We start from the raw sequence: 72,089 nt of genomic DNA on the forward strand, positions 1-72,089 counted from the left end.
TGACTCTTTATCTGCTGTTGTGTCTAAAACGTGTGACAGCATATTGACTATGCTTTACTTTACCATGAGAAACAATCCTGAATGTAAACAGCTAGTTTCTTGTGACATTGACATTCTCCTTACACCCTGACAGCTATCAATAAAGTAACTTTTTTAAAAAAAAAAACATACTATAGGTCTGTCCCAGATGTGTAAAAAGGTCAGCCATTACATTCAGTCCTGGCACAATGATTAGCTAACCAACTAGCACCTCTTCCTGTTTACCTTCTCACCTGCTCACTCATTCACTGCACATCACCTGACACTGCCGAGCGGTGCAGACAGTAGAGTAATGGCAGACAAGTAGGAGCAATAAAACCTTCCAATTTCAACTCTGCCACAGAGGCAAGCAGGGGAAAACTGGACTTGAAATGGTTACAACTGAGACACAGATGGAAGAGGAAAGACCAGAGTCAATATGAGCATAGTGGTTCCATAATTGTGTTTTTCAGTTCTGGTCCTCAGGTCCCACTGCCCTGCATGTCTTAGTGTTCCTACTCCAGCACACCTGATTCAAATTAATGAACTTCCTCATTAAGTTCTTTGCCTGTTACCGAACCATTTATTTAATTTAGTTGTGTTAAAGAAGGGTTACTTCTAAAACATGCAGGGCATGGGTTCCTGAGGACCTGGATTGAGAAACACTGTTTTAGAGGTAATCATATTTTAACACACCTGAATGTAATGAATGGCTCGTTAGTAGGCCTTCAAAGAAGTTCATTAACTGAATCAGGTGTGTTGGAGTAGAAATACGTCTAAAGCTAGCTTCATACTCTGTGTACAGTAGGGCCGACATAGCTGAGGCTGGTAAAATGTGCTCTTGCCCTTGAGCATAGGGTTAAAATGTCGTGTTGCAGTTTTTCTTCCATGGTTGTCATACAAATTTAGCTAGAAGCTCCAGAAATCAAGAAAAACATAATCACAAACTGACCAATCGTAAAGGAGTACTTCCGTGTAACTAGAATGAATGAATGATTCATTGGTTTTGTAATGTATTATTGTGTTTTTATGTAGTGTAGAAAGGCCCAAATGGAGTTGAGAATTAGCTGTGGCTACAAACTCTGCTTGCATGGCATCAGCTACAAATTTTTGTGACTATGTACAAATGCAACGTCCCTTTCAAATAATTAAATACATAAAAAAAATATGTCTAGAGCAAAGAAATTGCGCAGAACATTGCTCGTTTTATTGCACCCTGTAGAACAAGGCTTCTTTAAGCATGTATGAAAGTAAATTCCTGTGAAAACATTTCAAAATGTCTAAAATGCTTGTCCCAGAATAATAAGGGAAACCAGGGTTGTAGTTTGTACAGGGGGAAAAACTGCTTGTGAGGAAACAGAAAAACCATTTATTTGTGTTAAGTTTAATCTCATTGCCAAATGGTCATTTTTTAATAGATGGCATTGTGATCTTTGTCATCAGAAAATGCAAACATTACCACATCTGTAACGGCCTAATCAAGATGAATGACACTCTGTGTTGCTCTACATACACTGACTTTATTCAGGGTGGGTATGAAGTTGTGTTTAAGATAATAACATTCACCTCTTTTCTGTTGCTATTCACTTCTAAGAATAGTAAAGGTAATCTGCTTGAAATCACTGTTACAGACAGTTTTATCAATATTGATATAATCTCAAACTAAACACTGCTGGAGTGGAAAGTTTTCCCCTTCCAGCCTCCTTCTGTTCCTTCATATCCTCCTTTCTATTTAACAAAATGTACCTGGCACACCCTCAAAAGGCAGAACTTAAAAATACAAAATAAATATAATAAACATTTTATGTTTTAATTTTTTGTTATTAGTGGAAATATTTTAATTGTGTCAATTTGCTTCAGTTTTCTATTTACAATAAGCACTACTAAGCGGCAAATTTTTCTAATCAGTTTCTGGTTCTTCCACCTGTATTTACCCCATCGCATTTTTTTTTCAACTGTTTCCTTACTTTTTCCCAATGGTTATATGACTTCTCTCCCCTACCTTTCCATTTACTGTACCTATACTTTACCACATTTTTATCTATCATCCTCCAAATATCTCTCCCACCACTTCTTTTCTCTATCACTCCCACAAAGCCATCAGTGGTTTTCTTGTATATCCATTAGTCAGTGTTATCTTTATGTCAACAGTTCCTCTCAAATATTTACAATAGGCCCTAGTGGGGAGACATACAGCCAAGGATAGGATGATTCACCCTTTGTTAACAAAAATCACCCCAAAGAAACTCTGTACTTCTCAGAAAAACATGCACAGAAGTAATGGGATAATGAGGTCCCTAAACATATTTGTTATCCTGAAACACTTGACCTAGAATCAGATTTTTATTTTATCAATTAAAGCTGGAGAGATCAAACTGGAAATAGCTTTTTAGGATTTACAAGAGATGTCATGTTGTAAACTGATAACTTGATATTTGTTTTTAAAATAAGTCACAGTGTAAACTGGTTGGATGACAGAACAATTAGAAATTATGACTGCATGTTGATTTCTTTTTATTGGATGAACTGCTAATGCCTTGTCATTGCAACTCTTCCTTTAAAGTGTGCAAGGTTGCACAGAGTCTTGCTGTCATGCTAGCCTTTTCTGCAGGCCAGTGCTTTTTAGATTTCACACATCATAATTTTACTGGTAGACATGCTGCAATTCGACCAATGCATCTGTCTCTGCATAGTTTTTGCTTCATGCTGTTGCTGTGTTTTACGAGTGTTTTGTGTCTGAGGTTTGCAGTCAATTTGTCAAACTAGTTTTCTTCCCAAATGTTGGACAAAACCAAATGCACTACATACAATACGCTGCATTCCTTTTTTCAGCCCCATGAACCCAATGAGCTATTGGAAAGAATAACCTCTGTTGATTGCTTGTCTTTATCAGAAATTTGGGACTGTAGTGGCCTGGATCTGAATTCAAGGTTGTATTTGGGATCTGTATAATATGGAGCTCTTGGTGTCTCTGTGATGACATATTATGGGTACAGCTTTTTTGTGATGTTTAATGTACTTTCGATTGCAGTTACTGTTTTTTGGAACACAACCCAACAGCCAAAAGCAGAAACATCCTTATCCAAAATCAGAATGTGCACATGTGTGTTGCCCTCTCAGTTGCAGGACAGCAATCTCTTAACATGCAAAGGGATGCGAGCACTAACAACACATTTATAGACATTTGTTTTATAATACATACAGTACATACAGTGCATCCAGAAAGTATTCACAGTGCTTCACTTTTTCCCCCTTTTTTTTTTTTTTGCTGTGAATTCTCTCCAGATGCACTGTAGTTAAAAGCCTTTAAATGGATATATCTTATGAATGTTTGTGTCTTCTAAAAGAGGGTATATGTGTAAGCATGTCTGAATTATCCTTTTTTTTCTAAACAGATTTTAAAACAATGGCTACGAGAGAGTAGCCTTCTGACTGGCACGCCACAATGACATTCTCAAAACTGACCCCTCCCCACATTGTTATTGTAACTAAAGCCTTGCATTAGTGCTCAATCCGAACTGAGACATGACAGTGATGATGCAAAAAAAAAAAACCTTCAGTTGTCTTCTGGTCCGGCTGAAAAGAGCTCCAGTTGCCTCTTGTTGAAACACTGTAGACCAAAGCTAATGTCAATTTGATGAGAATAGCCAGACTCAACAAATAGCCAACAAAAACACTTAACAAATCCTTTCTCCTTAAACAAACGCTGGTGACTACATTTACCCACAATGCATCAGTAACACCATCTTTTCAACCACACTTCAGATAGTAGCATCGGAAGCAAGGAAAACCAACTTAAACATGTACTTGAAATATATACCAGCAGTGGCAGACAGGCCACCCCGCGTTAACCACAGACATGCTGCACGTGTACACACACACATTCGGGAACACCCACTGACAACATTTACAAAAGGCCATGAAAATAACCATATAGTGTATATCTGCATTGAAAAAGCGCTAGCAAACGTGGTCTTTGGCCTTGGCATAACTATACATATATGTGCAAACACATAGAAATACAAATAAAGACAAAAAAATCAATTCTAGTGAGACACCACTAACCTAATATCTTGGATGCAGCTAAATTATTTGATGTTTCTGTCTCTTACTTTGTGGTGTCTCTAGGCTTATCTTAAACTATGACCCCCTGCGATATTTATTTTAGAGGGGAGCATGCCTGACATTGAGCAGTAAAGCTTCTCAATGTAAGGTATGCACAAAGAAAGATGGACACATATACATGAATAAACATGGGTTTTTGGTGTTTGAAATTTCCTGAAAAGTAATTTTGTCATATCTTAAGCTTTTCTGGATATAGTATGAGATGAATAATTCAAGAGACATGCAAGTAATCAGAAGCTTTGTAAAATGACAGTATTAGATTTAACTAATTATATTCACAGATTTGCCAACAATATAATTAGCTCAAATAACATTATACCCATCCCAAAAATCTAAAAATGTGACGGTTTTATATAAATTGCCAAATTATTTTAATTTAGATGGCCAATCACACCTTCTTAGCTTAAAGTCAAACATAGCTGAAGAGATTAGTACAACATCAAAATCTATCATTAGTCAAAATCTTCTAGAGCAGCCAACTAAAAACAAATATTAGGTCATTTAACCACTCAACAAATTTCTGTTTTTGCCATGAAAAATGCACACTATTTAACTGTATACTTGCAACAGTTAAACAGGGATGGCATCTTCACAGTGTAACATATGCTTATTAATGTATGAAAATACAGATTCTGTGATCATTTTTGTGTTTCTGCATCATAGCCTACTGTTGAGCAAACATATTCAGAACATTTAATACAAGAAATAGAAACCATCCCCATCTGCCTCAATTATGTTTTCAGCTTATCTGCCCTTTTCACTCGCTGGAAGCTTGGTGGGCCACAGTCCCCTTATAAGTACAAGTGACATTCAGGCCAGTATCTCAGCTAATTTTATTCCTTTTTATTTTACACTCTAAAGTTCTCATTTGGTTAAGATTAGTTAAGGCAAGACAGCAAATTTGGAAGGATTTTGTTCAAATATTTTAAGTTTCACACAGTGAAAGCAGCAGGATTTTACTTCCTCTCATACACATGACTACAGAAAGCTGCTAGTGTGATTTATGTTGATTTTCTTTATCTGCAATCTAAAGGGCTGTAAATACCTAAAAGTGTCTAGAAAGGGGAAAAGACCTGCTGGTCACATCTAAACCATGTAAATAATATGTAATTTAATGCCCATTTAGTGATATACTTGTTGCTCCCATCACACCCAGTCACAGTCTGTCACCAAGGCAAAGAATCTGAACGCCCTTGTGTCTCTGAAGTTGTCAGTGACATCTTGAGCTAATTTAAGAGCCAGTAAAAGTGGTATGCTAACATCAACAGAAACCATGAGAAAACATTCCAGATTTCTCTAATAACTTATGAAGCTAGCTAACTAGTTGTATAAAGCTATCAATAAAGTTATCAGTGCCTTAGTTTATAAATGTATAAAACCCGTGTTCATCCATGCAGGCTGGAAGCATGCTGCTCATATTAGCTGCAGCTCCATTTGCTCCTGCTGTGGGAACTTATGTTTCAGGCTATTAATGCAGTTTTTAAAAAAATTGTTTCTATGGTGCCCTGACCCATTTATTCTACTCTTCTGACCCCTATTTGACTCACCATTGCCCTTATTGTTATTGAAAAATATCTTCATCAATGCTCAAAAGCATGTCATCGCTGCTGATTTTTCTACATACTGTCTATCCCATAATGCTGAGGATGGGCGGTGGAATCAAGAATACAAAACCAGAAGATGCCAGATTAAAGTAACAAGTCAGGATGTTATATCAGTATAGTCATGACGTCTTCGGCATACTTTTGATGATGATGATGATGGTGATGCCTTCTTGGGTAGTCTTTCAGTTAAAGCTGCACTGGTAGTAAACCTTATCCCTCCACAGACCATAAGGCAATCAAGGAACACCCACACACAGACACATACACCAAACACACTCATTTCCCTTGGCTGATGTTGGCATGTGCTGTTCAGGGTGTAAGGGGTAGTGTGTTTAAACACTCTGATCATCCTCTGCAGAAGCAAATATGAGGTCCACACACACAATCAGATATCGATTGACGCCAAAATAACAAGGGGAAAAAACACATGAAATTCCAGGTGTGTGGAAAATTTGGAAGAAACATCTTGAGCTAATGTGAGCATATAATGGAAAAATTATCTGGCTGCAAATAATAAACATAAGTCTTGTCTATTAGTTATAATAGTTTATTGAAGCCAAAACAGTTACATAGAACTTTCCTTTTATTTAATTTTTAATTTAGATTAAAAATATGTTTTTTAAAGGCTTGGACATTCATCATATTTTGGCTCCTACAGTTCTTTATATTGTACATCAATTTTATTATAACATGTTGTGTCGTATTATATTTCAATAATATTTATCAAGCAAGTTCAGAGCAGTTCTCTTAAGAATATCATTAACACAGCTATGCTTATCTTGATTTCAGTTTTTGGAAAGAATGTTTATTTTGATAAATCTATACTGAATTTCTGTTGCTACATGAATTCAATCTGTACAACAGTGTGTGCATACTTTTTCTCTCACTTTCTGAGTCTGTGGATGGCCTCCTGTGTACATTTTGGGAGAAAAAGCTGATTCTATTTGTTTGTGAAATGCACGTGAATTCTGTTTAATCTATTTTCTGTTCCTGTTAAACAATCTATGGTTATAATCTATCACCTGAAGAAAACTCCATGATTCAGTGCATGTTTTTTCAGGCACTAAGACAAACCACACTCAAACTCAAGTTCACACCCATTTTGCTAGAACCATATTTATCCTCTCAGGAATGATTCCAAAAAACAGGAAATCATGAAAAATGATTTATTATAAATGGCCGATCCACATCTTTCAGAGTCAGGTTCCCCAGCATTCACTGAAGCAAAAATGGACCAAACAAAGCCAAATCAGTTTAATGCCTTACATTTTCAGATGACTGCATTTCACTCTTCCATAAAGATATACTACATACCTTCTGACCTTAAAACTCTGCGTTCCTGACTTCTGTTGTATATTTCTGGAGTCACCCAGCAGTGTCCCGAGGCTGAGAAACTGCACTTAACAACTTTCTCTTCTGGGATGCCACATGACATTTCAGTTGAATTTTGCTTTTGCACCACATCACACACTAGCAAGCAGATTTAATCACACCGACCGTTTTGAACTCACGTTGTAGCTAATTCAGCAAAGAAACAGAAGAAGACACTATTGGGGGAAGAGGGTAACAGAAAGACAGAAAGGAGATAAGACAAGAGTCAAGATAAGACGGTCTTTTGCTGGCTGGAGAGAGTTCACAAGCACAGGTAGAATCCAAGATGGATTCCAAATTAGATGTCCAATGGGGATGCATTACTAAGACCCTGTTTACACCACAATGCTGAGAAAGTAAAACGCAAATGCTTTGCTGCAATCTGGCCCTTTTGTTTACATTGTAACAGAGTTTTGAGTGAATAAAACAGCAAAGATATGACAACGGCCTCCAGAGTGAAAAGCAAGGGGAGTCCTGTCAGTGTAAATTGGAAGTGCAATCTTTTGGAGAGGATGATGTCTTCCACGTCATCTTGCACTTGTGCACTCAGACCCTGCTTAACTCCTGACAGTAACAACAACAACAATAGTGTACCTCCGTGTCATGTTTGTGGTTTGGTACCGATAGATCAGAAGTCAGAGATTTGCTGACCCAGCCTCACAAACTGCCATCTGTCTAAAATCCACCTGCCAGAGAATGAAGACTCAGACATATAAGTTGCATTTCCAGTGATTTGATCCTCGACTTGGAATCACACTCAAAAGACTTGAGACTCTACTCGGACTCGCAATTTGAGACTCGTGAACAATCTTCTTTTTTCATGATCCTTTCTGTCTGATCCCCTGTCTGCTGTCTGTGTTGTCTGCTGTCATTTCCTCAGACGTAACACAGACGTTACATCACACAGACGCATCCACAGTGCACGCACATCGGCTGCACCAGCAAACACAGCTGTTGCTGTAGCACCGTTGTACCTTTTGGGTAATAAAAACTTAATAAAAGTGGGCCAATATGAGAGCAGCAAACTGCAACTTCTGTGGTATAAAAATCCAAAACGCTGGATCCACCAAATCCACCCTAAGGCACTATGGAGAGGTTAGTCTCTGTAATATCAAAGCTAATGTTAGCATCTATGTTAGCAATGATCTTAGAGCCACAGCGGTGTAAATGTTAGCTTGTTGCTATTTTTACCATCAGATTTGCATTTCCATCACATTAAACTGGGATCAGACCCACTGTAAACAATGTGGTTTTACTGGGTCTGATCACATTAAACTGGGATCAGACCCACTGTAAACAATGTGGTTTTACTGGGTCTATTTATTAGCAAAATCCAGCTGTTGCTGATTTAAGGAGTAAGAAGTATTTATTGGACCTGAACGTATTGGCTCTAAATTAAATAAATTATTAAGTTTTTGTTGCTGTTTTTCTCAGTTTTAAACAGTTTAAAATTCATATTTTATGTACTATTTTCAAAGAGTTATTTCAAGCCCTTTAAAAAAATATTAAGATTTTTCTGACGGACTATTGCGGGGATCACCAGCTGTGGACCTGTTGGGCCACTGTCCTATGGATTTTACATGTTTACCTGCTGCTATACACTTGAGTCTAATTATTAATGGCTCCTTAAGAGGTTTTTGCAGAACTTGACAATAAGCTGTTATGTGCAACAGATATGTTGCAACAGGGAAATGTCTAAAAGCCTGCAGGACAGTTGGTGATTCTGCACTAAAATGCAAGATATTGGCCCTTCTCTCTAAATTCAGAAGCTATGAACTGCAGTATTAGTATTTTAAATTTCTCTGTGGTTCCAGTTTGATTTTGGTTCACATTTAAACTCTTGGACATGTTATGTTAGGAGAGGGACAGAACATTTGTCAGTTTAAGCTAAAGATCAGAGCTCTTACAAAATGCTGATAGATAAAGGGTGAGTAAGGATTTAAAATTCCTTTGATATTATAATGCAGTCTTCTCAGCAGACCAGATGGCAAGCATTGCATGGCAAATTACTCATTACAACTAAAAGTGACTTGTGACTTCACTTGGACTTGAATCAAGACTTTAGACTCAACTTGAACTTGAGGTCAAAGACTTGACTTGGACTTGCAAAAATGGACTTGTGAACATGTCCTGCACAGAGAGTTTGGCACATTCAGCCAGGATAACTTACTTCTTTGATGTCCTCATAGCATGTTTGCAGAGTTTTGGGGTGCATTCACACCAGCTGTTTTGATTAATCCTAGTCTGCTTGCTCAGAAAGTCCACTTCGTTTGGGGAATTGTGAATCAGAAAATCTGATTCAGATCAAAGAAGCAGACTCAGTCCAAACACAGGCAACAAACTACAAAGCAAAGTGCATTGTGGGTTCAGCACACAATGCATAGTGGGTAAACACAACCAAAACATAAGCATGTGTGGGGAGATACAATACCTGAATGGGAGAAATGGTCAGACATGGAAGAACTCAGTAGAGGTTCTGATAGAAATATGGTCAACCCAAGATCTCTATGTTCCCAGTGCGGGTTGGACTCCGCCAAGGCTGTCCTTTGTCACCGATTCTGTTCATAACCTTTGTGGACAGAATTTCTAGGCACAGCTGAGGTGTTGAGGGGATCCGGTTCGGTGGCCTAAGGATTGGGCCTCTGCTCTTTGCGGATGATGTGGTTCTGTTGGCTTCATCGGGCCATGGTCTTCAGCTCTCACTGGAGCGATTCGCAGCCGAGTGTGAAGCAGCTGGGATGAGAATCAGCACCTCCAAGTCCAAGATCATGGTCCTCAGCCGGAAAAGGGTGGAGTGCTCTCTCCGGATCTGCAATAGGGTCCTGCCCCAAGTGGAGGAGTTCACGTATCTCGGGGTCTTGTTCAAGAGTGAGGGAAGGATAGAGCGGGAGATCGACAGGTGGATCAGTGCGGCGTCTGCAGTGGTGCAGACTCTGCATCGGTCTGTCGTGGTGAAGAGTGAGCTGAGCCGAAAGGCAAAGCTCTCAATTTACCGGTCGATCTACGTTCCTACCCTCACCTTTGGTCATGAGCTGTGGGTAGTGGGTAGATAGGGTGAGAAGTCGGGAGGGGCTTAGAGTAGAGCCGCTGCTCCTCCACATCGAGAGGAGCCAGATGAGCTGGCTCAGGCATCTGGTTAGGATGCCTCCTGGACACCTCCCTGGTGAGGTGTTCAGGGCACGTCCCACCCGGAAGATGCCCCGTGGAAGACCTAGGACGCGCTGGGCGGACTACATCTCTCGGCTGACCTGGGAACGGCTCGGGATCCCTCCGGATGAGCTGGTGAATGTGGCAGGGGAGAGGGAAGTCTGAGTTTCCATGCTTAGGCAGCTGCCCCCACGACCCGACTCCGGATAAGAGGCAGAAAATGGATGGATGGATGGATGGATGTATGGATGAATTTCCCTGACTGAATAAAAATCGCAGCAAAACAGACAACTAAAAGGTGAATCGAAGGTAATAATAGTACCATAAGTATAAAAAACTCCATTGTTTTTTCTCATCATGTCCACTGCAACAGCTGAAGAACTTCTCATACTGATGCTGAAACACTCACACAGACAGTCAGATCCTAACACACTTTCCCACTCACAGTTTCAAACCAACACACCCTTTCAGACCTATGGACACACACAGTCAGGTCATGCCTTCTTATTAATATTTCCTATTCTGGAGTGTTTTTCTGGCAGACTATGCTGCAGCAGTGTGTGGCCTAGCTGCACAAACACATCAGAGTTTTACAAAAAGCTCTCTAAATTAAGTTTTATTACTATTCTAAGAGGTGAGTCATGGGACTGTCACACTAATGACGGGTTCCCCTACTTCTATCCTATTTTTCTCCCTCTCTGTTTATTTCTGTTCCTTGTGTGTCTGATTTTAATCCTCCCTTTTCTTTTTAGTCATAATAACCATTAAGCCTTCCTTAAGTACAACACATTGTACTGTGATAATATCTTTCATAAACATGGCGTGATTATCACATTTGTTAATAAAAATTTTAAATGACCTGCACTTACTTTTTCCTGTCCAATGACATATTTTACTCATGTAAAAATGTTTATACATTTAAAAGAATTTATGCAAAAATACATGCCTCTTAAGGCAGGGATTGTGCTAGTAGAATTGAAAAAGACCTGATGGCAACAAGCCTCTATATAAAATTTTATTTAGCCCATTTCTGGTGCCGCAGTGTGTCAAAATGTTTTCTTGGCTTTATTCCAGCCATACAGAATCATTATTTTTGTTCTTTCCAGACAGACATAAAAGTTTCTTGTCACTTGTTGATCTTTGTCTGCTCCTGACTGTAAATTACCAACAATTTAAGCTGTCTAATTGGTCAGATGTTTGAAAGAAAATGGTTTCTTTATCATTTCCTGGTCAAAATAGAGATAACATAGTAGTGATAGTAGTTTTTTAAAAATGAAAATGTGATAAATAATTGTGATGCCATAGATTACTCTTCTGAATTTACCATACAATGTCTGAATAAACACTACATTTTGCGACTGGATTGTAAGCATCCTGGATGGGATACAAATGCCTAGAAAATGTCTTTAGATTAATAAGCAATCGATCACTATTCACCCCAAAGAGGTACACACTAGCACTCCTGAGAAATTGTTGACAATGTAAGTGATAGCCCTTGCGGGCGCCGGCAGTCTAGCAGAGCTTTTAGGATTAAGCTCCTGAAGAAATGGTTCTCGTAGACTATGGGACAGTCTGAGAGAAGGACATTGGTCTTTACAGTATTGTTTTTACTTAGTTGTACTTCCTTTTACTCTTTCAACACAGAATATCTTTAGTCCATCCCTCACACATGGACATGAAACAGCCACAACCACAAGTTCTTTTAAGTGCTTCCAAATCTCCTGACTGATGTGGTTTGAGTGGTGATGCAGGTATTAAAGAGCAGACAATTCCCCTTCTTCTACTATCAACATTAGCATCACCAATACTGATTATAATGCCCCAGATGTCACCTGTCCACCCTCTAACCACTTTCATTCTTTCACTGATACTGTTTTGGCCAAATTAATTTTTAACATTTAATATGACTTGTTGTAAAGTATACATTCATCTGGCCAATGGTAGACTCTTAAAAACTGCAAGCATTGGGATGTTTTGATCATTTCTGATTTTTGTTTTGTTGGGAGTAACAAGTGAACGCATGATGAAACTAAACTGACCTTCTTGGCGGAAGAATTAGACGTCATGCAGGTTGTTGTGGTATGAAAGTAAACATGGAGGTAACAGTAGTAAGCTGTAACAGTTTCATGTTAGGGTTCATGTGCCATTTACAAAAAGCTGCATAGATGGTAACAATAACAAGAAGAGACAGAGAACAAATTTGACTGTGTGAATGTTGACTGCTGAGGAGACTAGATTAAGGAAATATCACAGATTACTTTCAATTGCACAACTGCCTACATCTCTCTACATTTTTATCATTCAAAGTCTTTGCTCAAATTATACAATAAAAGCATTGGTACCTTGATAATAGAAGAAATGGGGCTGGCGCCTACAAGAGGCTGTGTACAGTTGACTCCAAAGTTGTAAAATATAGTTTCTCATCCTCAAGGCACTGCAGGGAAATGAAGGCCCTGGGAATGTCCAGTGTGCCACCAAAACAAGTCAGAAACACTGAGTTTTAAGGTCGGAAGTGAAGGGCTGCTTTAAAACACAATGATATAGAGTAGGTTTGACTTGGACACAAGAGTGGCTCCAAATATTTATGAAATCTTAAACGTCACTGTTTACACTGCTGACTGGTTTTATCAGTGTTTGCCTAATTACTACTGACCATTCAAGATAATGACAAGTATCACCCAAAGAATAAAGCAGTTGTAACAGATGATATGATCTATACTACTTTCACTACCAGTGTAATAAAAGCCATTATCTGATCTGTACAATTTGTTCTGAGGCTCCAAAATTAATATGCAATGAAACAGTATGACTAATCTTAGGTGAGCAATGTTACGCTCAAAAAGTAGAAATTTGCATGTTTTTATTTAGTTTAAGAACTGTGTAGTCAGACAAAATCAGAGATGTTCTTGAATGTTACTCCTTTCCTGGTTCCAGTTTAATGCCAAACACCACTACAAGCCCAAAACATAATCAAGTCAACACATGGGTCTTTCCCTGGCTACCATACAGATTTTATCAGATTTCACTCAGACTGTGTGATCAAACACTTCATGTGAGCCACTGATCATTGAATGAGCCACCATACAGCTGGGGAGCGTTCAAAGACTTTCATGTAGGTAGGTAAGTAGGGTATGCTGGCTGCTGCTCTCATCTTGCCACTCAAACAGACATACACATAAGCCTGTGCACGCTCACTCACACATGCACACACACAGCTGACCTCACGCAAGTGATGCATTCCTTCTGAGACATGGCACTGCCCAAATAGGGGGCTCAGGTGTTTCTGCCTTTGTAGTCTGACCAGCACCAAGAAAGAGACAGAAAGTGAGTGAGACAGATGAAGAAAGAGAGGGGAAAGATATGATGTTTTCCTTTTTCTGCCTGGGCTGTGAAACCTCATCCTGCTTTCATTCACTCTTTCATTGTGTCAGTGTAGCTTTTGTGTGCATTGCTGATGAGGCGCTCTTGTCACTGAAGAGGTTACCCACTTGATATCTGATTCCCATTGAAGACGATTTGCCCTCAGACATACACACACACACTAACATACACACATCCACTATCCTCTTTTCTTTAGTTTTCCTACACACAAGCACCTGTCTCTCAACTTCTTTCTTTCTTCTTTGTTCCAAGTCTTTTAGTTACCTCTCTGCCACCCCAACACAGGTCACACCACAAGAGACACCACAGAAGAAGTGTGAGGACACACATCACACCTTAAAAAGAGAGTCAAGACAGGTGGCTCTTTGGCAGGTCACATGGAAAGCTCTTAAATTCCCCCTCAGATGAAAGACAAAACAGATTGGCCCTCATGTCACCACAGAGTGTCATCAGTGAAGATAAGGCTGGGTGTGTTTTAAATACGTGGCTTAACAAGATAAGACATGAAAAAAAATTCAAGACTTTTCAAGTTTTTGTTTTCTTTGGTCTACGTCAGTCCACTTAGGGTCTAAATCGCAAAACAGATTCCATTATGAGTTTGCTAAAAGTCATATTGCTCATACCATTATTGAAGCAAGTACATTTTTTAAAATAAAGGAGCAAACCCTTAAGAATAACCTGGATTTCTAGATTTATGATTGAACAAAAGTGTGGTGAGTGTTAGTTAATAAGCAAAATTATTGACAATAACAATCTGACTAAATTCATCCAATACAGGCAGGTAAACAATCTGAGTAGTTTACATACTGTATTTAAATCTTTACTCAAAAGCAACACTTTTTCCCTACAACCACTCCTCAGTGAGCTTCTCTGGGGTTATGTGTCTTATCCAAGCAAACTTTGACACACCCAATCTAAGTCGCAATTTATTACATGCTGCTCTGATGTTTTCCTGTAACATAGACAAATTTAAAATTCATCTTTCTCTCAATAATTTACAAGCCATCTGGGCCCTGAAGTAGCAAAGTATTCCAAGACCATGATATTCCCTCTGCCGAGCTTCAAAGTTGGGATGAACTGTTTTATTTTTATTTTTATTTTTCCTTGTAAACATAATGCTGCTTATTTTTTCCTAAAATGGTTTAATGAATTGTTTCTGTCAACAGAACATAGTGATATTAATTTGGTGCAACATACTGGTAGGCTTTTGCAAAATTGAGACAAAGTCTCAGTTTAATTTAGTTTCCTTTAAACTAAACTTCTAACATCCCGGCTTGAATTGTGTTTGGAGATGTCATTAGTGCAGATGTTTTCCATGCTAAATGCTGGATAATTACTTATTCTGTTTAACAAACACAAAGCGAAACTGTTACTGTGTAACTGGTTTCGTAAAATTCTGTTTTCCTACAATTCTAAAGGTTACACAAACTTTTTCATGCAAGTGTTTTTATAGCAGTTTTGAAGCCAATTCTAACTCAGTCTTTCACATGTATATTGTCTTTCTCCTGATCACAGTGCACATCTGCCACAATTATGTTTTTACTGAAAATGAGAAGTGATTTTATTACTAATGTTTCATGACTAAGATGACAGTTAAACTATTATCAAAAATGCAACATCTGTGAGATGTTTGCTTCTAGCTAAGATCCAAAACGTTTCATCACTGTTTTATCCATTAAAAAAAAAAAATTCTTTATGAGAAGCCACCAAAAATGCTTACTTTTTAAAGCGTGCCCTGTGCTGGAGCACACTGCTGCAAATGTAAAAGCATTCTATCCTTTGGTCCCTTTACTAAACATGAAGGATTACATTTAATCCACATCCAAAGCCCATAGAAGGCTTGAAAGCAAACAGAAGACAGCCACTCATGGTGAGGATGTGCATATGTTCAAACAGATATAAATTCCCAGTCGATGAGCAGTAACACCAGCATTTAACTTTTCTTAATAAATATACATACAGACAAACACATACATCTCTTTACAAAGAGCACTGTGTGTATAACAATGTCAACTGTGCATTCTCTTTTTATAGTTTTGTTTATTTTATAACGAAACTCAATATATTTGCTTTTAATTATCATAACTACAGGCGAACACACACATAGGTTAAAAGCCTACGTTGATTTCCAGTTGTATACAGCACTGTGGAGGCATGAAGAGCACTGTTAATCTCCTCCAGCTGCTGTGCTTACAGAGGAGCAGTGATTGATACTGATGTGGACTTCTCTTCAGACATTACCAGTAAGGCAGTGGTCAGTGGCTTAAAACTATTTGTTGCAGTACGGTCTGTTTGGAATTGGTGGCTTTAGCAGGGGTGATGTAACTGGGTGATGTTACCTTGAATGGTTTTGGATATTTGTGGTCTTTACTTCCCTGTTGAATGACATACACAAGTTATTGCTTTTTACCAGCAAGCACAACTTTTTTAAGTTGATGAAAATGATCAAGAAAGTGTGGCTAAATGTACATTTTTTTGGTAAAATATGGCAGCTTATAGACTATACCACAGTAATAAACTGAACATGTCAGGTCATCTTGTGTGCAAGAAAAAAAAAAAAAAAAACACAAGTAACTTCTCCACTTAGCTTGAGCTCTCTTATTGTTTCACCAGTTCCAGGCTCACCCAGCAAGTAGTCGAAATTGGTCCCCTGAGACTTTTACTTGGAATATAAAGTTATTTAACTTATTTTTCTTTTAAACTCAAAATAGAAATCACCTGCTAGTGTTTTAGGGCTGATCATGTCTCTTGCAACACACACATACACAAAAACAACCTGTGAATGTATAAACATGGATAAAAAGTAGATTTTTATCTAAGGAGCCCTTTAAACATTTAACATTTTCCTCCATTTCTCCTACTTGAAAGAGTTCTAAAAGGTTGCTTGAATGCATGGTTGTAGGTAGTTACACACACACACACACACACACACAGAACCATGAAGCAAAAGCTTAGCAATATATATATATATATATATAGATATATATACACACAAGATAATCTGTGTCTACAAAGGCTGCATGCTCATGCTGCACTAGTACATCTACCATTTACACACAACAAATACTTAAACATACATATAAGAAGGTATGAGGAGTGAAGATGCAAACTAATAGTACTTCAATGAATCCAAGCTGTGTGTACGAAGGGCCAAAGTTAAAACTCAGAATTTATCTGAGGTTTAAAAACTACTGTAGGGTATCATAAAATATTATTTACCTTCACCTCTATCCGTTTAAAAACACAGATTATCATATTATGAATAAAGAAAGGAATTTCAAACCCCCAAGCATGTTTAAATCCACAAGTAACTCCACTGGTCTGTCGAACATCAGCTGTCTCTTCCACAGTGTTTTTGTATGTTTTCTTGGAAAGATTTCATGTTTTTTTTTTGTTAAACTAAATGACTAAATGTTATGAGGCTGACTTGGACAGAGAAAATTTAGACTCATCTTATAATATCTGTACAAGATTAGAGTCTGAACAGTGTGATAACCTCAAATTGAGCCCTTAAACTATTATTCATTCATGCTTTGAAAAAATGTTTCTATCACAGAAAATCATGGAGTGAAAAGAAACTGCATTAGACAAGCATCCAATGAAGCAGATAAGAGAATAAAACAATCCTGAAACACTTTTGACTATTCAAAATATCCTAACAGACACCACTTTACATTGCAGGCATGCCTTCATGAATTTCCACTCATATGAGGCAGCTTCAGAGCTTTTGATGACTCTCCTTCATTTGCACATGCTGGGTTTCGAAACTGTTTAGTAAAAATATTATTTATTTCAATGTATTTGTTTATTTTGTATTTCATTTTCCTCTCTAAACTAGCCAAAAGATAAAAACAAACAGAAGATAAGTGGTTTAGGAAGATGTTTCAATAAACATTTTGTTTCTCTGAACTGTGTGATGACTGCATTAATAGTATATACTGTATATACAAACAGAGGTGAAGACGCACTACTCTAAATGTTTCCTGTCTTACAGTGGAGAAAATCTCATCCCCTGACATCTTCCCACAACATTAACATACCTTACCTCCTTTTACCTCCGGCCTTATCCCCACTTCTCTCATCTCTCCATCCCCACCTCTTTACAATTTACATCCAAAGGTGGAGAAGCAGCTGGACAATAAAAGCAGCTTAAAAGGACACACTCCCACAGTGTTTATGTGAGCCAGCCCTGAGTAGCAATCAAAGTGAAGAGAAAAGAGGCCAGTTGTTTTGGTCACAGGCCAAGTTTGTGTGTCTACATCCATCTTTGGCTGACACAGTTAAAAAGACTTCAGGATAGTCAGGGGCAGACGTTGTGTATGTGTGTTCATGGGATGATGTATGCAAGAGTCCTGGGTCTGGGGAGTTTTAAAACACCACTAAATAACACAGTTTCTCCAAGCAAGTTGTTAGGAGGACCAGATTACACTTTCAGAGAGGGAACATTTAAAGATCAAGGGTTAAAGACTCCCTTAGTCCACCTTGCCAACGACAAGCAATGACTCACTTTACTTAACCAAAAAGAAATAAACTGATGCTGTGGTGACAGATTATGATGGGGCCCTTCTGGTTTAATGTGGTTTGTAATGTGGAAGAAGATAGTGGTAACTCCATATGTCAGTAAGAATACAACAAAATAGATTATGGTTGTATTTATCTTCATGTAACCTCAACAGAATCAAAAGGATCAACTTGTGATTACAAGACAAAAAAAATAACAATTAAAAAAATATACTTTAAAACAATAAAAAATACAATAGACAATATGCAATTGTTTAGTTTAGTTTTTGGGGACTTCTAAGGAATTTTGTAAGGAAATTTACAATGAATTAAGCCATGCATTCTCACCCATCAGCGAGAATTGAGGAAGCATTCCAGATGTGAGGTGAACATCATCAAAGCAAAAAGAAAACCAGTTACGTTTACTGACCAGGACCTGGATGACAGATGACAGAGAATCTGCAGAGATATAATCACTAAGAATTGTTTTTGTTTGTTGTTTTAGAGTCAGTTACTGTAAAATTTGGTTTTACCTGAGTTAATGAATTTTTTTAACTATTATAAAGACTTTCAAAAGAATTAAAGCTAATAAGCATTCAGGTTTATGCAGTTTGGAGTTACATAGAAAACATTCACAGAAATAACAATAAGGTCAGAAAACTCACTTGTCTAATAATCATGCACAGAGTCTAATTCGTGTTTAGACTAACTAATGAAAAAAAGCAAAAACACCAGAAGATTTCTTGGAGAGGTTTCATGTTGCAGTATAGCCACATCCTCTGGTCAGAGTTTGACACAAACGCAGATCAACTTCATCTGTGGTTGGATACCCATCTACAAATCTCTTCAATCACACATAATTTCATCTGTATGCCTTTCAACAAGGATTACCTCATGCACACGAGGGAATATCTTTGTTGCTCACACACACAAACAGTGGGTTTGGATTTGCAGAGAGACTGGAGTGCTGCAAGTCTGGTTGGCACTCTAGTTCAAACACAGTGCAAGGATTTGAGCCTGTGTGTCTGCAGTTTTAATAAAGTGTGCTCATTCAGCTAACAGTGCTGGCAACAACGTGATTTCTATTACCATACGGTAGAGGGAGGAAGGGATCTCCAATAGTATTAAAACAGTGTTTGCTCTTTCAGGGAAGTACAATATGTGATCTCTCAGCTTCAAACTCATTACAGCCTTCATGTGAAAAGGTCTGCCGGTCGAAACAAGACAAATCATGCCTGGCTGCCACTGAGCAACAGGTGGATTACAACCTGGACTGGTTGCTATAGCTCATCACAGGGCAAACAGAGTAACTCACTCTTGTTTAAAATAACCAGTTAATGTTAACATGCATGTTTTTGGACTGTGGGAGGAAGCCAGAGTATCTGGTATTGCATAATATTGAATGATGAAATGCTCATTATAAACTAGTCTGCAGTTCTTTGGAGGACAGAAGTTACAACTTCTTCTGTCACCTTGTGCTGGCTTCGCATTTGAAAACAAAAAGATAAAACTGTTTGTTTTTTTTACATAAAAATCTCCTTTGCTGCCTGCTTCTCTACATCAGTCATCAGAGGGGCTGTGATCAGAAATGTCACTGAAATGACATTAGTAGATGATTTGACGTCTAGATAACTTCTGTTTCCTTTGTGTACTATAAATAATCTATATATGGTATGATATATGCTGTTTCACTAGTTTAGTGTTTTGCGTCACTTTAGGAAAAGTCATCAAATTAAGGCAAGAAGAGTGATGTTTAGGGTATGTTTTACCGCTGTCAAATTTCAGTTTAAATTTGTAAAGGTTAAGTATCATATATTTATACAAATGTAAAGGTTATTTCACTTGTGAGGCTTCGATTCCTGTGGACTCGAGTTAAACTAGTGGTTGAAAGATTTAGCATCCTGCAGCATCCGATTGTACTCGTAAAGTCCAAACGTAGATGTAAACGTGTGTACTTCTTGTCTTCTTCATGCACCTCCACATTATAGTACCCTGAAGTGAGGTCCATAGTAGAAAAGAAGGCATTACCACCCAAAGCAGCAACTGGGATGAACCAAAGAGCCTAAACTGGCACTGAGTCATTATATAGTTCATGCAAGTTCACACTCCAGTCAAAGATGGAATTCAAAAGCATTCAAGATAAAAAAAAATGTCATACATACTTTAATTAAATATCTTATTTATTGAATAACAAACAAGTCCAATGAAAGGTAAAACAGATTATTCCTGTTTGGAGAGATGAAGGTTTATTGTGTCTGAAACATGCTGGTTGTCCTCACCTCTGCTGTGGGACTGACAGCAGATAACAGCCTGTCTGAGTGCTACTTGTTATAGGATCAAGCCACCCTTATCATGCACACATGCAATCCCAGTGTCCATAAATCCCCCCCCCATGATCTAATCTACTCCCATCTCTGTAGGCACCACTCCCTTTCTAAGTACCACCAGTTCACTCTGTCCCAATGAATAGCAATCAAGTGCTGCTTGTGGGATAAAATGTAACACAAACTCATATTTACATTTCAGTCATTGTAATAACCCTCATCACACACTCATGCAATCCCATTAGAGAGGGACATGCTGGGGTTAGAGCTGGCTTGTGTATGCATACACTTCACACCAACCCTCATCAAAACAAAACTATTGTTCACATCTTCATTTATTAAATTACTAAAATATTTGTTTCATGTTGTTACAGGACTTTTGTCCCCTCTCAAATTTTTTATGTGAATAATTTTGAGGGTCTTCATGAAATTTATCCTTCATTGACTCAGCAACATGGCCCTCTTAAATGCCGTTTCCTTCCAGTCTAAAACAAATTAGCAGCTTCTCTGACAAATTAACCTGCAATCTTAAGCCTCATTATTTGCCTTAATTTGCTGTCTAAACTCGAATATTACATTTCAGAATGTGTTACAGAGCTAAAACTCTTTAGCATGAAGTATGCACATTATTTTTTCCTATCCCCTAAAGCAGCACTGGAGAGATTAAGCATGTGTGGATAAAATTCCTTCCCCTCATGATCCTTCATCCAGGTAATTGCTGCAAATATTTGACTTCTCAGCTGCACCACAGCAAAATTGGGCTGGTAGTGTTAACCTCAGAGCTGTGGTAGACCTCAAGGCAAACCGTGCACATCAACGTGTTTACTATGGAGGAATTCAATTGCACCTTTCACCTTAAAGAGAAAGTCAAGGGAAAAGAAATTACACCTGCAGGCAACATCTTGTGTAAATACCGGTTTATTAGGGAAGAAAATGTTCCATGATAAACAAATGAGGGGAAAAGCAAATTCACAGTACATTTCATCTTCCTAACATGGCGCATTGAAACAGAACTTCAAAACCCCATTGTTGCTCTGCACAAATATGATGCCTCTTTACAAAAATACTCTCCTTGAAAAGAAAAAAGCTTAAACGGGGAATAAGGGGCATACCTTTAAAAATTTCCGAAACCTTCCTCATCTTCTTTTGTTTGACCTTTTCTTCGAAAATGGTAGCAAATCTACAAATACTATCCCAAATTTATAGTCTTTAAAAATGGCTTGTGTGTAAACTGACATGTTAGAGCACTAATGTTCTTACATCTGCACCTCTACACTTGCAAAATAGAATAAACTCGCTGGCAGAAAACTGAGGTTTGATGGTTGAAAATCCAACACAAAAAAAAAGGTTACTGGTCCTGGTTTTGGATATACGAGAGCTGACTGGCTGAACTGAGTCAGAAAATGACAGGTCCGATCATGTGGGAGAGTCAATAAAACTGGTCAGGTGAAGGTCCTGTGGAAAGGCATTGGTCATTTTATGGAGAGGTAGGATAGTTGTAATGGTCAATGTATCAGGTCCCAGGATGAAACTGTAATCAATAACTTGTATACACTTACTTGTACAGGCTTTTAAGTGAAGTGGTCCGCTGATTTATCACCTAACGAATTATTTATCAAACTGTTTACTAATCTCTATTATTCCTTATTCATCTGTATGAATAAAAGTAAAAGTTCATGTATTTATTAAGCAATGAAACTTTAAAAATTAAAAACTACTGGACCACAAAAATGTCTAGTCTTTCTTGAACTACTTCACATGAGCCAAACCTTTGTCTGCATCGCAGCATCCGCCAAGATTAAAGGGTAAAGGGGAAGGCTTGGCACAATGTGAGGTTAATAATAAAAATGATCAAGCTTAACAACAAATGAAAAAAAAGTTAAGAGGTGCTCACCTATCAATACCTAACAGTTCATATATTCTGAAATGTGACATTAATTTTGATTAAATATTGGCATTTTGTTTTGATTCTCATACAACAGTCAGGTCAACATAGATAAGGCCCTATACTTTACAAACTGTGATCCTTCATTTCCTTGTAGAGCAGTAATGAGGACACACGCTGGAGTGGATGAGCCACATTCACTTATCAAAGAAAAAACAAATGGAAAGAAAAACCCTTCTTTGCCATTAAGGCAAAAAAAAAAAAAAAGCATGACATGTACTGTATCTCAATAACACGTGATGACGGAGCACACCTGGTTCAAAAACATTAACTCCATTCAGCTATCAGAGCAACAAGAAAGTCTGTGAGAGTAGGACAGCTGTGGTCTCAGTAGAAGCTCGAAGATGTCTGGTTTATTGCATCACTTGCTCAACAAAGGAGCTTTGAATGGAGTTTTTTTGTTGTCGCTTTTGTTTGTTTTTCTGTTTTTGCACCAGTGTGGTTGCAGCACACGAGACAATGATGGAGGTCACAAAACACACTGAGGTGAAAAGAAAAGAAAAAAAAAAAAAGCAAAAAGCATGACTACTTACAGAAAATCTTTAAGCTTATGATAATCATTGGACTAAATACAAACATCTTACAATACAGTTTAAAACTTGAACTGAAAGAACTTTATAAAACTGTCATACCATTCTGCTTTTTTTTTTTTTCTTTCCTCTTTACTTACACAGAAAAAAAGATGAGCAGGTAGATCTATCGAAGGGAACACCGAGTTACTGAAACAAAAGTCAAACTCTGGAGAAAGGGGGGAAGGAAACTTTACAGTGAGGACAAGGAGTTGGTGCTTCGGTCTGTAAGAACTCCCTCTGGTGATTTACCATCACGACTTTTTATTCTAATTTGTCTAAAGTTTTCTTGGAGCTATTGACTAGTTGCTAGAACATCTTAACTGAGAAACTGAACATATCCGACACTTGAATCCTACACTCTTGTTTGTGTTTTTACATAAATACATATGTCTAAAATGAACATGACAGTCTGTTAATATGCCACAGATTACCCAAAGCACATTCAGATTGGTAACATACCCTTCCTTTAATATCTAAAAATAAAAGAGGGGTCAAGGAGAATTGTCTGTACTCACGTACATGACTTCATTGGGAAGTAAATCTACAGTATCTGCATTGAATGGCTCATACTGCAACAATTATTTTTTTGGAGATCTTAGGAAGGGTTTGCCAAAAACCTCTAATCTCAGTAATCATCTTCGCTCAGTTGGAGTACTTCAGTACTTCTGGAAAAAAAAAAAAAACCTCTGCCTTGTTTCCTGTGCTCTCAGTGGAGGTGTCTGTGCTGCAGGGTGTGTTACAGGCCCTGGGCCTCCCGAACCTTGGCTTGCAGGGCATCACATGTCTTCTTAGCATCACCGAGCAACATGGCGGTGTTGGGTTTGTAGAAGATGGGGTTGTCAACAGCTGCGTATCCCACACCCAGAGAACGCTTCATTACAATCACCTGAAGGGATAAAGAGATGCAAACAGAACACACAAAGATGGACTTTTAATGGAAAAGTAAAGAAAATTAAAACAAAAATAAATTCTCATTAAAACATCAGTCAATAAATTTAATTCCAATAAATAAAACCGTCTGTGTTTTGTAGATTAATCGTTGTGGACAAAGTTTTCCTACTCTGAACGTACTGTGCAGTGTACACACAGCATAACGGCACAGATATGCACACCTGCATGTGTGTGTGGTTAAGTAGATTGTCTTCTTTGATTTTCCCACAGGGGGGTGTGTGGAAACTTGTGGGTGCACAGAATAAATCCCACATCTCTGATCAGTGCTAGTGGGATGAGATGCTCCGAATGTTGTCATTCCACATGGACACAGTCATCAGTAATGGGATCAGGATGCGACTGCACCTGGAACTGTAGCAATCTGTGTGTGTGAATGTGAGCCAATATTTCTTAAGGCTCGCGTACTTCTTTAAATGAAGGCTCCACTACAGGTGTGGACAGTTCAGTTGTTGTAAAAACTTCCATTTGTCTTCATCTTATTCTGCTTCAGGACACGTTTTATTCTCATGCGTAAACCAGATGTCTCACCTGCTTAGACTTCCAGACCTCCAGCACGGGCATACCGGCAATGATGGAGTTAGGGTCTTCCTGGGCGGCTGAGTTCACCGTGTCATTGGCGCCGATCACCAGGACCAGGTCAGTTTCTAAGTGAACACACCACAAATTAAACTTTATAAACCATCTCTCCACAATTTCATCTAATGCTCCTTAATGTAAGCATAACTATTCTTTTTTTCCATTTGTTTTTCCAACATTGGTGAATTGAAAACCCAAAGTTCTTAAGAATCTGAACCCAATTAATGTCAAACTAAAACTGACTTAATTACATGAATTCGGTTTAGGAGGAGGAGACTTATTTATTATAGCTTGTTTAATCAGAAATGGTGCTTGAACATCTTGGAAATAAAGAAGTCTATATAGTTGGAGAAGCAAATTTATCAAAGTTATAAACCTCCATAGTCTCCAAACTTTTTAAAAGGCAACAGCAAAGTTCTGATAATGAGTCCCCATAAATTCTGAATAAACTTACAGTGTGTAAAAGATGCGAAGCACTGACTCTTACCGGGGAAGTCTTCATTAATCTCTTCCATTTCCAGGACAATATCGTATGGGACACCTGCTTCAGCCAGCAGCACATTAAGCTGACCAGGCATACGGCCGGCCACTGGGTGAATACCAAACCTGCAGAAACCAAGAATTCATTTTTAGTAAAGTCCCCTTTTTTTAAAAAATGAGAAGGGAGAGAAGATAAAAAAAAAAGTCAGTCTGAAGAGGAGTTAAAAAAAAAAAAGATAAGGTTTAGGAAAAATGGATTTAAGAGATGATAATAGTCTGCTTACATTCAACTCCCACTGCATTCCTCCAGGAGAGTCATTTGTTGAATGTGCACTCTTGTGTGTAACTGGGTGCACACTGCCCTCAAACTCAATTTGCCATGTCATGTAATCAGGGAAGGAAATTAACACCAGCCACTCATGTCTACTGGCAACTCAGGCCACTTCCCCACCAAAGAGACCACCATTTCAAGATGAAATTTTCGTTTATTGTGGTGACTTTAGGTAGAATGCAGATGGTCTGATAATTTAGGGCGATCTTAGGAAATTGTGGCAGCTAAACTGTCCATTTGAGCTCATTGTATAAATCTACATGTCGGTAGGAAAAGACCGTGTGACTGAATTCAAGTAAGAGCAGTGTGTCATGTTACCAAGTATTAGTCTGTTGCAAAGAAGATGAAGTTAAGAGTTAGAGGACAACCCCCCCCCCAAACCCTCTTTTTTTTTTTTTTTCCTTGTCTTTGACCACCCACTTTCTTCTAATCACATACAAACGCTGTAAGCAGCAGCAGCTGAAACAGCCAGGATCAAACGCCCGAACCAGGACAACAACACAGGTTCCGCTGTACTTGCCCTGCACATTTCTTTAGTATTTCTTTATTCACACACACACACACACACACACAGATGTGGCCTTCCACATCCCAGCCAAACTCTCAGTTTGTCCCCTACAGTTTGCATCATACATACCAGCCTTGTTATTTATTTACATTTATTCATCTGTTTTGGATGAAATCCAACTTTAAGAGAAAAAAAAAAAAACACCAGACTGACTGCAATTTTAGTAATTTTTAAGTAGGTTTTGTGAAAATGAACATCATCATTTTACCTCACTTTCTTGCCGGCATCTTTAAGCATCTTCACCAGCTCAGCGATGGGGTACTGGGCCTTTGCTGCACAGAGCCCATAACCTGAAAAAGTTTTTTTTTTAAATAAATGTAATGAATGAATAGGTTGATATACAAGCCTGCTGCAGAAAACACAACTTGTGCAAGTATTTACAACAGTAAAGGATGCAAGAAAAGCTTTCTAGGTCTATGGAAAAAGGTACATCATCATCACACCTGACTATCTTCATTATTTAAGTGGCGGGACCAGAGGTAAATGTCCCTCTGAGATTATACAATCAGCTTAGAAATATGTTTGAGTGATTGTTTTTTTTGTGTTTTTTTTTACCCTGTCCTGTCCAGCTTCCTAACACACAGAACGGTGGTCTGTGTGCCATATTTTACTTGACAGATTTGCTCTACCAAGGGAGACTTGTTAGTGATATTGTTCCTATAACAAGTTGTGCTTCAAGTCTGAAGATGAATCAGATCCAATGAGAGAAGGAAGTGTTGAAGAAGTGAAGTAGAGAGACACGCTAAACCTTAATACCGGTCTATGTGTTAATATGTGTTGGTTCTTTCTCTAAGCGTTGGACTGCTTTCATGTGTAATGATGCTGCCGTATGGTGCATACACACAAACGCGTGTCAAGCAATACAGTGCTGTTTACAGACCCTGTCACAACAAGCAGTCAGAAACTGTCTCGTTACACCACACCAATCAAAGTGACACGGTTTCATACTCAAGTTTAATAAAGAGGTGAGGGAACAGAAAAAACAAAACATAAACAGTGCTGAACGTCTGCTGTCCGACTAAACAATCTAAAACTTCTCGCTTTCTCTCCCCCTCCGTCTTAGTGCTTTTAAAACTGGCGCTGCCAATTTTCTTGCACGACTTTCTCATAAAAGAAAAAACATGTGGATCAAAACTCTGCAGAGATGGTCCAGACAAATCCAGGAAAACACTTATGTTTATCAAACAGATCTTAGCTGTTTCCACAGATGTCAATCAGGCAAAGTGACCATGACGGCTTCAATTAAGAAGAATGGTTGAAATGGAAACAAGGTCACTGGCTAAATACTGGAGCCATGTAACAATACTAAACTAGTACACATCGTCATAACAAAGTTAACAATTAAAGATTTGCAGCATTTTCCACAAGTGTTATGTAACTGATGTTAATGCAGTATTGCACAGTGCAATACACCTCTTCACTTTTTTTAAATAGTTTAAAGACAACTACATATTAATCTCCTATAAAAATACTCCCAGTCATTTCATTGTGATTATAATTTTTAATCTGGTTCAAGTTTTTACTGGGATTTTTTTTATGTGAACAATGTGCACAAAACTTCATCCTGGAAATGCATCTGAGAAGGATTCTGATTTTTGAATGTTAATGATTTGTTTCAAGAATTTCACTGAATTATTGTACTCTGTCAAGTACTTTATTATTCTTCTTGTCTCAGTGAGGGTTCGTTTGTGAACCATTTTCAGGAAAAGCAGAAAAAAATGACAATTATTTCGTTCTGGCTCTGCATTCCTCACACTTCAATCTTTGGAATATTTTTGGGTTTTGCTGTGAAACTTTCCTTTTTGTCTTCCAATAAAGAAAGAAAGAAAGATGGCTTAACCTATTTTTTTTTTCTCCAAATTGCAGCAGTTTCCTTTCTGTAAATAGCCACTCAGCACTGACTGGAATTACCAATTTTCAGGCTAAATGCTTTTAGTCTGTGTTTACATGTACCCACGTGAGCAAAACAACCGTGACTGTTTCACAACAGTCTGACGACAGGACTGAAATGTCACTGGGCTGCATGATAATGAATTTACAGCAGCAGCAGCTCCCAAGATAGTTGAGATACAGGGAGGTTCTCACACATAGTGTATCTAGTCAAATATTAAAAACATGTGAAACAAGCATGTAGCTGGAACAAAGGTTAGACCCCAAGCTTGAACACAGAAAAGGGGACTACAAGCCAATTTGAAGCATAGTATTTGAATTGTCAACAAAAACCCTGCACACCCTCAATTTCCCCTTGACCTTGCATATGTATACGCTGCACTGTAGAATGTCTATTTATGAGGGACTGTCGACCACACAGAAATCTGGGAGAGTGTCTTTGTGTGTGTGGGGGGGTGTGTAAACGCTCTGCCATGACTTGTCAATTAGCCTAGCAAAATGGTGATGTAACATAGGTCAAGAAAAGGTTAAATAAACAGAACACACACTTTGCTCATGTTGGGTAAAAAAAAAGTGACGGGAACAGTGAAAGTAACATTGTTTTTCTAATCATGTACCAAACCTCTGTGTGTGTGTGTGTGTGTGCATGTTTTACCTGGAGTGATGATTATGTTATGGGCCTCTTTAATCATGTCAACAGTCTGTTCCACGTTGACCTCTGTGTGTGTCCCTGTGATCTCCATGGGCTTTCCGGTGCCGGTGGAAGATGTGCCATAACCACCCAGGATGACATTGGCCAGAGAACGATTCATGGCCTGAGAGGAAAAAATGTCTTCTTTTTTATTATTATGATACCTTATGTTTTTACATTATTGGGCATGTATAGAAATACATGGTAATCATTAGAAATCAGAGCAGGGACTCCACAGTCTTTCTATAATAGTAAAGTTTAGAGTTCCTCCTGGTGGACAGGAGAGGAACAACCACGTTCAACTGCATGAGTGCAGCTCCTCGTTTTAAAATTAAAAACATTTCAATGTCTGTTCTTTAACTTGGGAGTGTGCTCCACTTACCACACACATAATATATGACAGAATAGCTCCAGATGACCCGATGAGAGCTCCGACGATGGTCAGCAGGTTGTTATTGAGCAGGAAGCCCTCAGCACACAGGGCCCAGCCGGAGTAGCTGTTGAGTACGGTGATGACCACTGGCATATCAGCGCCTCCAATAGCTGCTGTCAAGGTGACACCCTGAAGGAAAGTAGGAGGAATTATGAGGTTGTATCCAGTGGCCTTCTCCCGTCCCTCCTACAGACTAAAATTAGTTCCTTTTAACTGCACCTAGAACTCACACCTAGAGCTGGAGAAAAGGGTATTTAAACTTGATGTCAGGAAACTTTGGCAATTCCTTTCTAAGGTTGTCATTCAGATAGTGTTTGATAAAAACATGTGACATATACATTTAATCATTTTGTGTGAATACAGTAGATGTGTATTATTGCCACTATTGTTGTTTTGAGCTGTTTCCTGCCTTGGCTAGGACACTCCTGTCAAAGAGATTTTTAAATCTCAAGAAACTCATTATCTTGGATAAATAAAGGCTTTACTGAATAAAAATAAATACATTCAAGTCTTTAGAATAATTTAGAGTTTTTTTTACATTATTGGCAGCAAATGTATCTTTTCATTCATTTTTAATTACCACAACACAATATTAAAGTGAATAAAACACACTTCTTTAAATGTACTGTAACTGGACAAGCCAGCTTTGTGGATAACCTCAGTGTGACTGACATGTTGTAGTAAATAAGTGGCTCTTTCCTCTCTGTTGGTTGTGTTTGAGAGTTATGTTAGCAGAACCTGTCTGCAGCCATGAAATGCATGCCGTCAACGCTCTTTAATTTACTAGTTATGTCATACGTGTCTCAGTAAGCCCAGACTCCAAGTTAACAGATATCCACAAATTATGCAACTTGTTAATAGCTTTAGAAATAGACATTTAAGCCCCACGGACACAAGGTAAATAATCATTAGCTGTGTCCCAATTCAGGGTCTGGGCGTGCCCTATGTAGTCTGCACACTTCCGCAATCCACTTAACGTTTGTGATATGGGACAAACCATCTAGCCAACAAGAATTTCCGATACCAGGACGTTGAACCACTAAACCTCTGAAATTACTGTTTGCATATCAAAGGACACTTTAGTGAACGTTAACACCAACCAAGTCATAATGTAAAAAAAATGTTGCTTTCTAGCCGGTAGACTCTTCATTAACCCCTTAAAAATCCACGACTATCAAATACTGCAGAATTTTAATGCCACCGTTTGACCAACTAATTTTAAATGTACTTGGTTTTCTCAGTTTCTGCTGAAGTGTAACAGCCATTATCTCTCCAGGGTTTCCCACACCATGTTAATACCTGGGTGGGCTGTAAAGGTATAATAGCAGCAAAGTAAATATATTTGGTAAACAACCTTTTCTTTTCCACTTTATATGATCAAACCTGCTACTTCATGCAGCACTTTGAGTGCCCATCCTTTCTCCCTCAGAAATGCATTGATCCCTCCTTTTCCAGGAAGCACAGTCAGTCCTAGTCTGTCACATATCAATGAGGCCAAAGCTGTTGGTTAATGTGTTCTTGGCTTGCATGCACATGTAAAGCAGGATGATTTTTTCCCGAAAAACTACGCTCTTATTCAAACTATTTATCTTGTCCCTGAGGGATGCATACTCTACTGGCAGAGCTTGCACACTACTGGCCTTGCTGGCCCACATTTTCAGTTCCTTTGCTAAGGAGGCAGAAACTCTTCAAATAGCATAAAAAAAATTTAAAACACGTAGAAACTACATTAAAATTGTTCTTAAAAGCAGCATCCTATCATTCAGAAATAGTTACTTATCCAGACCTTTGAAATTGCAGCAGCACCTAAGCTGGTCCTTTCTCATGAAGAAGGTAGTAAAACAGCAAACCTTTTGAGGCATACTGATCCAGATCAGCGTTTCAGTAAGCGTACCATGCAAATATAGTGCATATTGAAAACTAACTTCAATAATACTTTATTTTCCCATTGATAAATCCACTTGAAAAATAAAACTAGCCAGCTTAGTGATATATTGTCTGAATCTCACTTGGCTTCCTAAAAAAAAAAAAAAACAACAATAGTTTTCTCTAAAGGAAAAAGATTTTTTTACAATTAGAAACAAAAACTGTACATGAGCCAACTGTAGTTACCAGAGCAGCAGCAAAGGTCCAGAACTCATCGTGTGTTTAATTTATTTCAGCTCAAACATCAGGCAGCTCTTCTCGTGCACACTGCAGATTTATTTTTACTTGTGCAAGTCTGTCAACACTAGCACAGTGGATGATGCATAATTCTGCACTTGAATAGCTGATTAAAGTTTAATCCTGTAAAAAAGTAAACTGAAATTACAGATCTTCTCATTTCTCTTGGAATTGACTTACAGTATTTTTTTCTTTTCTGGGAGACTATTTGGAAGTTTAACCAACAACACATGAGAAAACAGAATTGCACATGCCCGCTGCCTCTTTTTCCAAATCTTAAACTACTCAAAACTTAACAGTAAAGAAAACTGCCAAGGCATTTAAAGTCTGCAGTATGTCTAAAAACTGCTTAAACTCCATATGAACTTTATCTTTCCTCTTTTTCAGCTTTAACTGCAGATTAAAAATAAAATGGTAAATGTATAACTAAATGAGTAAATAAGCAAAAGTGTTTTTTAATGTCTTTTAAAGTGTATGAAGCATTACAAAACAGATTTCATAAGTTAAACACATGGAGGAATATGTCAAAGTTGCTTGGCCTGGACTGCTGGTTTGCTTTGTTCTGAATTTATTGGGCAGCAACTATTTCCCGTTTTATTTGACATTTATTAGAAATCCTTTCTGTTGTCTTTTTTTCTTGCTTTCTATGTCCTAATTAATCCCCAACATATTTTTCCAGGCTCCATTTCCTAGTTCCTGGAGTTTGTTGAAGTTTTTAACATCAATATATATCAATCTGTCATCATTTTAATCTAAGATATCTCAGTCCAGATTTTCTTTTAAAGGGCCATGCTTAGGTTAACTTCAGATCTGAGACAGACAGCATACCATGACAGCAGAGAGGGCAGAAACTGATCCAAGACAGGTGATGCCAGTGGTGTAGCTTGGATCCAGCATGTAGGGAATCATGCCACCAACACTTGCTGCCATGAGACTAGCATTGAGAGCATGACGGCCAGGAAGCATCAGAGGGGCACTGTTCAGCATACCTGCAGAAAGAGGGAAAATGAGGGAGAATTTAGACAAAAGATAAAAATCCCACTTATTTATCATTCAGCTGACTTTGTTAGACTTTTACTTCTCTTCGTCAATCAACTGTTCATTTAACGAAAGTAGAACCAATCTAATCCACATCCAAGGTTTTCCCAACAGCAACATGCAGTGATGTAAAGTCAAACAGAAACATCTAACAGCCTGAATCCAGCTTTCGCTTGGGCAGCTGTGATGACCAACAGAGTAATGAATGTACGTTATGATAGCAGGAGAGTATCCGCTGCCAGGCTTGAGCATCAGCGGCCTAGAAGTGTAAATGTTTACTTTTCAGGGAAGTATACACTAATGAGCTCCAGCATTAAAATCGCTGACAGGTGAAGTTAACAGTATTAATCATCTCGTTACGAGGCCATGCTCTGCTGGAAAACCTTGGGTCCTGACATTTATGAAATGCTCTTGAATCACAGCAACCTTTCCATACTTCTAACTTGTGGAGGTATTTCCCCTTCTTTTAACTTTGGTCAACTAAAGCAGGAGCTAAAAAAAAGTCCTTAAAAATCTGTTTTGTTAACTGCAGAGTTGAAGCTTTCCTAGCATGAGGGGAACAATTTGTGATGTAACATTATGGTGAGTAGTCCAGATGAAGTTCATGTATGAGTGCAACACCAGAATTCAGAAAAAAAAAAGAAGAAAACAACCCCTGAAGAATGCGCTGACAGTGAAGTTTAAGTTTTATCGTCTATGCAACAGAGGAACTGTGACATAAGTTTAGCTCTTTTACAATCCACTGGCTGGCTGTCAAGTCCTTTCAGTATTTCTGTCTGCAGAGGAAATGCAACCAGAGAAAGGTTCTTACAGGTACATGCAGCTTTGGGAGTGTCCCAGTCACCTGAATGTCCCTGTTAACACTATTACCCACATTTAAAATACAAAAAGTACTGTTTAGTCTTGCATGATGAACCCCATCTTTTTTTGTTTTGTTTTGCCACTGCAGAAAAACAGGGCAAGAATTCACATAACAAAATGTGAACATTGGTGAATCCTAAGTAGAGTAAGCAACTGGTTAACAATGAAGTCCAGACTTTCAGCTTACAATGATCAGCCACAGCTGATGGTATCTGTGGGAAGAAAGCCCAAGGACTCTACAAAGACTCCACCCCACAAACACAGGCCCCAAACAATCCATTTATAACATCCCAGTGCCAGAAACATCAGCCCATCCTCAGCTGCCCTTTCTTCTGTCATGCCCTGACATGATGAGAACCTACACATACAGTAACAAGCAGGAAGCTGATGGCTGATTTCTGGCTCAGTTCTGGGTCCACAGTTGACCCAGGGAGATCCTATAACTTGTTTGGTACAAGAGCTAAAACATCCTATAGCACACCTCTAATGGCAATGACATTCTCCAGTAGCACCAGTTACCTTTAGCAGGATGATAAAATGCCCAGAAGTAGCTTGGATTGAAAGGATCAAGAATCTCCTGGATGCATCAGAACAAGCTAGATCCACAAATGTCCAACCCCACAACTCACAGAACCTGAAGGATCCACTAACAATGTCCCCATGCCTGACACCATATTACAACCCCACAGATTCCTGTCTCTAAATCCTCCAGATTTACAGACATTTCATCTGCACAAGGAGGACCTTAACATTATTAGGTAAGTGGTGAAAACGCAGTGATGGACTTGCTTATGTGGCTGTGCTTTCCTCACCTTGCAGTTTGCCATACGCCACCAAAGAGCCGCTAAAAGTAATTCCACCGATGTAGGTGCCGAGGTAAGCTACGATCTTGGTGAGGTTGGCTGCAGGGTCTGTGGCAAAGTGGGGGTACTCAATCATATATTCAGCCACACAGGTGAGCACGGCAGCCAGCCCAACCAAGCTGTGGAACGCAGCCACAAGCTGGGGCAAGTCACTGATCTGGATCTTCTTAGCAATGGTGAGGCCTACAGAAAGAAAGAAAGACAAATTAAGTCCAGTGCCCCTTTAAACACATGCACAGACACACACGCACACACATACACGCAGAGGGCTGCTGGGAAATGGGCCCATTTGAGGAGCCAGGTGCTGCTGATGAGGCCTACTGTAGGAATTTCCATGTTTTTGTGCTACACTGTGTGTGTGTTGGTGTGCACACAAGTCCTGCAGGAGGCCTTTCAACACTACCATATCTGGAAAAGAGCATTATTATCTGTGTGAACAGTTTAGTCTGGTTTTCAAGTTTTGTTACTGGAACAATTAGCATTAAAATGAGCAAACTACTCTGAAACAGAGAGAGAAAGTGAGTAATACCCAATGCTGACCATCCTGCCAGACCTCCTGTGTTTGGCAGACATTAGTCATGTTGTGTTTGATGTAAACATCACACACTCTCTCAACACACATGCCTTTTAATCTGTCCGAATTTGGAATCCACGCATACAAATGCAACCAACAGAAAACCACCATCCATCTGCTGCAGCACCATTCTACATTAGGAGTACGCCTGCTTATTTTGTCAATGTAAATACACACACTCACCAGCAGTGCCACCCACAGCCATAGCTGCACTCATCTGTGCCAGGAGTTCAGGATTAGGTTTAAGAGCACCCAGAGTGGCAATGATCCCTCCAGCCACTCCCATCATACCCAGAGCATTACCCAACCGGGCTGTGGTCTGGTTAGAAAGGCCAGCCAAGGCACCGACACAGCACAGACCTGAGCCCAAGTACATCATCTGGGGAGAGAAACAGAGTGGAAAAAGGTGTTTAGGACAAGAATCGAAGGATCACAGAATGACAAAAAAAAGAGCTAGCAATTTTACTTGGAAGGACCTGCACAACATCTGCTCAAAGAACATCTGGAGGACTTTACAGTTATAGTCTGTTTTGTACCAACTCTCAGGGACTGCAAATGCACAGTAAACAAGTGGGAACGGTATGAACTGCCTTCTCACACCTGTTCAATGTTGTATCCAGATTGCAGAGCGACAGCGTAACCTCCAATGAAGGCACCACCAGGAAGCAGGTAGAGGTAGTTGTACTCAGGAGGATCAGTGGGACGTTTGAACATGTCCAACATCTTCTGGGTCACCAGGAAACCACCTGAGAATGAGAAAATTAATTCATTTATATTTACAGTGGCACAAAAATTAAGTTTAAAAACCGTTTTAATGAAAAAAACTAATAGCCACAGAAAAAAATAATATCGGTGTAATAAAAGTACAAAATGGAAAAAGAGTGGGAGGTTTTCAGGCAGGCAGTCAAGGCACCTGAAATAGGTCAGCAGGTGCTGCAAAGCCAATAGTTAAAAGTTTTTGCCAAGTCCAATAACCAATGGCAGGAATTTAATGAGTCTACTTTATGTCAGTGTAAATATTTCAAGTAGAAACCCTCAGAAGTGTCAAACAGGACCAGACAGTGTCTCACTTCTTTACAGGAGAATATCACATTACCATGTATTAGTCTCCCTTTTCCCCTCTGGCACAATCACAGCCACGTGCACTCGCATGCACCCAATGCATACGAGGGTGAATCAGAGGTTAGCATCTGTTTCTTTCCAGTACATGTAACTTTAGTCACAGAATGTCCTGGTTTAAACATAAAATAATTATTTGACTGCTGTTATTGCAGGTCATACTGAGTCAGTGTATTCATATGGAAGATTGTTCATATAGTTAAACGACTGTATTCACTAATTTCTTGTGGTTATTCTTTTATTAAATGGGTCCACTGAAACTGCATTTTGATTTTACATCAGAGCTACCTTTTCAAGCTTAAAGCAACACACAAGTCAGATCTACCTTCTCAAGACACAATTTTCATTCTAAAAAAATAATAATAAACATGAGGGTGAAGTCCTCATTTATTATTGTTTTGTTTCTAGTCTTTTCTTAATTAGAGTCTGTGAAGAAAATTCAGAATAAGTTAAAGCAATTTCAGCTAGCTACCACTAACCATATTAAAGTGATGCTGTTCTGCAGATTTAATGTGTAATATCTTTATAACAGCCCATGGCAGTTTTACTGCTGAGCGATGTCCCACGATGCACTGAGCACTTCCTTCTTTTTTCATTTCTTTGCTCTTTATTTTCCATGTATAACTCTATGACAATACTGGCTTCATTAACTTGTATTTCTCTTCTCTCAGCAGGTATCTGAGTAAAAGTAAAGGTTGAGCCTGTTGATCCCGCTTCCCTGTCCTCTCTGACCCCAACCAGTTGAGGCAGATAGTCACCCTTCCTGAGTCTGGGTCTGCCGGAGGTTTTCTTCCTGTTAAAAGGGACATTTTTCCTTTTCACTGTTACCTCACTGTAACATTGAATTGGTGCTCTACGAATAAAGCTGAAATAAACTGAGTTGAATTTTCAACACGGACTAGGAGCTAAAAAGAGCTCTGGGGAGAAATTCAAGCTCTGGTAAGGAGAGGATGTGTTTTTTAGCTCATCTTCAACCTTTAGTGTGAGTTTTGCAAAGCTGAAACTTTTTCATTAGTCTTGTACTGACAGTATTTTATTTTTATCTATATTTATTGTCTCAGGTTTAATATCCATAACAGCTCTAATGAATGGGTGGACATTTATTTTGGGAGCGCAAACTGATTAGGGAGACAGAGCTCAGATTGTAGTAAAAAGCAGCTGAATCAGAGCAACAAAGTGTTACTTTCTGATTATTTTACTGCAGCTATGCTCTACAACACAATTAAAAAACAAAAGAAAACTTCTTTACTCATTGAAAACATAGATTGATTTGGCATTAATACAGCTGAAGCGGACTTTCAGGTTTTACTATAGGCAAAGCATGGCAGTGCTGAGACACCTCTGAGCACAGAGAGGACCAACTCTTTTCAGTGGACTTATTTGGTCTAGAGCCTGACCAATTAAATTGATTACAGCCCTTTTCAAAACAACCATAATCATCTGCAGTTTTAAACATCGATATATTCTTTATTTCTCATAAAAAGGTAAATGTTATCAAGTGTCAGAATCCTGCAAAATGATGTTGTGCCGTTAGTCTGACTTCATTCAATCCTCAGTCCTCACCGCTGTCAGTAAATACAGCAGTAGCAATGGCCAGGCAGCACTTCAGGGGTCGGCATTGTGGAACTCAAGAATGTTTCAACATGTCTCCAGTTTCAGTTTAACTCTGCCTGCCGTGTGTCATGATAGCGACCCGTGCTTTGTTGTGTCGGTCATGCTTTTCATTTACGTTGCATTGCTAAAGTTGTGCTAACCTAGCTTAAGTTATAGCTAACATAAACAGGAAGTAACTTTACTGTGGTTATGCCAGCCTAACACAGCGTTAGCTAACTGTTTAAAAGCCAGTATGTAACTGCAGAAATAACATAAGTGTACAAAATATGTAAGAGTTCAGAAGGAGAGTCTCCGTCAGCTGGGTGTTGAGACGCATTTAAGAAGGAGCGATGCAAACTCAAAGAGAGAAGGGGAAAAGTTAAAATGATGAATATTATTGTTTGTCTTCAGCAACTGTTATGATGTTATGTCACTCTTATTTTTACTTTGTCAGAAAATACAAAAACGTGACTCAGGCTGTAACAGCAACTCATGGTGTTGTTGTGGAGTAACATAAGTGCCAGACTATTTGTGACCATCATATGTTTAAAATGCAACTTAAAGATGACATGTTTTGGTATCTGAGAAAAGTATCTCTGGTTTTTATTTTAGGTGGAGTAGAGAAAATGTGATTTAATGTTAAAGGGCATCAGAGGGCTGCATAAATAATGTTTTCCCTGTAACTTCACTCATTATATTGCTATTATATAGAATACATCTATGGTCTAAATCTGAAGATAAATTAATCAGTACAACTGGTAGCTATATGAATGCATGCTCCGTAGAAAGAAACATTTACAATGCAATTTAAAAAAAAAAAAAAAAAAAAAAAAGTTATTTTATTCATTAATTTTTTTTAAGTTAATCGGTTGATTAATCGGTTATCAGATTTTTTTTCTGACAAATATCGAAATCTGACTCAAAAAAATCTATATCAGTCGGGCTCTAATTTGGTCCCATCTACCCTCAACCTGAGACATCAGTGGAAATTTAACAGACCCAGATCTTACTGGGGGGGGGGTCTGTATGCTATTGATCAATATGCACCATATGTAGTAAGATTCACAGCACTGACTTGAACTCAAAGCCTTGGTCTTGCATTTCTCAAACGTAGAATTAATGGAGGCAATAGTGCATTTTAACATACGGCCTAAACTGGCCCATTATGCCAGTCATATCTTAATTTTCCTGCATCAGAGTCTCTTCTGATGCCTGGCTGTGAGCTAATAGGAGAAATTCATGGCTGGAAGGTCACACTGTTTCCATGGGCAATTAGAGAGTGATGAGTCTTATAATGACTCCAAGAATACTTTGTCATTGTAATGGGAATTATTAAGGGTAATAGCAGGGCTGGATGTGTGTGGTCCAACTCCGAGCCATTGAATCTGGTCTGAGCAGATGGGTAGAAAGGGCAGCTGCAAAACTTGGGTCGAAATTATGTTATTGTATAATCAATACAAAGCGTCTCAATCATCAGCCTAAGTTGATTTTTGTATTGGTTCATGGCTGCTGTAGCTGGCAGGGATGACTGTGAGGTGTCTATGTTTGGGTGACTCACCAGCAATGTTGACGGAGGAGATGAAGGCAGCGAGCACAGCCAGTGTCTCTGCAGTAGTACTTGGCAAGTAGCCGCCTCCCATCAGGGACAGACCACCCACAGCTGTCAGACCTGCAGAACATGTATATGTTAGTGACTGTTAAATTAGTAATGCACGACACAGGGCAACAAAACCTTTAGTGAAGATGGAAAAGAACACAACACCGGAAATCAAACATTAATTTCATCATGAAGTTAATACTAGTTAGATTTTATTTATTCATTTATTTTTATTTTAATCAGCACATCTAAAGACTTTCAGCTCAGAATACAGTTCGCCTGCCGGACTGGAAAAGAAAGAAATAGATGCAGTGATAAAGAAATAGAGAGAAAGAGAGAGAATGTGTGTGTTTTTACCAAAATACGCTCAGGAAATCTGATAACATCAGTCTTGTAATGATTTACAGGCACTAAGATCAAGTACAGAGAGAGAAAGCTTGCACTCACACGGAGTTGTGTGCCGTTTAGGTTGACAAACAGGTATGTGTGTATTCATGCATGTTTGTACTGGAGGTCTGAAAAGCTAAATCAGACTTCAAATGAAGGGAAAAAAGGCAAGTTTGACCTTTTTTTCTTTTGCAAAAAGCAGCTTTATAATCATGTGTGTATATCAGCTCCCATACAAAGTTTCAAATGCTGCCAAACATAATTTCTCAACTTCTATTACGTAATTACAAGCCAATTTAAAATCTGCGCTGAAACAAAAGAGATGACCACAGCAGAAAACAACAAGTTATTGTGTTACGACACAATCTGCCAAAAGAGTGAGGTTTCCAAACATCTGTAGTTTGGTTTTCAGAAAAAAAGAACACCTGAAAGTGTGTCAAGTTCTCCATACTGTAAGGATTACAAAACTTTGCTGTATTTTTTACCAAGATACGATCCATTTTACATTAATATACACTCAAGTCATGCAAAAGTTGTACCTGCTTCTTAAAACTTGCTTGTATGTTTACACGGTTCTTCCATTTTCAGAGGTTGAAAATTCTCAATAACAATCAGAAAGATAACAGAAGCTTAAGTAATTAATTTAATAGGTTTAGTTCATGTTGATGTGATTGACGACAACAGTAGGAGGAATCTAAAAGAAGTTTACACCACAGATGGATAATGACCTAGAACCATCTGTGAAAGCAACCAAACAGCTTCATCTGCCAAAGAAACTTAATATTCTTAAATCCAGCTGATCTCTGAGCAGACTTTAAATTTATTGAAGACTAAATTAAACGATGCAGTAAAGTCCTGGAAAAGCAAGAAATTCAGGATTTGTTAGGCTCCATGTGTTCCAGACGTCAGGCGGTCACTGAGTGCAAACAATTTGCTTCCTATGTGATAAATCTGATCAGTACCACAAAAAAAAGGCTGCAATCCTTTAATAATGATTAAATATTCTTGATAAATGTTCTTTAAGATTTGAAAAAGACTCTTCAGTATTTCTTTCTTTCTTCCTCTCATTCTTTAATTTTTTTTTTACTTTAATCCATTTTAAATTAACTAAAACATTTTAAATGTTTTTCATTTTAAATAATCTGAACGTCCACACGATTTTAAGTTTAATGTTTAGATCTAACTAATTCAGTTTATTCTAATTGTTTTATTAAATCAGACAAAATTCCCAAAACCTCTAGTTTAAAATGAATTGTTGTGCTTTCATGCTAAATATAGATGACAACCACACACAACAAATTCATCAAGATTGATGCTAAAACAGTCGATGTCTCAAAAAAAAGCCCTCTTATGGCCTCATATATTAGGATTTTTCCGTTAATAGGTTTGGCCACTGTAGTCAGACATCTAATCAATAAATGTTAAACCTTTATGTTTGTTATTTTAATCCACCATCGGCTCATTCACATTTTTAATAAAGCGTTTATTTCAGCCTTGTATTGCTGAATAGTTTGATTAATTTACATGAAATGTTTTCTATAAAAAAATCTGTTATTCATGATCTGACTTGCTTTAAATTCTGATACTCCAAGATGCAAATTTATAAGATGCATTTTTGTAAGACACTGATTAAATAAACAGAGCAGTAAGAATGAAGGGCTTATAAAAGATAATAAAAAAGATAAAAAGCTAACGTGATATCCAGTCACTCCTAAAATAAAACCAGTTATGAGTTCAAATATAGAGCAAAACATGTTGACTGACAAAGGGTACACGGCAACGCCAAGAAATATAAAAAGAAACAAACTGGTTAAGTTTCAGGTATTTTCAATATGGAGATCAAAGGCATGTCTGTCCACCGCAAGCCTGTAAGAAAGCCATCCAAAGTCAGTAGGGACACATACATTACATTGGTGGGTGGGCTGATGTCCAGTTTGTCTCAATCTGTGGTAAGCATTGGGTATTATGGCACTGGTAGTCCCAGCCAGAGCTCTCATGTAGATAAAAGCATTTTAATCAGACACCAGACATAAAAAAATGAAAGAAAAAGAGCCAATGGGTATGAAACCAGAACTGAAAAATCTAAGATGACCCACCAGTCTGTCACAACTGACTGTAACACTATAAATGCCCCATGAAGAATATAACTGTCCATCACTAAAACCCTAAATTCCAATATGGTTCTCTAATGTCTGAGTTATTATGTGTGTGTGTGTGTGTGTGTGTGTGTGTGTGTGTGTGTGTGTGTGTGTGTGTGTGTGTGTGTGTGTGTGTGTGTGTGTGTGTGTGTTAATGATGCCTGGCACAACAACAACAGGATTCTGCTGGTCTTAATGTTTCCATGACCAAAGTGACAAAATAAAAGAACAAAAAAGTAATGACGCGAGCCAAATACGAAAGGAAAAATACTTGCACAGGGAGGAGATGCAGAGAGAATAAAGAAGGCAAGGACAGATGGAGGGCAGACAATGTGGAAAGAGAAAAGAAAAAACCTTCCAATAAACTTACATTTACATTCCTTACATTTTTTTTTTCTAAGTTCAACTAAAATTCAAGGATCATCTTGACAGCAACTAGGAGGGACAACATGAAGACTAGATCATGTGAACAAGTTGTACAGGGTCACTAATAAAGTTTTAAAGGAAGTGAAAATTGTCTTTTGGTGGTTACACTGCTGAGTTCAACAACCAAGCTCTGATGCCCGGCTGTGTGCACGAGTAAACGAGCAAGAGACTTCCCTGACCCTTAAAGATCACCGGCAGTGTGTTACTTCCTAGTCCTGAGCGGGACTGGATCAAAGCCTTAAGAACACACACATACACTTACTTTTCTAACCTCTTAACCCCTTTGTGTTAAGCAGCAGCCATCAATAAGAACATCAAGAGCTAAATTTTTATTTGGAATGAAAAGCAAAAAAGCAACAGTAAGGCAACAAAAGCCGGTTGTAGGGACACACTTTAAACTATCTACTTGTGTGGGACAATGATGTTCATTGGTGGAAAACAATTGGGTAATTGTCAAAAATTTTCTTTCATTAGACCTCAGTATCAGAACAAAAAGAAATCTGATCAGGGTTTTAGTTTAATTCATGCTATACTCATTCAAAGGTGCATGAAAGAGTTGTTAAACTTTATTGGCCATATTCATGGCATCTAATGACAACATATGCCTTTCTCTCCACAGTTGCCAGGTTGGCTTATTATTAGGGACTTTATACTTGCTTATTTTAAAGAACACAGTCACTTGTTTTGGACTCGTTCTCATTGGTCAAAGCTGCTTGTTTATGTCACAAGATCTGACAACACCTGCACACAACGCAGGTAAAGAGAAGCCCTTTCAGGCCAGAGAAATCCTGGGAGATGCTCTTTACTTTGAAAGCTATAAATCTAAAGATGTGTAGCAAATTTTCTGCAGCATAACTCAATCAAATAACCTTCTATGACATTTATACAGGAATATGAATAGAATATCCTATCTGCAACATTTGTAAAGACCATATTAAGACTTTTTTGTCTTAGAAGAGAAGAAATAGTCAGAATATCATTGTGCATGTACTCATAGCCAATGATTAGAGGTTTAATTCAATCACTGTACACTGTACAATCCACTGTCAACATAACTTACCTGAAATGGCGTTGGTGACAGACATGAGTGGAGAGTGCAGAGCTGGAGTGACTCCCCATACTGTGTGGTATCCCACAATGCCAGCAAGACCGAAGGTGGTGACCATCTGAGTGAAGGCGGCGTTAGGAGCCGACAGGCCCAGGCCCAGCATGGTGGCAGCACCTGGCACAAAGTGAGAAAACAGATTGAATAAGATTAATCACAAGATTAAATTACTTGAATCGTGTGTTATCTTTTGGCAGTATTTGATTTAGCATGTTTCCCAAACTTTTAGCGCCAATAGCTGAAGGAGGCCATGTGACCACCCATTTTGTCCCACAGAAAAAGAGCACCTTGGTTACTGGTAAACATGAAGCAAATCATCTTTTCCAGACCAAAAGTAAAATCATTTTCCCATCAACCAAATTTGGTAAAATAACTTGAAGCCACATTGGATTCTAGAAGAATAAGCCCACAACCAGCACAAGGCAAACTCTTGCCATTTAAAAAAGTAGCACAGTAGCGGTTTGGTGGTTTTATGTAGGAAACAACTCAAGCACAGAGACAATGTGTGAACCACATTAACTACATGTGGTGCACTTACACAGAAGGCTGTGTAGCACCATGGGAAACCCTCACTGCAGAGCTACTTCAAACAAACACTCAGCAGGTCACTATTTTTACAATGCACACTTCCTGACACTAACAGGGTGCTCGTGTATGTGCTCGCCCTCGTAATGTGCCTCTGTCACTTCTCGCCTCCTGCACACATTCCAGCAGTGACTTAAAAAGCAGCTTGTTAACCCATCCTTCACCTTACAGCAGTCCTCAGCGTCCCTGAGGACTCATTGATGGTAATCAACCCTGATGAAAGAGTACCAGTTAATTTCCAGTTTTCGCTCTTTCTCTCGGGGAATCTAACAATAATATCATTTCTACTAACCTCCAGTGTACAAGCCAGCAGTGGTGAGTGTAGCCCTGAAGGGGGAGACTTGTGAAGCCTTCTCTGCCTCAAGCTCCTGGACAGACTTGGGTTTTGGAGGAGCTGCAGTGGGCACGTTGTTGGGCAGGGGAGCAGGAAACAGGTTCTTTCCATTCTGCAGGCGATAACACAAATTTAGGTACAAATTGAAACATAGTGAAAATAAGAGTAACAAGTTTAACATAATGACTCATATTCAATTACTATTATATAAATACCTACAGTAGTTTAGAGCAGATTTAAGCTTGGTTTGTATTATCTGATGACAAATCCTGAGGCGCAACCCTGACCTTTGCTGAGTTTGCAAATATTTGAAACATTACACTGTTGAGATCAAATAAGTAAACTAATGATCAGCAAATGCAATAAGTAAGATTTATCTGCACTTCAGCATCATTTACAGGATCATTACTGTCATCAGACAGGGGTCAAATTACTGTATGAAATATGTTTTCCAGTCTTCTGATCATCTTTCAACTGGTGATCATGTTCATTCATCTGAGCACATGGATAATGATCCTTTAAAAAGAACTAGAACAAAGAGGAAAAAGGGAGGAGTGCTTGTCAACGTAATAAATACGAATAAAACATTAGCTGAAACAGTGAAAAAGCACAGTGAACCCAGAGGAAGAGTTGACTGGTGGTTGCTCTGAACTGCAATATTTCACATGCATCTACAGAAATGCAATGTTAATGTAATAACATGTTGGCAATAATGTAATAAGTTGTTTTACTATTGGATGTTTATTGATATCAATTGAAAATGTAATAAGTGCAGCCGTTTTCAGGCAGTCTGCTTATAAAAAAACAGGCATGATCAAATTATTGGCTTTATTACGTTTAAAATGGTCAAAACTGTTATGTTATTGGACATTTTTTTACATTATTGGTTGCTACAGGGATGACACAAACAGTTTATTAGCTGGGCTGCAAAGCGAGCAAATTTAAAATGAACTTTTCAAAATGATGTTATAATTAACAGCAAAACTAGGACATACTAAAAGCAATTACCAAAGAAAAAAAACACTCTTTTTACCAGTCAAACTGGGTGTAAAACCATTTAAAGTAATTAAACTTTTACATTTACAGATTAGATTCATCAGTATGAAGGACACAGGGTTTATTTCGTCTGTCATCAGATGAAGTTTTTGTACAGTATTCAGAGGGAACAGGGTTCTACGGTATTTTCAACTGTACAGATGCTGTAACAGAGAATAAGAAAAGATTGCAGCTTTGGAGTGACATCTACTGGCTAATGCTGGTAACCACATCATTTTGAACGTCTTTCTAATGACTCCTTGGATCCTTAGATTGTTATGCAAACTCTGTAAAACGTAAACGAACAAGCATATTCTGGCCACACGAGGCCTCATACCTGCATGACGATCGATCCTCTGACAACGTGATCCGGGGTTCCATAGTCAAACTGTTCCTTGACATCAAGATAAAAGTTCTCCTTGTCTGGGCTGATTCCCCGCAGCAACTTAGTGATGTTGTTTGAGTAAAGCGTGCTGGACTGGGTTGGTAAACGGCTGGGCAGGTCTGTGTAGCCAATGTGGGTCACTCCCTAGAAATAAATTAATTAATTATAGTCGAGAGAAACGATGAAAAGAAAAATTAGAAGAGAAGATATGCTGTCTTTTAGGTGTAGTTTGAGCAATATGTGCACTGACCTTGTATACTGACAGCTCTCCAGGTACTGTGGTCTCAATGTTTCCACCAGCCTCAGCAGCCAAGTCCACCACCACTGAGCCATCCTTCATGCTCTCTACCATAGGTCTGGTGATTAGGATAGGAGCCCGCCTACCTGTAATGTTTAAATAAAAAGGTAGACATGACAGCACCAACAGTGAGCTGAAAACTTAAAAACGCTTAATAGTCACAGTAGTGAAAGCTGAGTTTCAAGTTTAGATGAATTTGGGGAAATGGTTAAATAAAACATACAAAAAGTACTTAAACCCAACCACAACAGAATATAACTCTTGTACATTTTAATAAAATGTACAAGCCTCATATTCTGAAATATTGCAAAAAAAAAAAAAAAAAGAGAGAGAGAAAAGAAATATTTATGTAGCCTTGTTTTTCAGGACAGTCTATTTTTGAAATGGGTCCTTCACTTTTAAGATTAGCCGCCTGCAGATCTGTGCGTTGTGCATACCAGGAATAAGAGCAGTGCTGATGACGATGTCCACGTCCTGACACTGTTTGGCAAACAGCTTCATCTCTGCCTCTATGAACTCCTTTGACATTTCCTTGGCGTAGCCTCCCTGGCCTTCCCCTGACTCCTTAATGTCCACCTCCAGTGGCTCTGCACCCAGAGATTTAAACTGCTCCAAAGCTGCAGCTCTGGGAGGGGGAGGACATGCGATGTCACAGATTATTTAAGTATCAACCAGAAAATGTCTTTCAATAAACATGAGAATTATGTTGCATGTAATTAAAACTGTTGGGATTATTGCATTTATCAAATGACTCAACAAAAAAAAAGTGCAAAATATACTGATTGTTCTATAAATAGCTTAATTAAAATAAAACTACTTTTTTAATCTGATGAATTATAAAATAAATAATTGAATAAATATACATATGAATAAAATATTCATTTATGCATATAAATTATATGAATTTGAATAAATACATAAATAAATCACTTTTTTCTTACAGGAAAACATCTTTAAATCATCAAATACATGGAAAGTTTTATCTTTTCCTAAAGTAACGAGCAGCAATGGTAGCAGTCCTAACAAAAGAATTTTGTATCTGTTCATATATATCTTAAAACACACTAAAAATAGTCCTCTGCTTTTATCCCATAATTACATTATTTCTTTGGCACCCAGGGAGCATTTGGGGGACTGAGGGCCTGACTCAAGGGCCCACAGTGGTTCACCTCTGTTGCCAGCCCAGGGACTTGAACCCTGGTTCTTGAGAATCAAGCCCACCTCTGTAACTACTACACCACTCCCCTTATATTTTATACCATTTCTGTTGTCAGATGCCCATACCATTAACTGCCTCAACCATGTTTTACAGAAGATGTGATATATTTTGAATCATGAGCTTCTCCTTACTTTCTTATTCTCATCATTCTGGTACAGGTTGCTGTTCCCGAACTGAGTCGGCTTCTTTAAATGGTTTTTGGTCAAATCTAATCTGGATGTTTTATCCAAGAGACTGAGACTAAACCCTCTGTATTTGTCCTCATGAAGTCGTCTTTATGGTAGACTTTAATACTGATACACCTTCTTCTGGAGAATGTTAACTTGGGTGGATGTTGTGAAAGGGTTTTTACTTTAATTTAATTAAATAATTTTGGTACTTTGAAAAAAATAAGCAGCTACTTTCTCTGCCATTCCTGTAATTCCTCAACTTTCCCTCCAATTTTAACTAGAATACCTACAAACTAAAGCTGAGAGTCTACACTAAGCTCATATTAAGTAGATAACTGTATCTTAAACATATGTTTAGGTAAACAAAATAACAAAACTTGTGTCAGGGTCCAAATATATGACTGTTTATTTTGGAGAAACTCGGAAGCAGTTTTTTTTTTTTTTTTGTAGCAAAGACAAGCAACAGGAAAACTAGACATTGACAATCTAAGGCTGAATCCAATTTCACTCCTTGGCCCTACCACTTAGCCCTTCCCCTCCGTTTTGCGCATTCGCGTGTAGGGGTGTCCCAATTTCTTTTAGGACAGAGGGGTTGGGGTAAGTGGTACGGCTATATACCCCTTCAAACGAAGATTTTTCAGAGGCACACTTCAAACAGAGGGGTATGAAATATTTCCCGTTCTATATGAGAAAGCAAGTGTTTCTACGCACATCACGCTTTCTTGAGGTGCAGGGCAACACACACTCACAAAAAAAAAAAAAAAGCCACAGAGGAAAAGAGAGTATGCCGGCACACACAATTTTAATTGCATGGTAAGGAAAAAATGGCGGCACAAGTTTGCCAGCCACGATAGTTTTCTTTTTTTTCTTCTTCTTAGTGTATGGCAACAGGCTTCATTATGGAGTATCTCGACTGAACGCTCTCGTTTCTTGCGGAGTGATCTCTCTCGTGTCATATTTGACAGCAGCATGTTGCAGCAGGAGACCGTGGTGAACCACTTCACCTGTACGGGCCGGTGTGCCGCATTTGTTTACAGGGCTACCAACTGTCACGCATTGGCTATGAGACTCACGCATTTAAGTGGCTTCTTACGCTCTCACGCTAATCCTCCGGTTTCTCACGCTGGAATACACATCAAGAGCAATACTGGCTAATGGAGAGGTTCGGGAGGATTCCCAGTGGGCCGCATTACTTTTGGGCCGTTGTCCTGTTATATATGTCAAAAAGACGCAGCGTCGCATCGCAGCACAGTTCACTCACTGCTCGTAGATCAGTCTGACACGCAGCGATGAGGGGAGATATTTCAGCTCCACAAAACAGCAAAGATGCACAGTATGTATTTTTCCTAGTTTTTTTTTTTTAAATACAACTGGGAGTTTTGCTGGTTTCCCCTGTCTGGGCCCCATGTTTAATATTTTTTTAATATATTTTTTTGAAAGCCAATTTTGTTTACAGAACAGAGACTTCATTATCTATCATACTTAATGTTTTTGGTTGTGTTTGGTTTTCATTCATTGTTAATGAGACTGAGAGTCCATTCTATTTATTTTTTTTGTTTTATTTAAAATTTCTTCCAGTTCCAGTGTAAAATGTTCTTTAGTGACTACTGATGATGTATGTGATTGTGGAAGGGGTGTCCTAATTTGTAGGGGTTGACTTTCAGCCCTACCCTCTGTTTTTAAGGGGCAAGGGGTAGGGGAAGGTGTAACAAAGAGAAACGGGATTGGGCCTACATGTAAACAAACACAATCTTTAAAAGTTCTATCTGTATCAACCAGTCTTTCTCCAAATTCACACCCCTCCCTCTGCCAACACGTAGCCTCAGTTATGAGAAACATACCTGGTATCAAACCCTCTGACGATGGCTCCCATGGCCCTGGCAGTACCAGCTGAAGCTAGCCCAGCAACACCCCCTCCAATAATCAGCACCTATTCACAAGCAGAGCAAAATAAAATGGCCACAGATGACCGAATGGTCACGTTGCACGTTCAAAGTCAAAACTATTATAAACAGGTCCACAGACTTAAAGGAATTTCAACCTCAGAAACACGCAGGATTTACACACACCTTTGCAGGAGGCACTTTTCCAGCTGCTGTGATTTGTCCAGTGAAAAAACGCCCGAAGCTGTTAGCTGCCAGTACAACTGCCTTGTACCTGGAACGACAACGGATGGTGTAAATGTTCATGAATTAATATACATTAAGTTTACTTAATTCAATAGAAAAATTGGGCCTTTATATGTTAAACATGTCTCGAACTTAAAAGTATTGACATTAACAGAAGCTGCTAATAAACATAATTACATGAAAATATCAGTTTTGGTTGAGTTTTTTTGTTTATTTTTTGGTCTCCTTTCTAGTAATGGACCTGATATGATGTCTGTATTTATTATATTGATGTTAAATAAATGTTTTTTAACATAACAGAGCAAATAATGTCCAAGTTTAATCACAGTTTAAAAATAATTTGCCCTCGCTAACTAACAGGCTAATAGATGCTGAAAAGGTTTCTGGCTAAAAGTCCTTACAAGTCTGGTGACAATCCTTTGTCTTTGGGAATTTGTTATAGCTTAATTTCTAAACTTTACATCATTTGTTATGCATCTGTTGCTTCCTGCAAATAGTGTTTAGAAAGTTTTCTTTTCAATATGAAGAAATCATTGCTTGCATGTTCTTTTCTTTTTTTTTTTTTTACAACTTGTTTTACAACAAAATAAAAAAAAGCACTAGTAAACACACCCTGCAATGTTTGCCATGGAGCTCAGAGCATCATAACCCTGAGCGATGGTCACTCTGGGCACTTGGTCCATAGCCAGAACGGTAGCTTTCTTCTGTGACAGCATGTCCATCAGCTCAGAGTTCTGAGCTGGGTAGATAAAGCTGACTAAAGTTGCCGCTTCCTTCATCATTTCCACCTCATGGACACCCAATGCAGGGTTGAATGTAGGCGCACGGACCTGGAATCAGACACATCCAGTAGAGGTAAGTAGAGAGGGGGCATATTACTGTTATACACATCAGAAATTGAGATATTATTACAGGCAGATTTTTATCTTTCCATCCCAATGAGCCCAACATATTCCTCTCTGTTCCCTCTTCATTCCATTACATCTACTTAAAAATCACTCAGATAATACCTTAACCAACACATCAGATGCCAGGACATCTTTTATGTCTTTAATTGTTGCTCCAGCCTGGGCGTACTGTTCGTCAGGGAACTTGGAAGACTCTCCAGCACCTGACTCCACAACGACATTGAAACCCTGTTTGATGAGAGCCTGGACACCGGCTGGAGACAGCGCCACACGTCGCTCATTCTGGAAAATTTCTTTGGGAACACCGACTGTGAGTTGCTTGTATGGGACACCTGGAAAGTCAAACAAGCAGGACATCAGAATGGGAGAGAACTGTTATATTAAATCATTTATTCACATTCAGGATTTACCAGTGACAGAATTGCTTGTGACTGATGCAAACAGACTATAAAGGTGATGAGGGCACAGACTGGTTGTATTTAACAATGTTTCATCACACAGGTCTTATGTTGTTGTGATTGGCAGTACGGGCTTGCATGAATGTAAAAAGCACAGGATTTAAAGACAGCCTCTTCAATATCTTAAAATAGCATTTACCATAAAAACATTATGCTAAGGCATACTGATGAGTCTATATCCTCTAAACATTTATCAGTCTGATGTTTAACTGTTATTGTTCATTCAAAATACAGCTGTTAAGGCCAATGGTATTCATTTAGCTGATATTAAGTCAGAACAAAATGTTAGAGGATGTGTTATCTAAAAAGTGTAAACAGAGATGAGTCATTGGGAGATACGAAGAGATAGATGCAGTGCTGCTTCTTTAATTTACAATTTAAAGCAGACCTGAATCAAATTACCAAAAAGGAGGAATGAAACTAAAGAGGATCAGAAGGAATGAATCAGATACAAAAAAAAAGTTTTACAAAAGACACCACAAGCTTCTTAAAATAGTTGAGAATGTCTTTTAGAGCTTCTATTTGGGTCTGGTACTCAAGCAAAGTCACATGCTGTGTTGTCTCCTATGGAAAATTCCACTGCAGCCTTCACCCTCTGTCTCCTCATCTATGCACAAATACAAAAGCCTGTGGCTTTGCGTCTCTCGTCCTCTTCCTGCTGTGATGACCTGTCCTCTCCCAACTTTTGTTTTACTAAGACTTGAACACCACAAGGCAGCCAGAGACCTGAAAACCAGCTGCCTCTTTCATTTTTAATTTTTTTCAATCCCAAAATAATCAAACACCACTGCTGACAATGTATGTGCTGTTTGTTTTGGCTAGCACATTCAGCACTTAATAGCAATCAGGTAAAGATCACAAGCTCTTGCGCCTGTTTAGTGTAGGTGAGTTAATGCTTTAGCAGGATTAAACTGCTGATGTTTTAGTCTGCTTCAAGCTTCTTGGCTTTTGACATGGCTGTTTGATTGGTTGGCATGGCAACATATCCAAAAGGTTGAACCAAACCTGCATTTGAGCAGGTTCATTTAGTGTGATTTAAAAACTGAATTGCTGTCACAAAACATGACTGAACCACCAGCTGCACTGGTACATTGTCAATAAGAAATGCATCTTAGTCAATGGGTCAGAGTACAGGAGGCATTATCTCTTGTGTCACCTCTAAATTTTTGTGGACAACTACTGATTCAGCTGTGGTCAACTCAGTCCCAGCTACTCCAGTTTTGTTCATTTCTACCATCTTCCTATTCACTATAAAAAGGATAGAGAACAATAAATTCTCACGGCCTTAAAAGCAACAAGTGTAAAACATTGTCACTCGTTTGGATGAGATTTTTGTTTCACTTTATGTTTCCTGGCCTTTGATGCATCAGTACTTGCTCTGAATGTTAAGGAATGATAAAACCACATAAATGATAATCATTAACACAGTGGACAGATGTTACGACAAGGAAAAGAAAAGAAAAAGCACTTTCTGCTTGTCAGGTAGATTTTCATGGTTTTAATTTTTTTTATTGTTTTATACAATTTAGATTATTTATATATTTATGTTACTTTATGTGTCCACATGTTACCGGAAAGTTGTTGCTATACATTAAGTTATAATGCTCATTTCAACTTTTGTTTTTCCTGCTGTCATGGACAAAACCATGTAAAAATATTAGATATCTCTCGTAGTAAGATTGATATTACATACACATGTATAGTTCATGGATAGTTTCTTTAGTTTTCTGGTGTAAGATGTTTTTGTGGTTTTACTGCAAAAACATGTTAGAACATGATCCTGCTTCTCTGGGATGAAAATTTCAGTCATCTCTTTCAGTATTCCAACAAATGTAGAAAAGCTCATCAAAGCTTTCCATCGTATAGGCTGTTGCTGACAGGTGTGTAAAATGACCTGAAGCGAGTGTATAAGGCTGCACAAATTCTCACATGTGTTTGAAGATTCAAACAACCCAGATCAGAACATTTACTCATAATCTGATGTATTAATATAAGTATAAAAATCTAAAGCATGAACATGAGACTATGTTTACAAGATATATTTTTAGTTTATAAACTGACAGTCACCTCACGGTAATAATAATGGCATTAAAACCTTTAAACTACAACATGCTGATTCACCTAAATCAAAATTGGATGTCAGCAAACACCAGTGAGATCCCAGTAGTCCCACTAACTGGCATATTAAGTACAACCATGTTGGTAAATATTACAAATCCTAACAAAGTTTTCATTCTGCAAAATGTGATATTTATACTGTACTTCGCAAATTAAGTCTCACATCCACTTGTGGTCTCTATACTATACATCTATAGGCTCCCCAGAGGTCAAATTTAATCACATCTACACAAAATGATGCCCCTAGACTGCAAGCTGATACTTGTGTGTCCAGAATAGACGTTGCCAGCTGTTACTGGAACTGGTTGAACTGCGGGAATGTCAACCTCTGTCACCATGAACCAGGAAGCAGGAGAGAGAGAGAGACATCAGCACAACCCAGCACACACAGACATAAAGCCTCAGAAACCAGCTGGTCACTGTATACAGACTTGAGGTCACAGTACAGAATAAGGCCTGAGGGCTGCAGTATCCTCACTGTGACATTGAAGCTATAAGACAACACAGGTAGCACTTACTTTAAAAGTAAACCTGCTGTATAGGATTAAAGAATGCCCCTTATCGTTTTATTCATCTCTATTTTGCCCAAACAGGATTAAAGTTTTCACAACAACTATAACATTCCTAGCTTTAAGACAAGCATACAATTAAGAAAGGCGACTGGTGTCAGACGATAGTACATTTAGACCACAATGACACTAACAAAGGACAGAGATATCTATCTATATATCTGGTACCAATGTCTATTTTATAAAATGAGCAGTTAACACCTGCCATCTTAAAACCAGACACCTGATGTAAAAGTTCATGAGAATGCACAGAGACTCTGCAGGTGGCGTTGCTTTCATGTGGCTATCAGTCATTAAACTAGCATGTGGGTTAAGAGCAGCTTCCAGCATTACAAGCAGTCGAATCTCCAAGAGTCAAACCATTCCTTTATGATCTAATTACTTATAGATAACTGCTTCTCCTGTAAAACCTGCTGTGAAGTCTAACTGTGTAATTATGCACTTTGAGCTGTTCATTTTCTTAAAGGCCAGCCAAGCAAAGTTTAAATATGTCTGAATAATTTCTGAGTTACTTCTGAGAAGCTGTTGTTTCGTATCAATCATAGGAAGTGAGGCTGTGTAATTACACACAAATATACATTTCTACAAATATGTTTTCCTCACAATCTAGAAACTATGCATAACACATACCTTCAGTAAAGGATGCAAGTAATGTTTATTTCAGTCCTGCCTCATCTACAGATTAATCATTGACTGATTAATCATCAGGTCACCACAACTTTACAATGCATGTTCCAAGTGTTAAAAATGAGCAACTCTGAAGGCAAACTTTCCTTTTACACATTTTTGTGTGACTAAAGTGAAAAGCAAGTTAACTCATTAAGTAATTGTTTCTTTAATGCATGAATGCTGTCAAATCAAATGTCTATAGCTTAAAACAGTTTTGAAATATTTACCAGAAAAAGATGTGCAGACAACATCCAAATATCACCATAATGTCTCCCCAACTTTCCAACCTGTAATGTGTTCATTGTACACTGTACAAGACACATGCTGGTGTTAGCATTTTGTAGCAGCAAACACCACATGACCTTGACACAGAGCCTTCATTGGAGAATTACTTCCATACCTTGTAGCTTTGTACTAATCTGTTAAAATGTATACTGCTACCTAATCACTCTACAGCCTCTTACCTGGACTTGTGCTTCGCCAGAGAGCTTGCTGGGTCCTGAAAAACCTCACAGAGGATGATTTAAAAGCACGGCAACTCTGCACCTTCACACAGGACACGCTGCTGAACACAGGGGCTGAGCAGCTGGTCGCCACAATACGCAGGAGGCTCGCCATGGTGCACACACACCTGACTCTCACACTGCAGGAGGAGCTCAACAGGACAGACAGCAGCCCTCCTGGGGAGGAGACAAGTCGGACATGTGCCAACAGACAGGGGGGAGTGTGGTTGGAGGTTACAAGTGAGAAGGAAAATAATTCAATACATCTAGTAAGATTTTTAGCTGGATCTACATATTTCTAAAAGCTCCTACAATTTGAAAAATGTCCTACAGTGTCTTTCCTTGAAAAACAAGCACATAGAAATGACCTTTTATTATGCAACATTCACAATTCTCCTATGCATGTGCCACTTTGCAAGCAAAAATGATTTCATGACCCATTTTTTTTTTTTTTTTTTTACCATTTTAAGACAGAAAAACATATTGTGGCATCTGTCAATTGGCAAAAGTCACAGACAAGCATTTTTAAAATTGCAGTCCATTGACTGCTGATGAAGCAGTCAACAGTATGTGGAACAACATGTTTACTTTAACATGAGATAACAGAACTGGGATAAACCGAGGAAGGTGGCTGGTGTAGTAGGGTTTAAACTAGAACTGACTGGCAATAAACTACTTTCTGCCACTCTGTGAGCCTTGAATAACAAATGTTTAGAAATGTAAACTAATCTGAAACCCAAAGCCAACTTAAAATGACAAAATAAACATGAATTACTAATTGTAAGTGCTGAAAGTGGAGATGGAAGGACCGCATCAACAGATCTATAACACATTAAAGTGTGATCCATAAAAATCTTTGAGACAAAGCTTTTATTGTTTTATTTGTTTAAGACAGTCTATAACTGAAACAAGCCAAACAGCAAAGCTCCTCTTTAAGTAATTGTTTTGTCCAACCAACCACCATAATTTTATTAGAGGACAAAGAAGACCTCCCAATCCCAAATGAAAAGAAACTTGGTGGGAAAAGGAGATTGAAGCCATAGAAGCGCTTCCTACTAACAAGGCCCGTCCACAAACCTGCAGTGGGATTAAACCATGTTTTTTACCGTCCGACAACCTTACAGCATCTCACGTATGCACCGGGGGAGACAGGCTGGACATTCATGAGCTATTTAGAACTACGACGTATAAACACATTTTAGTATCAATTAAAATAAATTGGAGGAACCACTGAAATAAAAAGGAAAGCAAAATTATAACAGTAAAGGTCAATATAACAACCAGGAGAGCATTTAATTGGTTTTCAATATTTACAGAAACTGCCACGTGACCAAAACAGCATGGCTGAAGCGGTTATTTAGCTGTTTTTTTTAGCTGAATGTGCAGAATAAAATTCGGTCGGGACCCTCGTGAACCTCTGGCTAAAAACTCTGAGTCTGCCTTTAAACATTTACGTCTACAATTTACAAATTTACATAAAATCTATGACTTCCACATGACAGCCCGCTTTCAACTGTGTCATTCACAATAAGAGTACTAAATGTGTTTGTGGCAGTGCAGCTTTTATTAAGCTATCTTCATACTCTGCATCATCCATGTAGCAGCACTTCTCTCTTTTTGTCTCCTCTCTCTGCAGAGGAGGGGGGGCTGCTGGAAGCTAACATTAGCTAGCTGCCGCGCTACATAACATGTAAAAAATTCACATCCCTTTCATTGATGTGGGCGATGACTGACTCAAAAAAAATCCCTGCGCACTCATAAAAATGCGAACCGAAACAAACACAAGGCGGAAATTGTTAGTAATGGGGCTAACGATGAATAACTCGACTGACCTTTGCAGACAGTCCGGGGCCCTGTGCAGCACTAGCGAACTTTCCGTCGACCCGGAAGGTGTCCGCTCAAAGTGCCGGCATGAAAATATTATTGGATCGTATGAACCGCATCAGAGGATATACGAAGGCAGTCTTTTCCATCCATTGTTTTATTGATTTCTTAGAACAGATATATGTCAATGACGCGGCACCAACAAATCACACATCGCATATTTATTATATATATATATATATATATATATATATATATATATATATATATATATATATATATATATATATATATATATATATATATACATATATATATTGTATTACAGATAAATTATTATTACAAAAAAATTACATTTAGTTGATTGGCAGTTGGATGACCCCATTTACAGTCAAGATATGTTAAGCGTGTCAGACACGTGACCTAACTAGGTGGACATTTTTTTATTTTATTTTTTATTTTTTAATGGAAGCCCAATCGTATGAAGCTTTAAACAAACACAATTCGCGACTTAAAGCACTTGCACAGTAATACAGAAACCGTCCAATGGAAACATTTAATCCAAAAACAGGAATGACCTCCCAAATCTGAATTATCCTGAAAGCGCAACTCTAAAATGTCCACTGGGGCCCGCTCTAACACAGCCATTCGCATCTATAAATAAACACTAAGGCCCTGATCTATTAACGCTTTGCGTGTACTAAAACAGGTGCAGACGGCTTTGCTCCGCTAAAATCGGCCCAAGCTTATCTATCAAAGCCGCAAACATGGAACTGCGTCAGTTATCCTGGCAAAACTGCGCCGCTCTCCACTTTGCGTTTCTGAAGCTACTGCATATGCATTATGGGCGTTCCGGCCAGAAAGTGCACATTAGTGGGAGGAGACTATGCAAATAAATCTGGTTTGCGCAGCAGTGGGATTCATGTAGCCCGCAAATAGTTTGCGGTGTTTATGTTTGCTCTAAAAATAGCGTTTCTGAAAAGCAGGTGCTAATTGGCACAACAGTATACGCGCAATGGCTGCAGTAATAATTTTAAGGAGGAGGCACAGACACCATGAAAGGCGACTAAGATAATGCATTTTTTTCTATTATATTAATATATTTAGAATGCCAGAGAAGAGGATTGTGGAGACGATCCAGCGTTGCAATATTAGAATTGCTGGATAAGTTTAAAGACTTTATCATGCCTGTCTTTATTATTATTATTATTATTATTATTATTATTATTATTATTATTTCTTTATAGCTTTTAAACCTTTATTATTTCTTATTTGTTCCTTGCATGTTTTTATATGTACAATACCTTGGTTCCTAAAGGTTGTTGTTAGTGTGCCTTATAAATAAATTGAACTTGAATATGAAACTATATTGCAGCATTTCTGGTGACATTTAGATTTTTTTCCTCGACTTCCGCAATATTTTTATTTGTCTCCTTTATTTGTCTCAACTTCTATCGGATAAAAGTTAATTTTGCGTTTGCGGTTTCCTTGCTCTCCAGAACCTTACATGACAGAGCAAACAGCGCCGCTAAATCCTCATTTAAATACTGCTGTTTGCTCCGCAAATGATAACAGGAGCAGTCTTAATAGATCAGGCGCTAATCGTAGAAACATAACCAGAGCAAAACTGCGCAGCAAATGTTAAATAGCGCAGCAGTTTTGCCCTCGTCATAACTCAGCCCCTAAGTGTGCTAAGAAGTACCATTAATATAGGATCAGTTTGAGTCCACAGTACACCGGCTTACTCGCACTTATCACACCTGCCATTTTGTGCTGAGCTCTATTTCTTTTCAGTCTTTGTTTCAAGTTCCCATAAAAACACTGAGGACTGGACACCAAAGACGTTTTCTGTTACATGTTTTAGCAGGTTTCAAGCATATGTGTGAAAGCGATATATATATATATATATATATATATATATATATATATATATATATATATATATATATATGTTTGTAAATGATAACTGGTTCTCAAACATTTTTTTTTACCTGGTTAAATAAAGGTTAAATAAATAAAGTAAAATATAATACATATTTATGTGTAATAAAGTTTAAGGAAAACACATTAAGATTAAATAAACGTTTAATAAATTGTTAGTGTTATAAGTGTAATAAGCCAAACTGTTTGGTACTGGGGTTAACTAAAGCTTTAAACTATTAGAATACCTACAAAATACGGATTTCCAGAGGGGAATTCTTTAGTTTGAAGCCTCATGAGCAATTAAATATTATTTTTAATTGGGTGCAATGCAACGTTTACTTTTAGAATTTAATTTATAAATGTTTAAAAGTGTAACATTTCAGAGAAAATAGGATATTTGAGTTGGACGCTGATTTAGCAGTTGCAGTTTCCAGACAGTTAACTTCGTCTGGGGTCTGGAGGATGCCGCTCCAGACATGTAGCTGCAGTTTTCGAATTATCCAGTAGATGGCACTGTCGCACAAAAAAAAAAAAAAAAAAAAAAAGCATCAGGGGTCTAGAAGTGCGGGTCCAGATCTGCGGGTCTGAATATGCACGTTTCCAGGTATGCAAACACATACTATTGAGCAGAACTCCCGAACCATGTGAAGCGCTTATAAGTACTTATTATAAACGTTTAGTAAATTTGCTTCTAGCTCATTCTTGCACCCAGAGTTGCTGAACTTGTAACTGTGCTATAACCTCTGACAGGAGCAGCTGCTATTTCTGAAGCTGCCTGTTTTTGTTATTCAAGCTAGCTAAATGTAGCCTGTTTTTAATAAATCAAAAACTTGGTTTTGTGATTCCTTATCTTAAACTGCTTAGTGGAGACACCAATTTCAATTCCTTTGATGGATAAACAGTGTTTATTTTGCTAATGCAGCCTCCCATTCATCAGTTGATAAAAGAATAATTTCACTGCTTTTTGGCATTTATTCCATTTTAGACCAGGTTAAAACAGCAATCTGGCTGTATTATCACTTTCATGATAAAGTCAAATTTTTATTTCATTTGTGAAAATGAAAAAAAGACAATTGCCCTCCTTTTTTAAAATTCTTATTTAAATTTATTCTTCTTCTTCTTATTATTATTATTATTATGAACATAGAGCACATTTGACCATGTTCAGTTAAAAAAAAAACTACTCAGAAAGAGCCCATTCCACTACTTTTTTTAATAAAATGTTTTTAGCTCAGCCTAGCCCTGAGGGGGAAAAAAACACAATGAAATCTCCCTCTTTTTGCATTTTTACAAATATGCTAAATGTTGTATAAATCTCAATGTGTCTTCTAAAGATTGTGACTGAAGGATTATTCAGTCTAGATGTAACCACTCTATTTGGTGTTATTCTTTAACTGGATTAGGTTTAAATGCTCTGTATACACCCCAAAAAAGGTGGTAAAAACAGCTTCTGTAGGGAGAAAGTGCAAATTCCTGGCCTGGTGGTGATGAGGGACGTGGACATTGTAAAGTCAGTTTGTTCTGGATCAAAAAGCTAAAAACTTCAGGATTTTCAGAAATGTCCTGAACTACTGCTCCTTATCAGAGGTATGAAAATACACCTATATCCTCCTTTTAGTTAATGAAAAATGCACTGATGAACATTTTAAATAACGTATTTATTATCAAAGTCAAAGTCAGCTTTGTTGTCAGTTACTTCACATGTACAAGACATACAAAGGAATCGAGATCACGTTTCCCACTGTCCTGGGGTGAAGACAGGGCAGGACATTTCAACACTGAAGTAACCATTAAAAATAAAAAAATTGCACAGACACAACAAATATCTGAAAAAAAGAAAAACCGAGATTATTGCAAACTGATAAAACTGCCAATAAAAACGAATGCATCTGAAAATATCTAAACAGCAACAAAGCAAACTTCAGAGCAATGTTCCCCTAATCAGCTCAAATATTTTCAGTAAAAAAAAAAGAAATTGCATAGTCATAATAAATAAAGTTTAAATATTTAAGGTATGAACTGATCCTAAGGCTAACTGTAACAATAACAATAACAATAGGGGGTTCACAGTGATTTGACAACTTTCATGGATATGTAGATGTTATGTATAGTGGTGCAGTCAGTAATAGCAGCAGAGGTGTGCAAAGTGACATAGTGCAAGACAGTCGGTTAGAGGATTTTGGGTGGGGGGAGAGCTTTAACTGGTGGAAGGGGCTGAGGGTGGAGAGGGGAGAGAGTTCAGCATCCTAATCGCCTGGTGGATGAAGCTGTTGGTGAGTCTAGTGGTGGGGGAACGGAGGCTCCTATACCTCCTACCAGAGGGCTGGAGGCTGAACTTGTTGTGTGCAGGGTGGCTTGCATCGCTCACAATTGTGATTGCTTTGCAGGTGAGGCGGGTGGTGTATATATATATATATATATATATATATATATATATATATATATATATATATAGATAGATAGATAGATAGATAGATAGATAGATAGATAGATAGATAGCTAGCTAGATAGATAGATAGATAGATAGATAGATAGATAGATAGATAGATAGATAGATAGAAGTACTTTATTCATCCCAAGTTGGGAAATTTAGTTGTTGCAGCGGTACAGTCATTAGCAGTTGTGCTTCTAAAGGTAGCAAAATAAAAAACAGTATAAAAAATTTCAATATCTACAAAGACTTATACAAGGAGGTATTTAGCTATACACAGTAAGAAGTGAAAATATGTGAATATGTCCTTCAAGGAGGGAAGTAGTGCACCAATGGTCCTTCCAGCTTTGTTCACTATGCGCTGCAGGGCTCTCCTGTTGTAGTCAACGCAGCTCCCGCCCCATACAGTGATGCAGCTGGAAAGGATGCTCTCAGTGGTTCCCCTGTAGAATGGAGTCATGATGGGTGGTGGGGCTCTTGCCCAGTTGTCTCTTTGGAAGTTGACAACAATCTCCTTGGTCTTGCTGACGGTCAGCAGGAGGTTGTTGTCTCTGCACCACGTGGTCAGAAGATTGACCTCTTTCCTGCAGTGAGTCTCGTCGCCCACCAGAGGTGTGTCGTCTATGCTCTGCATTACTTCCCATTTCGACCGAAGGGCTTCTTGGTTGGCACCAGAAAATACTGCTATAAAATTAAAAACACTTTTTACCCCTGCATGTGTCTTCGGGGTGGGGTGAACAAGATGTATCATGGAGTAAGAGTGTGATGGCCGCCTAGGCAGCCACACACTGAGCCTGGTCTGGTAACCTTTTTCTTCATTTCAGTTAAATAATTTTATGTAATATTTACCATTTCCTTTATATTTCACATTTTTCTTAGCAAGTTTGGCAGGGGGGTTAACTGATTGGGTGCACACTTTTAGTTGACTCATTCTTGTCACCTTGTTTGGTTTATTTTCAGTTAATATGCATTTTCTTTGAGTTACTAGTTCCTGGGGAAGTTGCTGTGTGGGAGGCCCAAGCCTGCTAAGTCCCAGCTGAGGTGGATCTCCATTGATGAGGCTACAGCCTAATTGGACTCATCCATCTGGCAAAAAGATAGTGGGAGAGGGGTTTAGATTTTCTATTGTTTTGTATTACTTTGTTTGTTCTTTATGTAGAAGTATGATTATTTAGATTTGTTTCCCTAATGAGTTATGAATCTAAATTGTTTAAGTTCTGTTGTGAATTAGTTAAGTTTATTAAGTTAGCTGAAGATGGTTATGTTATGTATTTCCCTCTTGTGTCAAAATGGTCTGATCAGCCAGTGTGTATAGTTTCCCTTGTGTGTCAGTTTGTTAGGTCAGTTAGTTTTCAGTTCCTTATGTTGATGTTCTGTTTAGTTGACCTCTTTTATGGGCCCAGAACTTTTACTTAGGAATTTGTATTTTTGTTGTTTTTTGGTAAAATTAAATGTCAAAAGACTTTTTCTTTAAAAAAACCTCCTGTGCTCTCTTCATCCTTGGCCTCTGTCCCTCACAAAGAGACTATGATCCGAAGAACCCCAGGGTGTATGCGGAGATGGAAATGGGTGACACAGTCTTCTTCCACCCACTGCTCATCCACAGCTCTGGCATGAACCAGACACAGGGCTTCTGCAAGGTACCACATTTCCCAGAATCAGGCTGGCTATCGAGCACATTGGGCATTTTCCCCAATTTATAATTTGTTTGTCAATAAAAGTCAGCCCTCCATAAATCTGAAGAGTGTTTGTATAGGTAAAAAATATATTAGTTTGTTTCAGTCCACAATAAAATGTAAGCAAATTTTTTAAAATGAGGTTTTATAAAGTACTATTCATGTTTCCTGCAGTGGACAGCATCCAGTAGTATTTATGGTTGGGAAGTCAGACTAACTACTGCTCAGAATAAGGTTGGGAGAAGTGGATTTTTTATTTATTTACTTAGTTTTATTTAAAACCGCTAAAACTTCAAAAACCTCATTGTAGTTTAAGCAAATGGTTTCTGGATTTTTACCCTGGGTCGCTTCTGCTTGAGACGGCTACATTGGCTGATTCTTTCAGCACAAATCTTAAAGCTCAGTGTGATTTGTTTAATCTTTTTCAGATGGTTGATAAGCCAACTCGGCCTAACTTGAAGAGTCCCGAAAAATCCTCTTTAATTGACCTCATTTTAACTAATGTTCCTCATAGATACTCCTCACCTGCAGTTTTTGCAAATGTCAATAAACATGCTCCTTTCAGAAAACGTAGGGTTAAAGGTCATGATACTCCATGGTTTAATCCTGAGTTATCTGGTCTATTGCATGAGCGGGATGTGGCTTGGGCTAAAGCAAGGGGCTCTGGTCTGGATTCAGATTGGCTGCACTATAGACAGCTTCGAAATTCTTGCACAGTGGCAAGTAGGAAGGTCAAAGCTGGGCATTTTCTTACCAAAACTTCGACAACATTAACAATCCAAGGTTGTTTTGGAATACAATAAAATCTTTGTCAGGCAGCAACAAAGGGCCAGAGCTTCCTGCATGTATTGTCAAGGACTCAAAAAAGGTCACGGAAAAAGCCTCAATGCTGAATTTATTTAACATTTTATTACTTCTGGTTCATTGTTTAACACTGAAGGTAAGGTGCAGTTAAATTCTTTAAACTGCTCTAGGCATCAGGTAACTGTCCCTGAATGTTTTAACTTTAGGCTTTTTACTTCTACTGAGGTGCATAAAGCCCTTAGACTTCTGTATATTAATAAATCTGCTGGTCCAGACAATTTAGAACCTTACTTCCTCTTGTTTGGAAATCTGCTTTTGTTCTTCCCTTGTTAAAAGGTGGAGATCCTACACTTTGAAATAATTATAGGCCTATTTCAAAGCTTTCTGTGCTGGCTAAGATCCTCGAGTCTCTTGTGGCAGATCAACTTAAAGAATTTCTTGCAAACAACAATATTTTATCAGATTACCAATCTGGTATTAGAAGAAAACACAGTACAACAGCAGCCTTAAAGGTTGTCAGTGATTTTATTGATATTTTGGATAATAAAGAACACAGTGCGGCTCTTTTTATTGACCTGTCAAAGGTCTTTGATACTGTTGATCATGTCATTTTAATAGACTGTGCAGTATTGGTTTGTCTGACCAATCTATCAGTTGGTTTAACAACTATTTAACAAACAGATCGCAATGTGTTCAGGGTATCGCAAAGTGAAAAATGGTGTGCCTCAGGGCTCAGTCTTGGGGCCGCTATTATTCATACTGTATATAAATTGTATTGGGGGTAATATTCATAATATTCCTAATGCCAACTTTCATTTATATGCAGATGATACTGTTATTTATTGCTCTGCTCCATCACTCACTCAGGCTCTTAGTTATTTGCAAGCTGCTTTTGATGCTGTTCAGGCTACTCTCTGTGAGTTAAAATTAACCTTAAATTCAAATAAAACAAAACTTATGCTGTTTTCAAACTCAAAGCATGATGTCCTCAGGTGATGTGATTGAGCCTGTCTCATCGTTTAAATATCTTGGGTTCTTCATTGATGAACCCTTCATGATGTCTTTCAAGTATCATGTCGAGCAATTCGTTAAAAAGTTGAAGCTGCGTCTCGGTTTCTATTTCAGAAATAAGTCTTGTTTCTCTTTTGCTGCTAAAAGGAGACTTGTTGATGCTACGTTTATGCCTCAGATTGACTATGGTGATGTTTTATATATGCATGCATCCTCTCAATGTCTTAAGTCACTGGATGTTGTTTATCATGGAGCTATCATGAGAACTAATCTCAAAGCTCTAACTCATTGTATTCTGTATGAAAGAGTTGGCTGGCCCTCGCTGTGTATTCGGAGACAAAACCATTGGCACATCTTTATTTATAAGGCAATATTAAATCTGCTTCCCTCATACTTATGTAATGCTGTCCAATCTAAAAGAAACAGTAGCTACAATCTTCGTTCTGGGACTCAGGATGTATTTTTGCTCTCTATACCCAAAGTCAGACTTGAAATGGGAAAAAGAAGTTTGAGAGTTTTTAGCTGCTGTCGGACAAAAACCTATTGGTCACCCTTATAAGCTATGTCTGGGGGAACTGGTCTCCTTACACCTTTTTAAAAGTATGTTAAACCTGTGACCTGCACCAATTCTGCCTCCTGCCTCTGACTGCCTGCAATTGGGTCCTCACCTTCTCCGACGTCCGCCATTCATGACACATTTGTAATTGTAGATATCTTAAAATTCAGTTTCTGCAAGCAAAAATGTGGTTGAAGATATCTTGAATTAGAATTCTGACTAGTAAGAATGTAATGTAGACATCTACCAATGGGAACAATGAGAGGAGTGCGCTTTGAATAAATCTTAAAATGGCTTGCCATAGTTAGGCTCCAGCTTCCCCGCAACGGGTAAGTTGTATTGCATGCCCACAAGTTTTTTTTCCAATCCCTTATATTAGTAATTCATGGCACTACTAATATGCGGCTATGACTTAATTTGTCAGAGAAATCTACACATCAGCTCTTCCCTCTTCAGTTGCACAGCTTCCAAGAAATCTTCATTGATTTAAATCTTCGTGCCCTTTAATTTCTTGGCAGAAGAAAAAATACATTTTCCGTCTTTAATGTGAAGAAGCTTGACAACAGTTTTCCCCTCCCAATTTGCTGTAATAGTTTAGATGTCTCTAAACTTCTCTTTAAAAAATCTTGATGGCTCTATCCCATCCATTTTTTTTCCTTTTCATGCAAAAAAACTTTGCTATTCTGCTCTTCTTGGCATGTGTCCTGACATGTAGGTGGTATTGAATAGATGCTGTAAGACATTTACTGAAAGCTTCATTCTCTGACACTGCTGCATCAAAAAGATTTCCTATTTTGTGAAATCTTTTTAAAAGGTCCTTCAATGTAGCTTTGGCCACTTTTGGGATTTCCATTGTAGTAATTTCAGTGTCTTTATTGTTAATTTCGGCCTTTACTAAGGCTGAAATCCTGTCACCTAACTTGACCATGTCAACAAATTTAATGTTGCCAATTTTATATTTTGCCAAAATCTTGTTAATTAGTGTAATTGCAAAGATGTTACTAAAAGTCTCAGCCTGAAAAGACAACATTGAGTCTGTAGTTTCTTCAGGGTTTGCATCCTGTTGATCAATGGATGCTGATTCAGTAATAGAAGTTTCTTCTGTCAAACTCTCCTCAATCTTTGCCACATTAGAAAAACTCTGCTCATCAATCGTCACATTTTCCAACTGGTAGCCCTCACCTTTGATAATTCTAGGTCCATTTTTGACATCAGTATTTGCAGAGGACTCTGATCCAGGCTTAATTTCTTCAGGCGACATAACATTTTGAAAAATGTTTTCATTGAGATCTGCAATGGTGCCATCCATTTCGGAATCCATTTTTCCAGTTGCCAGCAAGGCAGACTGGGTCGCTGAAACTTTCTCAAAGTGTTTGATCAATACCACACTCGGATTGCTCCTGGCGATCGGAACTGACTTTTCCACTGTGGTAATTTTTCTGTTTTCCTCCAACACTCTTGATGTCCTATCAATAATCTCTTGACGTTCTCTCAATATTGCCTCAGTACTCTTTCCATAATCATTTGTTAATCTCAAGACAGTGTCTTGATGCTCTCTTGATATTTTTTGAGTATCTTCTCGATATTCTCTCGATATTCTCTCAATGTTTTCTTGATGTTTTCTCAGTATTCTCTCGATGTTATCTGGATATTCTGACAATGTTCTGTCCATGATTTCGCTATCTGTTGTCAATATTCTTGCCAAATCTTTCATGTGTACAAGTCGTCCGTAAACTGAGGTCTCTGTAAAAAATGGAAGGTATATTATGCATCAGAATTTTGGTTGCTTTATGACGTTACTGCATCAAAGCCCCGCCTATGACGCATTGACCACGCCCCTTCGTTCCGAAGCTCGAATCCAATCGCCACAAATCGTCCATTGTCGGCTTTTTCCGGATTTCTGTTCGCCTAGTAATTTTTTTTTTTTTTTTTTTTTTTTTTTTTTGTACTCACCAGTGGACTTGCTGCTTGGATGACGCCTTTTGTTTATTTGTGTATTTATTGGTCGGGCTGTTCTACAAAACTTGAATGTCGGTGGGCTTCCCCGATCCGACCTTTAAATCCCTGTTGCCTTTGTGTTGGTAAACGCTGCCAGAAAAGAGAGGGGAAGAGAAGGAGAGGAGGCACACGAAAAAACTGCGCGATTAAAAAAAAAAAAAAAAAAGTTAGAAAAAGAAAGAAAAGCCTGACAGACAGAGGCTGTGAAATATGCAGAAATGATGGACACGTTTGTGTCAGCACTTGTCCACAACACGTGATCAAAGTAGAAAACTAGCTCATCAACACTAACAGAGTCAGCAGGAAGCTTTTTGATATAGTCCATTATTTATTAATATTTTCGGGCTGCAGTAGGCTATTTTGGGCAAAATGTGTTAGATGCAAAAGTTTTGTTTATGTTTATGGACATAAATATACAATATACAGAAATTTATTTAAAATGTCGTTCATCTTTATTTGAGAATCAAATAATTCTGGACCGGTTGCATTATTATGTAAAGAGAAAGAAATAACAAAATCAGAAATCATGTAGAACAAATTGATCTGTTAAAATTGAACCAGCAGTAAGTGTTTCACACACATATAAATATATGGTAAATGGTCCGTATTTATATAGCGCTTTACTGTACCTGGGATGATAACCAAAGCGCTTTACATCATACATCACATTCACCCATTCCCACAGACATTCACACACTGATGGCGGAAGCTGCCATGCAAGGCGCTCAACCACGACCCATCAGCAGCAATTAGGAGCAATTAGGGGGTTCGGTGTTCTGCCCAAGGACACCTCGACATGAATCAGGAATCTTCCCTGATTCTCCAGTCTGAGAGTGCTCAAGAGTGATAAAATCAGGGGAATAAACTCGGATGAAAAGAAGCACATGACATACATTGTTTAACTGTTCAACAAAAACAAAGCTGAAATCCAGAAACGGTGTGCAAAAAAATAAGTGCACTCACAACGCATAAATGAACAGAAAAAGTAGCCGGCAGGTGTGAGCATCTCTATAAAAGGAGAGGTTTTGGCAGTTTAATGTCTGGAGTATTCAGGTGTAACACAATGCCAATGAAGAAAGTCATTAGCAATGATCCCAGAGAAGCAATTGCTGCTACCCATCAATCTATAAAATTCACCCCATGGCATATTGTAAAGTGTAAAATGAAAACCTGCCTTAGCTAACTTAATGATTACATTAAGTTAGTGCTGACAGAGGTAGCAGCTATTGACTCATGGAGTGTACTTAGTTTCCACAGAGTGCTTTACATTTGGACTGATGTTGTTTATCTGGAGTTGTATTTAATCAATTTTAAGAATTGGTAAAGACTGTAAATTAGTTATTTCATAGTGAGAAATAATAGTAAAATGGGAAATTATGTTTCATATATGATAATAAGGACTCACTGTTTATACCTCAGGAGAAAAGGGAGAATGTAGGTAACAATTTTCACCAGTAGGTGGGATAGTTGTACCATTTATTGGGACTTAGACTGACTTTCAACTATAGGAATTATTGGCTAATGGAAGCTTTAACATCTAAATATTTTTAGACATTAGTTTGTAATTACTTGTTGATATCCACAACTAAAACTTGATTTCTCTTCTTTCGAGTAATATAAACACTTTTGATATAATAATAATAATAATAATAATAATAATAATAACTTTATTTGTATAGCACTTTTCGAAACAAAGTTACAAAGTGCTTCACAGCATTTATGAACACATACACAAAGGTAAAACAATAAATCATGAATACAAAAGAGACAATAAAATTAATTAATAAAAACAAATTCACAATAAGAAAGCCATTCTATAAAGGTAAGTTTTTAATTTAGCTTTAAAAGTGCTTACAGTGTTGGCTGCCCTGAGCTCCTCAGGCAGAGAGTTCCACAGTTCAGGAGCTCTGACTGAGAAGGCCTGGTCTCCTCTAGTGAGGAGACGGGAGGGGGGCACAGTCAGGAGGCTCTGACCTGAGGAGCGCAGGCACCGACCCGGGACATAGGGGGAGAGCATGTCACAAATATAGGTGGTGGCTACACCATGGAGGGCTTTAAAAGTAATTAATAAGATTTTAAAATCAATTCTAAAATTGACCGGTAACCAGTGTAGGTGAGCTAAGATAGGGGTGATGTGTTCATGTTTTTTAGTGCATGTTAAAAGTCTTGCTGCAGAGTTTTTAACTGCCTAGTATGATGATTAAGCCAGGGTAGGAAATTCCTTTTGATAGGTTTTGTTTTATACAGGGCAATAGTATCTAGGATTTCCTGGTATGTATTATTGAAATTGTCCAGGAGCTCATTTACTGATGACACATTTGTTTGCACATTGCTAATCGGTGCAGCCAGAAACATGGTGCTAAAACTGTTGGTTGAGTTGGGTTTGAAACTGCGAGTACGGCTGCTTGATGTGAGCTTTTGTATGGTAGAATGCAAGTTAGTTTTGAATGAGACACCCTTATGGTCAGAGAGACAGAAATCCAAGAGGTTTTGTTGGGAAGATAACTAGGGGGTGCGGAGGACTGTGGGGTGCTGGACGTGTTTACACCGTTCTCAACCTGGAGTGTCGGCCAGAACACCACTTAAGGCCAGGAATCTTTAGGATATGAGGGATAGGCTTTACTAAGGATGATGGCGGATGAAAGGATGAGGCAAGATGGTTGATTCAACTGTTCTGTATTGCATCCTCAGAAAACATTACAGCGTCACTTGATGGATGCATATACACACAGAAGTATGTTTATAGGTGTGTGTGTGGTCTTCTGTAAATAAACAGAATACAAATACTTATCACAATTGATTCATATAACCTGTTATCTTGCATAACACAAAACTGAAATACAAACCAAGCTCTATTTACACCAATCAAGTGTAAAGTAAGCGTATATAGGCCGGAACTGGCCAAACTTCACGTGCCTTCTGGCTAGCATGAGTAGCACTTAGCTGCTAACATTAACCACACTCAGAATTACTAATTACACCAAAGAAGAACATTCCCCCTCTGAAACTAACACACGAAACAGCAGCCTTACTTGTCATTAACGCACACAGATGAGGGAAACAGTTCTTTGGGCGGATAATAGTCTGAGGCCAACTCTTTCCAGCCGTTTTGCTACTATGTTATTTCGCGCTCGGTGGCGAGCATTAGCGATGACCTCATAGCGCAGTTACGGTGTCCTCACAGGGACAAAATGCGGCCCCGACTATTTACAATAGATAACTGCAATTAACAATAATGCAACTTATAGGGCCTTTTGTACAGCCGCCCCCAAATGAATGTAATACATTTGCTCTAAACAAAAGCGTCACTATTCTTCTGGTCCTCCTCAGGAAGGGCTGGCAGAATCACCAGCCGGGCGATAGGTCTAGTATAGGTTCTGTCCTTCACCTCGACGTCAGCTGATCTAATATGCCCATCAGTGCTCGGGTGCACCTTCACAATTTGCCCAATTGGCCAAAGAGCTCGAGGGAGTTGGGGATCCACTATCATGGCAACAGAGTTCTCCCTCACGTCGCCGGATGAAAAGCGCCACTTCTGACGGGGCTGCAGTCCAGGTAAGTACAGCCTTATGAAGCGTGCCCAAAAGTGGTCGGCAAGGACCTGCGCGTGTTTCCATCTCCGGCGACTCAGCAACTCATCCTTGGGGTAGACCACTGGCGGCAGGGACCCATCAGGCCACCCCATCAATAAGCAGTTCGGAGTTACTGGATCCACATCACCAACATCCGATGAAACGTAGCCCAGGGGCTTGGAGTTGAGTATTCCTTCCACCTCCACGAGCACTGTACGGAAGACCTCTTCCGGTAGCGGCTGTGCTCCAAGAGTGGTGTACAAAGCTGCCTTTACGCTGTGGATCTCGAGCTCCCATGTGCCTCCGAAATGAGGGGCAGCTGGAGGGTTGAAATGAAACTGGATCTTATGTGGCGCTAAGAGCTGCTGAAGGTCTGTTGACATTGCTGCGAACGCTCGCTGCAGCTCGGTTTCACCACCTTTAAAGTTGGTCCCTTGGTCTGAATAAAGCTCCGCAGGCGTCCCTCTCCGGGTGATGAATCTCTGCAGTGCCATCAGGAATGAGTCTGTGTCAATCGAGGTCAGCATGTCCAGATATACAGCTCTGACAGTCAGACACTTAAATATTATTCCCCATCTCCTCTCCAGACGACGTCCCACCTTAACACTGAATGGCCCAAAACAGTCAACACCAGTCGAATAAAAGGCTGGCTTGAACAGGTGGAGGCGAGCTGGAGGCAAATCAGCCATTTTAGGCAGTGTCGGCTTTGCTCTCCATCTGCGACATTCCGTACAGCCCTTCTGGAAGCGCCGTACAGCCTCCCGGCCTCTCAGAATCCAGTATTTACGCCGTATCTCAGCGAAGACACGTTCTGGTCCAGGATGTCGCAGACGGCTGTCATAGTCCCGGATGAGCAGACTGGTGACTGGATGGAAGGGGTCCAGAACTAATGGATGTAAGTCAGTATAAGCTAGATCCTCAGATCGACGGAGGCGACCACCGACTCCAATCAGTTCTCTGGTCTCATCAATCTCCGGAGACAGGGCCGAGAGACGACTGCTACGTGGAACTGGTTTACCCGCTCTGAGAAGGCGTAATTCATCTGGGAAGCTGTCTTGCTGAGCCCTCTTCAGGAGAAGCATCTCTGCAAGGCGATAATCCTCAGCAGTTGTACAGCAGTTTCTAGCTGCCGCCCCGTGCAACTCCTGCACTGTAGTAGCTAGAAGCTCCTGCCAGGTATTATATCCGTCCAAATTGGCAGCACTTCGTGTTTTAGAAGCGGATGATACACCACAGAAGGTCACCCTACGTAGCTCGGCAGAGTCAGACCCATCTGCTGGTGGACTGATTGGGTCAGTTGGCCATTTTCCTGGGGGTGTGGACAGAAAAGGGGGGCCTTGGCCCCATCGGTTGGGTTCCACCAGCTCCTGCAGAGTCTTCCCCCGGGTGATATCATCAGCAGGATTTTGAGCAGAGTTGACATATCTCCAAGCATGCAATGGGGTCAGCTCCTGGATCTCAGCGACTCGGTTGCCAACAAATACTTTGAAGCGACAAGACTCCGATCGGAGCCAAGCTAGGACTGTTGTGGAATCTGTCCACATCACCGTCCTGTCAATCTGCACAGACAGCTCATTCTCCAAAAGCTTTGAGAGTTGTGCTCCAATTAGAGCCCCACAGAGTTCCAATCTGGGGATGGAGTGCAGGTGTTTCGGGGCCACCTTGGAAGGGGCCATAACAAAGGCCACGTGGGTTCTACCATCGTCCCCAACGATCCTCATGTAGGCCACAGCTCCATAGGCCTGCTCAGATACGTCACAAAACACATGGAGCTCTCTCTCTCACCTGTGAGGCAGTGTTAGCAGGTAGGTATGGTCTGGGCAACCGGATCTGGGGCAGAAAATGCAACTCCTCCTCCCAAGTGTTCCACTGATGGAGGAGGTTAGGTGGCAACTGTGGATCATCCCAGCCCCGATTCTTGTCCCAGAGATGGCGCACTAACATCTTAGCTCTGGTGGTGTAGGACAAGATGTAACCTAATGGGTCGTACTGGCTGGCAAGCACTTTATAAATGCTGCGCATGGTGGGAGCTGCATAGTGGACTGGACGGTGTTTGTATCCCAGTATGTCAGTGGAAAAATGCCAGCTCAGACCCAATGTAGATTCTGGGCTGTCTGTCCTGTCATGCGCCAGCCAGAGCTCA

General features: G+C 38.8%; 1 protein-coding gene across 1 annotated transcript; it reads right to left on the reverse strand.

The window, feature by feature from the left end:
- Positions 1-21,372: 21,372 nt before the first annotated feature.
- On the reverse strand, positions 21,373-56,055 carry nnt (nicotinamide nucleotide transhydrogenase). Its single transcript, XM_041969865.1, has 22 exons — positions 55,984-56,055; positions 54,113-54,328; positions 49,937-50,166; positions 49,539-49,756; positions 48,867-48,954; positions 48,639-48,727; positions 45,846-46,033; positions 45,361-45,494; positions 45,063-45,254; positions 43,649-43,802; positions 42,727-42,888; positions 38,677-38,787; positions 35,007-35,152; positions 34,590-34,785; positions 33,782-34,015; positions 31,899-32,059; positions 28,857-29,036; positions 28,439-28,598; positions 26,102-26,183; positions 25,002-25,120; positions 24,467-24,582; positions 21,373-23,873 (listed from the first exon to the last, which is right to left on the reverse strand). Exons 2-22 carry the CDS (start codon positions 54,264-54,266, stop codon positions 23,724-23,726), a joined length of 3,264 nt encoding a protein of 1,087 aa, XP_041825799.1. The 5' UTR covers positions 54,267-54,328; positions 55,984-56,055; the 3' UTR covers positions 21,373-23,723.
- Between the last annotated feature and the right edge of the window lie 16,034 nt (positions 56,056-72,089).

This window comes from Melanotaenia boesemani, chromosome 19, assembly GCF_017639745.1.
Source record: "Melanotaenia boesemani isolate fMelBoe1 chromosome 19, fMelBoe1.pri, whole genome shotgun sequence".
Classification (NCBI taxonomy): domain Eukaryota; kingdom Metazoa; phylum Chordata; class Actinopteri; order Atheriniformes; family Melanotaeniidae; genus Melanotaenia; species Melanotaenia boesemani.

Bases quoted from the DNA above. Each gene is read 5' to 3' on its own strand.
- nnt (XM_041969865.1), bottom strand. From the start codon at position 54,266: ATGGCGAGCCTCCTGCGTATTGTGGCGACCAGCTGCTCAGCCCCTGTG. The intron at 38,788-42,726 runs GTAAGTTATGTT...CATGTTCTGCAG, and splicing joins TGTCACCAACGCCATTTCAG to GTCTGACAGCTGTGGGTGGT. The intron at 28,599-28,856 runs GTAAGTGGAGCA...TTTTCCTCTCAG, and splicing joins TGTCATATATTATGTGTGTG to GCCATGAATCGTTCTCTGGC.